We start from the raw sequence: 52,085 nt of genomic DNA on the forward strand, positions 1-52,085 counted from the left end.
AACACTGTTCATATTTCTAACATATGATGAGCGCCATACCTTGCCATTCCTAAACGAGGTCTCTGGCTATCAATAACCAACTAAGCTATTAAATGGAGGTTAGCTAAGTAGCTAGTTAGCCATCAATAAGCTTTCAGTACAACATTACATTTTAGCTACTTGTAACTCGCCATTGAGGTATAATATAGCAACTAGTTAGCTAGCAAGCAATCAAACAAATGTTTTTCAATGCTTTGAACTTACTTATCCAACAAATATAGGCTACAATATGCTGTTGGCTATTACGTTAACATAATACTAGCTAGCTACCTACAACACAAACACGTTTCACATCTACTTTCCTGATTTTCTGTCTTTGGAAATTATTGTACTCACCTACTGTCGGTAGTCGTTTAAGATTAATACTACCACTGAATGCCACTGGGGCATATTTCAACAATGCACAAATACTGCAAGATACTCACACCACCACTTACACACATTTCAACAATGCGGAGTCAGCGAGTCAGCCAGCCCCTGAGTAAAAGACTTCACCTGTTCTCGGCTGGCCCTCAGGGTACGGCAAAAACCTGCAGCCACACCGGTACTTTTTGGATAAGATTGGACACCTCTGCTTTATATGGATGTATTTGTCTTTTTACAGCAGCAATACTCGATCCTGGTCCTGGAGAGCTACAGAGTCTGCTGTTTTTTTCCTTTCTTAAGATCAGCAACTGATTTAGACCTAAGAAACCAGCTGGCCTGATTTAAATGTGTAATCAACCACTTTCACTGATCAATTGCCTGGCTACTTAAGTGTTGTGTAACAACAAAAGCCAGCAGACTCTGCAGCTCTCCAGGACCAGGAGTGAGGACCACTTCTTCAATTACATGTTTTTTTGAAGCATTTAAACTTCCGTCTATGTTGACTTTCCTTCCTGACTCTCCCCATAGTTCATTAGCAAATTGTTTTGTAAACCTCTCAAGTAGAAACACAATTTTATGATTAGTGACATGACTGTGCCTTTGAAGTGCCTAAGGGGACCCTTATAGATTAAACAATGAAATACAAGTTTAAATCCTTGCTGGTCAAATGGTGGAGACAAGCAGGTGGTCCTATTTATAATTTTATAAAATTATTAACAGAAGTCAGCATTGTTTTGCATCTCTGCCAGGTGTTCTTCAAGGCTGGCCTACTGGGTCAGCTGGAGGAGATGAGAGATGAACGTTTATCCAAAATCATCACTGGGATCCAAGCCAGGTCCCGTGGACTTCTCTCAAGGATGGAGTACCAGAAAATGGTTGACCGCAGGTATGAATTCTGATTGCTGCTTGTGAGTTTTATATAACAGAAAAATAAAATGCAAGTGATAAATAACAAGTGATAGATGCCCACTGGTAGAGGCATATTATCAAATAAAATGGCATGCAGCAGTGTATCCTGCTGAATTATTGTACTTGTTCTTGAAAATTTGTGTGACGGGAGAGGGGATGTTAAAAATATTGAGGACCGTTCTGTGCCGTGTTTTGCTACTTTTTGCAACAATGTCAAGGATTCTGGTTCCATACTTCTACAGTGTTTTCCTGATTCTCACCAAATTTGGCATGCAGAATCTACAGCATCTCACTGTGTTAAATTGTGAAGGAAATTGTGATACATGAAAAGATGACCACAGGACTGTAATTTATGCATATGGCCACAAATGCTTCCCTCCAAGACTCCTTAGAAGCATTACCCCCACAGTCCATGATTCTTGAAGATAATTAAATATGAATATGCATAAATTGTGGAAAACATGTCTGACCACACCTCCTTTCAATCTAGCCTTCAAATTTGAGAAAATTACAGTATAAAGAGGGACCTATCTAGGTCATATGTCATCAAATTCTGTGCCGATTTTGTGCCACTACGACTATTTGGTTTAGGTTTGCAGGTCATGACAAAGTACTCCCAAATGATTTATAGCTCTTGGTGCGTGGCCTCTGACATCGCTGCATGCAGCTATATTTAGTGACTGGTATTCCATTGAGGAATAATGTGCCTAACACAAACATCCATGAATAATATTCTGGAAAATGAATAAATGTAATATTAAGTTTTTAGAAAGACTATCACTGGACAAGCACCCTGATTGATGTTTAGACTGCAGGTAAATCATATTCTGTGCTGGTAAAACTGCTCGACACTAAGATTGTTTAACAAATCATTCTACCTGGATTGAAAAATGGTGCATAACAGACTAAGTTATCTTCCACCAGGGATGCCTTGCTTGTTATCCAGTGGAATGTGCGAGCCTTCATGGGTGTGAAGAATTGGCCCTGGATGAAGCTCTACTTTAAGATCAAGCCTCTGCTGAGGTCGGCTGAAGCTGAGAAGGAGATGGCCAACATGAAAGAGGAGTTCCTGAAGCTGAAAGAAGCCTACGCCAAGTCTGAGGCACGAAGAAAGGAGCTTGAAGAGAAGATGGTCTCTCTTCTCCAAGAGAAGAATGACCTGCAGCTTCAAGTCCAGGCTGTGAGTTCATGTTGAACACATGATACAATTATAGAGCCTTGATGGGGATTGTCTGCATTACAAATTTTCAATGCTTACATTGTGTATCAACATACCACACAGGAACAAGATAATCTTTGTGATGCTGAGGAAAGATGTGAAGGATTAATAAAGAACAAAATTCAGCTGGAGGCCAAAGCCAAAGAGCTGACAGAGAGACTGGATGATGAAGAGGAAATGAACTCAGAACTTACTGCCAAGAAGAGGAAGCTGGAAGATGAGTGTTCTGAGCTCAAGAAAGACATTGATGATCTGGAGCTCACTCTGGCTAAAGTGGAGAAGGAGAAGCATGCCACTGAGAACAAGGTCAGTGTTCACCTGCCTTCCAATTTTGTGTTAGGTCTTATAAATTTGACATGGAAGAATGAAGAATGCATACTCTTAAACAACTGAACCCTCCCATGCCCTTGGGTGCAATTACATTTGCACATTTCCCTATGGAACTACTGACCAGAGTTGGCATTGGCACTAGTCTACTGACGCTCTATGTGTGTTCATAGGTGAAGAACATGACTGAAGAAATGGCAGCTCTGGACGAAATAATTGCCAAGCTGACTAAGGAGAAGAAGGCTCTACAGGAGGCTCACCAGCAAACGCTGGATGACCTGCAGAGTGAGGAAGACAAAGTCAACACTTTGACAAAGGCTAAAGCCAAGTTGGAGCAGCAAGTGGATGATGTAAGAACTCTCAAAATAATTTGTATTTCTTACAACATTTCCATAATCATGAAATTAAAGCACAGAAGTAGAGTTCGCAGGAAAATGTCAACACTCAATATGTTTTTAATATTTCAGCTTGAAGGATCTCTGGAACAGGAGAAGAAGATCCGAATGGATCTTGAGAGGGCCAAGAGGAAGTTGGAAGGAGACCTGAAACTCTCTCAGGAAAATGTAATGGACCTAGAGAATGACAAGCAGCAGCTGGAAGAGAGGCTTAAGAAGTAAGATCCCAACCAAAACCAGTTAAGATGTGCTGTACTACCAGTCATAAATAGTTAAACATATAATCTCCTTTCCACAGGAAAGACTTTGAGATAAGCCAGCTGAATAGTAAGATTGAAGATGAACAATCTTTGATGGCACAGCTTCAGAAGAAACTTAAGGAGCTACAGGTACACTTAGCCCCTCAGGAAGTTGTATTGGAAGCTTAACTAATCAAAGTTTATTTTGAGATTGAGCATAGTTTGAGTGTGTTCTTACCACAAAGGCATGGTTTGTTCTTGTACTAGGCTCGAATTGAGGAGCTAGAGGAAGAGCTGGAGGCTGAGAGAGCTGCCCGTGCCAAGGTGGAGAAACAGAGGGCAGACTTGTCCAGAGAGCTGGAGGAGATCAGTGAGAGATTGGAGGAGGCAGGTGGGGCCACCGCTGTCCAGATTGAGATGAACAAGAAGAGGGAGGCTGAGTTCCAAAAATTACGCAGAGACCTTGAGGAGGCCACACTGCAGCATGAGGCCACAGCTGCTACACTGAGGAAGAAGCAAGCTGATAGTGTGGCTGACCTTGGGGAGCAGATCGACAACCTGCAGAGAGTGAAGCAGAAACTGGAGAAGGAGAAGAGTGAGCTCAGACTAGAGCTGGACGATGTGGTCTCCAATATGGAGCAGATCATCAAGACCAAGGTGAATAAATCTTGATGTAAATAAATAGGCAGTAGATATGTCGATGTACTCCATTAGTTATCACAGTGTTAGTTTAACATTTGTCCAGAGCTTTGTCTGAAATATCACTGGACAACAATAATTACTGAAACACAAAGTACCACATAAGTAATAAGGAAGTCACAACCATAGGCAAAATTCTTTACAGAGGTGTTCTGGAATGTGTGTACAAACTAGTTTAAGGTTTAATATTGAGAGTTAAGTTCAATAATGGCACATTAATGGTATTGGAAATGTCTAAATTATTTTTTATTTGAATTTTGAAGACTAACCTGGAGAAGATGAGTAGGACTCTAGAAGATCAAGCCAATGAATACAGGATTAAGTGTGACGAAAACCAACGGGCTATCAATGACTTCACAACACAGAGAGCAAAACTTCAGACAGAAAATGGTATGCACAATTATGAGAATGTAATGTCCAACATAACTCTGTCTGAAATACACCCAACAACAAAAAATCTCTAATTTTTATTAGGGGAGCTGACAAGACAGTTGGAAGAGAAGGAAAGTCTAATTTCACAGCTGACCAGGGGTAAACAGTCATACACTCAACAGATTGAGGATCTTAAAAGACAACTGGATGAGGAGATCAAGGTACTGAAATATCTCTCCTGCTACAGTATTCTTTACAGTTTATGTACACTATAACATTTATTCTGTCTATACGTTATTCCAATGAGATGGGAGAGCTTCTTGCTAACTTAAGGTGCAAATGAAGATGTGAGGATTTTTTGTGATACTCAGGCGAAAAATGCACTAGCCCATGCGGTGCAGTCTGCTCGCCATGACTCTGACCTGCTGAGGGAGCAGTATGAGGAAGAGCAGGAAGCAAAGGGTGAGCTGCAGCGCAGTCTCTCCAAAGCCAACGCTGAGGTGGCTCAGTGGAGAACTAAATATGAGACTGATGCCATCCAGAGGACTGAGGAACTGGAGGAGGCAAAGTAAGGAATTACATACGAAAAATATACACTCTCTTGACCTCGTTATCTGTTCATTGAAAATCTAATATATTGGGAATTGCAACAATTAAATTTAGTTTGTGTCATTCTCACTAAGATGAAATCATGAAGCTACTATAGTGAAAAAATGATACGTCAATCTTGTGTAATGTTGCCATAGCACGCCAACTATATCAACCATGCTGAATTAACCACCTCTTCATTCCAGGAAGAAACTGGCTCAGAGACTGCAGGAAGCAGAAGAGGCTGTGGAAGCTGTAAATGCTAAATGTTCCTCCCTGGAGAAGACCAAACACAGGCTGCAAAATGAGATTGAAGATCTCATGGTGGATGTGGAGAGATCCAATGCAGCTGCTGCTGCTCTGGATAAGAAGCAAAGAAACTTTGACAAGGCAATGAGAAATTCTGAATTTCATTAATTTGTATGTAGCTTTATGAATGACTAGAGGTAAATAACTACTTTTACAATCACATCAGATCCTGGCAGAGTGGAAGCAGAAATATGAGGAGTCTCAGTCTGAGCTGGAAAGTTCCCAGAAGGAGGCCAGATCTCTGAGCACTGAGCTCTTCAAGCTGAAGAACTCCTATGAGGAGTCCTTGGATCATCTGGAAACAATGAAGAGAGAGAACAAGATTCTGCAAGGTTTGATATACTTCTTTAGCTTATGAAAAGATAAATCTCTTTTTTCTCTACAGTTGCATGACATGATGTTCTCTTCTTAGAGGAAATCTCTGACCTCACTGAGCAACTTGGTGAGGGTGGGAAGACTATCCATGAGCTGGAGAAGGTCCGTAAGCAGCTGGAACAGGAGAAGGCAGAGATTCAGTCTGCTTTAGAGGAAGCTGAAGTGAGTATGGACAGCACTGAATTAATTATATACTATTATTCTATGGAGTGGACAACTCTTACAGACAGAAGTGTCAAGGCTGAATGTGCTGTGTGTAGATTGTAATGTAAAGGCAGTTTGAATGATTACACTTATTGATAATTTTGGTTTCCTATAGGCCTCTCTAGAGCATGAAGAAGGCAAGATCCTGAGAGCCCAGCTGGAGTTTAACCAGGTGAAAGCAGATATTGAGCGCAAGCTCACTGAAAAGGATGAAGAGATGGAGCAGGCCAAGAGGAACCAGCAAAGAATGGTGGATACTCTGCAAAGCTCCTTGGAAGCAGAGACCCGCAGTAGAAATGAGGCCCTCAGGCTGAAGAAGAAGATGGAGGGAGATCTCAATGAGATGGAGATCCAACTCAGCCAGGCCAACAGACAGGCCGCTGAGGCTCAGAAGCAGCTCAAAGCCCTCCATGCACACATGAAGGTAAATCAGATCTTTCTGCATTTCAATGCAATTCATTCATTTTCACACAAACAGTAGAAGGAATTGAAACCCACACACTAAAATAATAATATTCTTCCTTCCCATCTCATTTAGGATGCTCAGTTGCAACTGGATGACTACCTCCGTGCCAATGATGATCTGAAAGAAAACATTGCCATTGTGGAGAGACGCAACAATCTCCTGCAGGCAGAGCTGGAGGAGCTGAGGGCCATGCTGGAGCAGACAGAAAGAGGCCGGAAACTGGCTGAACAAGAGCTGCTGGATGTCAGTGAGAGAGTGCAGCTGCTGCACTCACAGGTAAGGTAGCAAAGTACCACCTCTCTTTGGGGTGCTTTCATTAACTGTGAAAGTGTGTTCAGCTCCAGTGTCAGCAACCTCTTTATTGCTATAGAACACCAGCCTGCTCAACCAGAAGAAGAAGCTGGAAGGTGACACAGCCCAGCTTCAGACAGAGGTGGAGGAGGCTGTACAGGAGTGCAGAAATGCAGAAGAAAAAGCAAAGAAGGCCATTACTGATGCTGCCATGATGGCAGAAGAGCTAAAGAAGGAGCAGGACACCAGTGCTCACCTGGAGCGCATGAAGAAGAACATGGAGCAGACTATCAAGGACCTGCAGCACCGTCTGGACGAAGCTGAGCAAATCGCCATGAAAGGTGGCAAGAAGCAAGTGCAGAAACTGGAAGCCAGGGTGAGTGTCTAATGTACCACTCTACTACTATATATGCCATGGTGAGTGTCTAATGTGCCACTATATTAGCCAAGGTCAGTAATTCAGTGCACAATATCTTGTTATTAAAAAGTACCCTATGGTTAAAAATGATGTTACTAAGTAAGTACACAATTCATTCATAATCTCTTCAGGTAAAGGAGCTGGAGAATGAGGTTGAGGCCGAGCAGAAAAAGAGCAGTGATGCTGTGAAGGGCATACGCAAGTATGAGAGACGCATCAAAGAGCTCACCTACCAGGTATCCTACTGGTTTACTGCTGTAAACTTGTTTGATCCAAGGGGACGCAAAAAATTAGATGCTCTTAAATTTGCGATCATCTCACATTCATTTCCAGACTGAAGAGGACCGTAAGAATTTGGCCCGTCTGCAGGATCTGGTGGACAAGCTGCAGTTGAAGGTCAAGTCCTACAAGAGAACTTCAGAGGAGTCTGTGAGTATCAACTTGCGTTCTTAACATGGATGTAGTTCTTTACATGGTAACTGTAGTCTATATTATCAGCTGTAACACAAAGCTGTTTCTTAGCTCAGGCTTTATTGATTTGCTGTGTGTTTGTGTGACACAGGAGGAACAGGCTAACTCTAATCTGACCAAGTTCCGCAAGCTGCAACATGAGCTGGACGAGGCAGAGGAGAGGGCCGACATTGCAGAGTCCCAGGTCAACAAGCTGCGGGCCAAGACCCGTGTTGTGGGCTCAAAGGTCAGCGAGAATGCACTCTGATGCTTTCGGGTGCACACTGACTATATCACTGTTATGGCAGATGTGTAAATGATGATCCCTACCAAGCAGATAAGACAGGAAAACATTAGATGCTCTCAAATGTTTTCCATGTCACAACTGTGGAAGAGTCATTGCTAAGATACATCAACAGCAATATTGCTGGTATTAACTAACTGACACAGTATGTAAATCCTTATTAAACTGTTATTATTTAATATGCTCATTTATACTCATGTAATATACTTAATACCAATTAAGTATGTTATAAGCTAACATTATGTCAATTATTCTTTATTGCAATTTAGTAACCCACATTCAATGAATAGAATAGAACATTCAATATTCAACCATTAAAATAGAATGTAAACAAACCTATCAATCCATTCCCTGAAATAAAGAGTACAAGTCATAAAACCACAAAAACTGCTTAATACTAAAGCATAAAACATGCGATCAACTCTCAGTGGCTTTCTTTTCTCCCTTCTCTCCAACTATCTCTGTCATCACAGAAAGGATTTGATGAAGAGTGAAGCTCTCAGATGGACCTTTATGAAAGCCCCTTGTCTGCTGTGCTGTAGTCTTCCCTCTACTATCACTGTCTTCTTCCTCTAACTGTGTGAAATAAAACCTGTTTCAGCAGTTCACTAAAATTGCCTGTTACCTTGTTTCCATTAGACATGCACAGCTACATGTGAACCTATCCGAACCAAATGAGCCTTGCACAGCTACACGTGAAACTAAACAAACCAGCTTAGCCTTGCACAGCTACACGTGAATCTATACAAACCAGCTTAGCCTTGCACAGCTACACGTGAATCTATACAAACCATCTTAGCCTTGCACAGCTACACGTGAATCTATACAAACCAGCTTAGCCTTGCACAGCTACACGTGAATCTATACAAACCAGATTAGCCTTGCCCAGCTACATGTCAACCTATCCAAACCCGATTAGCTAGGCACAGCTACATGTGAACCTACAGTATTTAAACCAGATTAGCCATGAATAGCTACATGTCAACATATTCAAAACAGATGAGCCATACACAGCTACATATGAACCTATCCAATCCAGATTAGGTAGGCACAACTTCATGTGATCCTATACAAACCAGCCTGGTAATAATCCAAGGATCAGGCCTTTGTTTCTGTTATTTTATTACTGCGGTTTGACAGGCAGGTTAAACTAGTGTGAATAAATGGCAGAATAAGTGGAACATATTTCACTAAGCTTTTCACCTCACTCTTCATTGACCTCTGGTGCTCTCGGAGTATGTGACGAGGTGTAGTGGGGAATTGATATGGATATGACTGGGTTCAGGACGTGACCTGGAGTAGACAGAGAGGGGGCAGGAATTTGAGGGAAGGTGCATGTGACCCAGGGGGTGGGGTTATAAAACAGGGAAGTGCACAGAAGCTAGGACAGGGAATGAAAGGTGCCAAGTCTCAAGGTTACACTCAGCAAATACTAAATCACCAGATACTAAATCACTGTGACACACAATCATTGACACTTGGCAAGGATAAATCCCTTTCTCACTTATACATGGAGAGAATAACTCATAGTCCAGGGCGGTACAGGCAGTGATCAGTGCTTGCTCTAGTGAGCAGTCAAAAATGAAACTAAATAAATGTACTTTTCATAAAACATATTGAACATGGCATACACCATCAAGTATCCTCTGTAAATCATCTATTTTTTTTCTTTTTAATTTTACAACTGTATGCTTTGGAAAAAAAATGGCCACATATTTAACTTAAATAAATAAGTGTAAATGTTTCTACTCAAGCTTTTGCTTGAAAACTACAAGACCACCACTAAGAAAAAGTTAATCATTCTGAGACTGCCCACATGTAGGGTTCCCTTATTTTAAAATTCCTGGTGCACAGTATTTGATGAATCACCAGCCAAATGTTAAAAGTACTTATTAAAATTAAATATAATCCAGTGAAAATTAGTTTTATTTGAAAATTTTCACTGCACCTGTGAAACGTTTCATCCTCCTGTTACAGCCTTTTATTATATATCATCATCCTCTTTTTTGCTTACACCTCTATTATATGAATATAATATGCATTAGAGAAACATAACAGAGAAACAGAATGTTCTTAATAATTTGCTATATAAGTACAAAATGTTGCCTTTTCGGAGGGGTGCAACACACACGTATTAAAAATAAACAAATGAGTAAAATAAAGATACACTCAGATACACTCAAGATAAAAGATGCTCTAGAGGGCAGGATCTCAGCCTGTAGCATTATTACTAAATAGGAAAACTGACCATCAGCTTCAAAACTGTTTTAACCACAACAATAAATGTAGCATCTGAAGCAAGTTTCTCTGGCGAATGCAGGCCAGTTAATTATTTCAATTTGCAAAAGGAGTTCTTCTCTCCAGGGGAAAATGAAAGACAAACAAGTAAGTGGCTGCTCAACTAAATGAAAAATCTACCTTCCAGCTGGTAAACCCATATACATGATGGGATATTGTATGTATTCATGTACTGTATATATATATATATATATATAATTTTTTATCTTTATATTTTTTATCAATTGAAATTAGACAAAATTCCAGTGCTATTGCAATAGGACTTTTGAAGTACAAACATGCTGAGTGAGTCCTTACCTCCCCGTCTCTCCTGCTGCAATGATCTGGAGCTAAGCAGTGTCCCCTAGAGCAGGTCACCTTCAGGCCTCAGGGTGTCTTCCTGCAGTGGCAGAGCCTGTGTGAGCCAGCAGGAGCCACAGAGCGGAGGGGAGAGATGCTGGATACTAATCAGGGACTCAGCGTGTCCTTTAGTCTCAATCTTCACACACCTCACTTACTTCTCACATTACACTTACCCTCAGCCTGGACTCTCCAGAGAAACAGACAGGTGTTCATTACCACAGTAACAAAGGGGGAGATAGAGGCAAATGATGATTTTACTCGACACAATATGAATACTATGACACAAACAGGTGTTAATACCTTAAAAGGAAATGTATGACAAAACTAACAAGAAATGATGGACAAATCATCTCTGTGTACCTTGAAGATAATTTTCGAATATATTTTGTGATGTTAGAAAACATTTGAAAAGAAACTTCAGATAAATAAATACATTTCACAATGAAAATATGCGTATTTGACACTATTTTGGCCAGCTCTTAGCACTTGCCAACGTAGATCTCATCTTCCACAAGGAGGTGGCGCCCTTGTGGCTACCATAGACTTTAGAACAATATTAGAATGTCACACTCAAACAAGAGACACCCTGTTAAAAAAAGACAGAGGTTAGGTTACAGGCTATGACGAACTGGCAGCTGGAAATGGGACGTCACTAAGGAGCTGAGAATGGAATGCCCAAGTGACCTGTCTAATTAAGGAGTTCATAAAGCTGGGAGTGTGTGTGTGTGTGCATGCATGTGCGTGCAGGCGTGTGTGTGTGTACGTAGTGAGGGTAGGGGTGGAGGGGCTATACTTTATGCAATCAAGCGTAAGATTTTTATACAATAGACTTGTACCTTATATTTGATCTACAAAAGGAAATTATTTTGCTCATATATTCCAGGTCTGTTTTACCCCTTTAGACAGTGTGAGGTGTCAGCATTATCTCAACAGGGTCTTTAGCCACCGGGTGGTATTTCTCACTTGTATTCACCACCATGACCCCGGGCCTCATTAGAAAGTGGTGGGAGCCTGTCTAAATGAAAGTCATTCTAGCAATCGTCACGGACGAACAGTTCGTGTCTTATCTGATGACCCTTGCTGCTGTGTCTTTATTTGGTGCTCATTCTCGCTCACTCTTGTCAGGCCCTCCTTGACTGTGACATATGGTGGAATGGTCACTTCACTTCGGGAACATAGGAACATAAGCTACAGATATCGCGTAATTTGTTAAACGTCATTAATCTTACCCTGCCAACCCATTATATCCTGTGAAAGAACTCTGTAAGGACATCCAAAAAGTAAATACTTTCTAGAATATTTTTCAAAATATAACAGAATTTCACAGAACACGGAGTAACACAATGTAATTAAAACCAAGGTTGAGTGATAAAAAACTAAAATTATGGAAGTCTATTGGCTACTTCCTGTATATCTGATGATATTGATGTTTTATATTTTATATCACAAATCTGATAGCCTTTGTGTATGGCACCTTTGTCATTTCATTTCATTTTAGCCCATAACCGTAAAAATATATATCTTTTTTGACCATAACCATTGACCATAAAATAATTACAGCATATGCCTTTTAAAGAACAGTCAAAGCTGACAACCTCAATAAACTGAAAAGGCTCTGCACATTAAACAACACATCATAATGGTCAACAATTGCTTTTTATTGCCTAACATAACTTTATTGCGAAAAAAAATCAGACCCATTTTGGTCCAAATGTCAGAGTGGCACAGTGCTTGGTTGTAAATTGACAGAATGAAGAAGTTAATTTCAGGAAATGCAATTACTGAATTTAAGCTCAACTAATTCATTGTAATGAAGCACAATGGCAGTGACTGGAGTCTGACTCTCGAAGGGCCTCACAAGCTGTTCTTCTCAATCAGTGAGAGGCACTCGGCTGGAATTTCACAGGGTTATCTTTGTCCTCAAGGAAACAATGCCCTGTCATCATGATGGAGCTGAGAGCAAAGATTACTCTGACTGCTAAGTGATAATGGAGAGTGTGCCAGTAGTGACCTTGGCCTTACCTTGGTCCAGTGCTGGAACAGCTGCAGTGCTCCACAGTATGTCACCTGTGACAGACCTCTGACTGTGCCGCCTGCTTAATCCCACTGTCTGTATACACTTTATTTAGACTATTGGGCATCTTTGATGTTTACACCCTGGTGAAGTCGGGGTAAGGATATCAAAATACTACGCATTACAAATAAAGAACTTTAACTCTTTCTGAGCCCCCTGAGAAACAAACCCATGTGCTGTTTTTCAACACTATCAATGATGTTACTGGAACAAATGATTGCGTTCTTTCAGCACTACATCAATGGCCTGTTAAATCAGCCATTTGTTTCCATTATTCTGTTTGGTCTATGACATAAAGTGTTGCTCAGACATAAAGAAAACATTAATTTATGAGTGTAACCTGAGTGTAACTATTTAATACATTTCCTCACTCTTCAGTCTGATTGTAGAAAGAGATATTACATATGAAAGGCCAGAGAACCTGGGAGGTAATGCACAATTGGCTTTAGCACCATCCAGGGATGGAAGGTTTCAGCTGGCTGGATATGTGCAACAGTGACTCTGCCTCACTGTGCAACAGTGGCTCTTCTAGTCAGTCTGGCACCAAAGCTCTGCCTTCCCCAGCTGTGAAAATTGTACTGTCCTAGCAGAAGCAGCTGACTATTGGCATAACCACACAGTTACACAAGCCACTCAGCCACATAAACAAACCAACAGGTTCTCACCCCAACTCGTCAAATACTGCAGCTTGGGCAAGGGTTCTTCGCGTCACTATTCGACGCGTTGGATAGACTTAAGCGTCTTCGGTTGACGAGTTTGGTAGCCCATTAAATTGAATTACCACTTTGGCGGATTTTGACGCTATGGACAGACAGTAGCCTGAACCACAGCGCACATTCAGAGCTCGTATTTGTAGATAATCAATACTATTGTGACCTATTCAAATTCAATTACTTAAAATCCTATACAGCGAAATATACTAGAAATTATGTCATTTTAATACGCTAGGCTACATGGAAAATTATTTTAAAAACATCAACATGAACCTAGGCTACTACATGCTGGGTGACGTAGTTTATTTCAGTAGCCTCGCAGTCAACGGGCTACCGAACTCATCAACCGAAGACGCTTAAGTCTATCCGACGCGTCGAATGGTGACGGGAAGAGTCCTTGCCCAAACGTGTCGAATAGTGATACAAAGAGCCCTTGCCCAAGCTGCAATATTTGACTAGTTGGGGTGAAAATGTGTTGAGCAAACAGCCACATAACCACATAATCATATACCACCACACAACCACATAGCCACACAGCCACATAAACCACATAGCCACACAGCCTCATAAGGGGATATTCTTTTAAGTTTCAGTTGCAATAGTAAAAATAATATGTAATAATTTGCTTTATACAACATTTATTATTAAATACATTTTCTACCAATACAGACAGGTAATTAATTAAAATATTGATTTTTTTTCTTTAGCTTCAGTTCAGAGTGACATTACCATGCTTATGAAGGATGCACCTCTGAAGTTACCACAGCACTAAGTGTGCACAGCAGTACCTAATATGGGCTAGAAAGACCTCACTTGATAAGACTCTGCTCTAAGCTTGTATGCTGTGGTTCCCATGCCCACTCTCATAGGCCCCTCAGACAACTGAAACAAAGCCTGATTCTCCTCCACCTCCCCAACCCCCTCCTGCATCTGCACACCAATTGAACAGACACAATAACATTCCGGGTTCTCGAGATGCCACTTCCAAATTTGGAGAGTGACTTCCTTTAAAAAGAGTGGAGAGAGTTGGACCTGGACAGGCCAATTGCATTATCTGAGGGTAAGCTGCAACAGAAGCCACTTTCCTCCACCTGCACCTCCCACTTCTGTTACTGTGGAACTAATTCTTAGTTAGTAACAGAATAATTATCTGGCAATAGCACAGGTTCTGTAGTAACAGTTACCCTGTCTAAAAGGAGGCAATGCCCATTGGGCTGAAGGTGCATCTGTTTTCCTTTGCTGCCATCTGCTGCAAAGGCAAAGAAGCCTTAACTGCAGACAGTTGTGGGGAATGCTGGTAAAACAGTTTTTTCTCTTTCTTTCTTTTAGTCACTACAAGCCCAACTCACTGCTGATCTTCTGCTCAAGGATTTATTAAGAGGTAAGAGAATTTAATTAGCTAGTTTTCAAATAATAATTCCTTACAAAACACCAGCATCCTATTGAATTTTGTATTGCAGTACTAGAATTGCGGTTGTAGCTTAATCACTCTTTAAGGAGAAGCTGCTCTTAAAACAACAAACAGTCATACATTACAAAAGATTTATCACTTAAAGATGTATTTTTAACACTACAATAAATGGAGCTAAAATACATGAATCAAACATAAACACACAGATAAGTGTGCTCTAAGAAATGAGTGATGACTTCTTGGTTGGTTAGAAAATGGGGGACCAGTCAGAGTTTGGGGCTGCTGCGCCTTTCCTGCGGAAGTCAGAGAGGGAGCGTCTGGAGGCGCAGACTCGCCCCTTCGACATGAAGAAGGAGTGCTTTGTGCCCGACCCCGTGGAGGAGTTTGTTAAGGCCTCCATCGTTAGCCGTGAAGGAGACAAAGTCACTGCTGAAACTGAGAGAGGCAAGGTAAGGGTGGCTGTTTTTGGCTTTGGATTTAACCCTCCTGTTCTGTTCATTTTTTAGGTACAGCAAAAATGTTCCCAGGTCAATCCCCATACAGGGGGGGTTTGCAAATACATGAAATGAACCATTTTCATTTAAAATGTTGATTACACTAATTAAGGCCAGTAGAAGAAGTTTCATACTGAAAAAATAATTTTAAGTATTTTTCCTAGATTTTAAAACTTTAAAAAGGGTCAATTTGACCCGCAACATAACAGAAGGGTTAAAAAAGGACTGGAAAATGTAAAACTTGCACTCAAACTTGAATTCATTACTGTGACAATTTCTTGGGAGACATTACAATAATTTCAGAGTGATGCTGCTCTCAATTCTACTTTTCTTAGACCGTTACTGTAAAGGAGGTGGACGTCCATCCTCAGAACCCGCCCAAGTTTGATAAAATTGAGGACATGGCCATGTTCACCTTCCTGCATGAGCCCGCTGTTCTGTTTAACCTCAAAGAGCGTTATGCAGCCTGGATGATCTATGTGAGTACAGACCTGCCACACTCACATTCATTTACACAGAAGTAGGGAAAGAAAATGACCTGATGACTTGACCTATGCTTCTCTCTTTCAGACCTACTCAGGGCTGTTCTGCGTCACTGTCAACCCCTACAAGTGGCTGCCAGTATACAATCAGGAGGTGGTCATCGCTTACAGAGGAAAGAAGAGGAGTGAAGCTCCTCCTCATATCTTTTCAATTTCTGACAATGCCTATCAGTACATGCTTACAGGTAAGAATTTGGGAAGTAATGGACGTCAGGGCAGAGCTGTATGCCGGTTTTGACAACCTACCCTACTCTGTTGCCATTCAGCATTGGCACATTCACATGATGTTGAAAAACTATCTGATATTGCCTGGAAGTACACTGCGACAATTACCTCTTTTTTTCTTTCAGATAGAGAAAACCAGTCAATTCTCATCACGTAAGTCGACCCATTCTGCTTGGAATTTTCCCTTTAAGTCTGTGTTCTATCCATTTTTGTTCAATGAAGCTTGAAAGAAAATGAGACATCAATGAGAAAATAAGTGCCAATGAATTTACATTAAAAGTTGGTAACTGTTATTTAAAGCAATTTGAGTGGGTGCAACTATATTAAATTTACTTCTGCTCTGTGTGATTTACTGTACATAATGGCAGTAAATACTTTTATGAATCTGGTTAACAGTGCATCGTAGTCTGACATTGGGATTTTTGGTGCTATTCAGTGACAGCTGGTGATTCCTGACAACAAGGAGGAAGAGTTAAAAACATTGAAGGCTGGTTTGGGGATGAGGGCAAATTGATGGTGAACAGCCTTGTGCATGTTGGCATTAGATGAGGCTACTTGGCATTTTGGATGTTCCAGACTGAACTGGAAAGTAGCTGATATGGTCTAACATGCTTGCAGGGTGCTACAGTAAATCTTCCAAAGATTTACAGCTGGCTGAGCAAAGTTACATATGACTGCATATTTACGCTAAAAATAAACTAAAACATTACAGATTATACAGCTAAAATTGCTCTTGCATGTACATAAATTGTTTATTTATTGTGCTGTCTAATCTTGACCTTGTCTGTCAAAGGCATGTCAGTTGATGACATGGCTGTGAAATTTTCATTTTATACGTTATACAGTATGCAGTATTTCAGCAATGCAAATTTTCATTTACATTGCTACCCTGAAAAAAAGGCTCATGCCCAAGTTTACGAGTGGTGTTGAAGGTACTAATAGAATATTTGCACATGATTATATATAATCAATTTCTGCAAATGCATGTCTGACCTGGCCTTTTGAGTTTGCAGCCTGGCTGTTCTATTAGGTCATTTTATCTGAATTATATTCAATCCTTAAAATAATGTCAAGCATCGTGTTTGTGGAAATATTCATAGTCCAGTGGGTTAACACCTTTTAATACTGTCTACATATAATATAACTAATAAAATGAAACCCTTCGTCATGTAAGTAAGTAGAACTCCTGGTGACAATGCTGCACAAACTAATGTGGGCAATAAATTTAGTGCCCCCTACTGGCACTAAATAAGATATAATAAGCTCCAGATAGGGCTATACATATATATGTGTATGTATATTCTGTACAAATATATTTATTTTGTTAATTTTGGTGATCGCTGCGAAATCACCCAAACTGTGGTTGCCACAGGTTCCAGTTTAAAATGCAGTTATACTCTATCACATAACACCACTATCGCAATGAGCCATTCCATTATCCAACTACAGTACACCACCAACACCAACAGTCTTAACAAATGAATTACATAGACTATTAGACTTACAGTGTCATTATACTATTATATGGTCTAATTCACACTGTCTGGAGGAGTGAGACAGTCACAGCATGCCATGTGCTCATAATTTCACATGCTTTTGTCAGTGTCTCTGGTTTCAACTCTTAAATTTGTCAGGGAATTGGACGATAGACATTGCAGATTAAGTAACTTCGCTTCAACACAGATTCTGTACATTCTGATTCATTTTTTCAGGGAGGACATGGTAAATGGTAAATGGACTGCATTTATATAGCGCTTTTATCCAAAGCGCTTTACAATTGATGCCTCTGATTTGCCAGAGCAGTTAGGGGTTAGGTGTCTTGCTCAAGGACACTTCGACACGCCCAGGGCGAGGTTTGAACCGGCAACCCTCCGACTGCCAGACAATCGGTCTTACCTCCTGAGCTATGTCGCCCCCATACATCTTCATCTCTGTCCTTTGATATAATCTTATCTCTCAGAAATATTGCAAATATAAATATTCAAATATAAAACATGTTTTAAATCAGAATGCATGTCCTTGCCTCAATTATACATTAAGTCACAGAACCATAATACCTAATTGTTTTGTGAAGTTTTCTAAACTGCATCATAGTGCATTTGGTCTGAATGCATTTTGTTGCTTTTGAATGATCAGTCTATGCTACTGGTTAGCTGTAAAGCTTGGCAAAGCTTGGCGCTGTTTGTGTAACACTTTATTTAAAAATGCAAACAAATGTAACAGAATCTGTGGTACTTTACTTGTATCTCCAGTGGAGAATCTGGTGCTGGCAAGACCGTGAACACCAAGAGAGTCATCCAGTACTTTGCCAGCATTGCTGCTGGAGGAATAAAGAAAGATTCTGCTTCTGACAAAAAGGTGAGCCTGTGCTGATCTGATTATTAAATACTCAGTAGAAAAGATTGAAAAACTTTCTTAAAGCATTTCAAGAGTTCTGTCTATAGCTCATCCATGTATCTATATTATATACTATAAACACAATTCATTCTCAGGGCACTCTGGAGGATCAAATCATCCAGGCCAACCCAGCTCTGGAAGCCTTTGGTAATGCCAAGACCATCAGAAATGACAACTCTTCAAGATTTGTGAGTGTCCTGCTGCCACAACAGACTAAACTTGAGCAAAATACTAAGCTAGGGACATGGGCGGCAGGGAGGTTAGAGAGTGAAAAATGTAGGGTGGTGCAGACTGAAGATGGAAGCTGACAGGGCTACATATGATAGTGAGAACACTGATACAATTTTAAAGCAATATTTTAGAAAGAGTGGCTTGGGACAGTGGGGAGTTAGGGAACAGGAGAGGTTGTGTAGAAGTAATAGTCTGAAATGTTTTTTTAAATTCTGGAAGTATAAGAAATACATAAAAAATACATTTTCTGGAGCTTGAGGCTGCTATGAATAGTGGGGTCTATGCATTGGTTGGAATTACAGAGACATGGCTTGGGGAAAGGGATGGGGATGCATATGATATAGAGAGGTATAAACCTATTAGGAAGGATAGATCCAGTAAGCCAGGTGGGGTGTAGCTCTCCATGTAAAAGAAAATCTTAATGCGAAGGAAAGGTTCAAAGAGGAGCAACCAAATGGTTCCTGGTATGAAAGATAAAAATTATGAGAAAAGACTTAAGATGCTTAATCTCTTCAAGTTTAGTCAAAGGGGGCTTAGGGGACTTTTAAATGCGTAAAAGGGATTAGCAAAGAGAACTACAAAAGATTCTTCAGGTTCTGTTCTGTTAGTAGAACAAGGGGGCGTAAATGGAAATTGGCAAAAGGTAAACTTTGCACAGATGTTAGGAAGTATGTTTTCACCCAGAGAGTAATCACTGTGTGGAATAGCCTGCCAGGTGATGTAGCAGAGGCAGAAACTCAGGGGGTTTTTGAGACCAGGCTTGATATGGCGCTAGATACTATCTAGCGTACTGAGCGCGCTAGGTACATTTTAGTGGTAGGAAAACGGGGAGCATGTTGGGCTGAATGGCCTGTTCTCGCCATTATGTTATGTTATATTATGTTGTATTGTATTGTATAGTGTTGTTTTGTGTCGTGTTATGTTAACTACCGTAATTGTATGTGAGTCTTTTTTTTATTTTTATTGTTTATCAGGGCAAGTTCATTCGAATCCATTTTGCAGCCAATGGTAAACTAGCGTCTGCTGATATTGAGACATGTAAGTAAATGCGCAAATATATATCCACTTGATCTTTTAAAAAGTCAGTATAAGATTCAAAGACATGCAAAATTTTAATTGTGACCGTTTTGTGCAGACCTTCTGGAGAAGTCTCGTGTGACTTTCCAGCTCAAGGCTGAGAGAGACTATCACATCTTCTACCAGATCTTGTCCCAAAAGAAACCAGAGCTTCTGGGTGAGCACTGATGCTTGCATTGCACTAAATATATACTACAATCGTATTTGCAAGGAAGAAATGAATGTCAACTATATTTACTTTTCATTAGAAATGATGCTCATCACCAGCAACCCCTATGACTACGCCTTCATCTCCCAAGGAGAGACGACCGTAGCTTCCATCGATGATGCTGAAGAGCTTATGGCCACAGACGTGAGTGAATAATCATGGTTAATATCAGATGATAATGATGTAACCCACTGCAACATTTGCCTTTTGTCTCTCGTCTCTCTCCTGTAGGAAGCATTTGATGTGCTGGGCTTCACCCAGGAGGAGAAGAATGGCATTTACAAGCTGACTGGGGCCATCATGCACTACGGCAACATGAAGTTCAAGCAGAAGCAGCGTGAGGAGCAGGCAGAAGCAGACGGCACTGAGGGTGAGTCTCATGGCTGGACCTCCTGATCTATACTGAAAGCACAGCACACAGTTTTACCTAATATGGAATCTGCCTGATGCCCCTCACTGCATAAATGGTCTGAGTCACTCATTGACCGAAATTTTGCTTTACTTGCATAGATGCTGACAAGGTTGCTTATCTGATGGGCCTGAACTCTGCTGATCTCATCAAGGGTCTCTGTCATCCAAGGGTCAAAGTAGGAAACGAGTGGGTCACCAAGGGACAAAATGTCCAGCAAGTGAGATATGAACAGTAGCTACAAACCAGGATGTTACAATAGGATATTCAGACCTATATGTTGAACTTACATATGAAACTTATGTAGAATTTGGTGTATAACAAAACAATAAACCCAATTATGAACAACTACTAAAAAAGTAAAAAAATGACTAACAGATTGCAAAGGCAACAAAACACATAGATTTTTTTGTATTTCTCTGTCGACACAGGTGAACTATGCTATTGGAGCACTATCCAAGTCAGTGTACGAAAAAATGTTCCTCTGGATGGTGGTGAGAATCAACCAATCACTGGACACCAAGCAGCCTCGCCAGTATTTCATAGGTGTCCTGGACATTGCTGGTTTTGAGATCTTTGATGTGAGTTTCTAGGATTTGTTAACAGCTATATTTTCTAATGATATTTTTGTACTAAACCTGAAAAGACGTTCATGTGAAGGTATTAATCCAAAATATATTTCTCTATTGCAGTTCAACACCTTTGAGCAGCTGTGCATCAACTTCACCAATGAAAAACTACAACAGTTTTTCAACCACCACATGTTCGTGCTGGAACAGGAGGAGTACAAGAAGGAGGGAATTGAGTGGGAGTTCATTGACTTTGGGATGGACTTACAGGCTTGCATTGACCTGATTGAAAAGGTGGGAAAAAGTAAAAGTCTTGCAGCTATTTAATTTATTTGGTTTTTATCTGATTCTACAGTATGATTGTGGAATTTGCACAAATATACATTGACGTCCAGTTCATTAACATGCAATTAAGTTAAAAAAAATTCTGTCACAGATACTATGCACTCAGTATGAAAGATACTGTATTATATGTTTATATATAATATATATTGTCTGTTCCCTTAATCATGTCCAAACATGCCTGTTTGTAACCAGTTCAAACCAGGTCTGTAACCTGTGTATTGGGTATAATATGGCTTACATACACTATTCCCTGTAGCCCATGGGCATCATGTCCATCCTTGAAGAGGAGTGCATGTTCCCTAAGGCCAGTGACGCAACCTTCAAAGCCAAGCTCTATGACAACCATCTGGGAAAATCCAACAACTTCCAGAAGCCCAGGATTGTCAAGGGGAAACCAGAGGCTCACTTTTCCCTGGTTCATTATGCTGGTACTGTGGACTACAACATTGGCAACTGGCTGGTCAAGAACAAAGATCCCCTGAATGAGACTGTTGTGGCGCTATTCCAGAAGTCTACTCTCAAGATACTAGGAAACCTATTTGCAAACTATGCTAGTGCTGATTCAGGTAACCAGATATTTACCAGATATTGAGGTATATATCAGGTTGCAAATAAGTTAATGATGGCAATACGTTTTGAATGTGTGTATGAAACCTGTAACAAGTTCATGTGACGTGAACAAATTAGCAGTTATATCATATGTTGAATATATTTTCAGTAACTGCAGCCATTATTTCACCATAGCACAAGATTAAAATGACATAGAAAGACGTGCAAAAGGATACTACATGCTGATTTCCCACAGATATAGTATCAATACTGAACTGATGTTAGCCTACTTAATCAGTATGACTAACATTTTTAAAAATGAATAATTCAGCACCAGAAAAGGGTGGAAAAGGTACAAAGAAGAAGGGCTCCTCCTTCCAAACGGTCTCTGCTCTCCACAGGGTGAGTGTAACTATTTATGATCGAAAATTTTTATTATTCAATATCTAACTCAGTGAACAAATAAAATGCCTCCAACACCAATATTGTTTGATATTTATTTTTCTGTTGTCTTTTTATTGTCTTTTCTATTTTTTACAGGAGAATCTGAATAAGCTGATGACCAATTTGAGATGCACTCACCCTCACTTTGTCCGCTGCATCATCCCGAATGAGACCAAGACTCCTGGGGCCATGGAGAACCCTCTGGTCATGCACCAGCTGCGCTGTAATGGTGTGCTGGAAGGCATCAGGATCTGCAGAAAGGGTTTTCCCAACAGGATCCTGTATGGAGACTTCAAACAGAGGTGTGGAAGCATTATTAGTTCAGTAATTATATGTTCTTTCAAGCCTTTACCTAATACTTACTTACAAGTCAAATTTCATCTAGTAGCTTAAAGATTAATTGTCCTTTACAGATACCGCATTTTAAATCCTGCCGCAATCCCAGAGGGGCAGTTCATAGACAGCAAGAAAGGTGCTGAAAAACTGCTGGGGTCACTGGACATTGACCACAGTCAGTATAGGTTTGGACACACCAAGGTAAGACAACGGTTCTAAACTATTTTGCCCAGAATTTTGTGTACTAAAGTTAAAGGCCAAAATCTAAACAAATATAACCTGGTCGAATCTATGACTGCAATGAGCTGCAAATGCAGTGTCCCTCTTTGACTACCAGCTCAGTGACGGACTGCAGAGGAGGCGCTGTCTGTATGGAGGCACTGTGTGTACAGAGAGGCTGTCTGTATGGAGACATTGTCTGTGTGGTTGTCTGTGCTCTCCTGTATTTATGGAGAACACTATAAGACTGAAACAAGGCTCAACAAGAAAAGAAAAACCTCAGGAATTATATGATAAATACATATATATGCTATGAAAATACCTGAATGTTGGTGTGTTTTGGTACTCTGTCCACATCTCTAAGGTGTTCTTCAAAGCTGGTCTACTGGGTCTGCTGGAGGAAATGAGAGATGAGCGTTTGTCTCTTATTATCACTGGAATCCAGGCCAGGTCCCGTGGTCTTCTTGCAAGAGTTGAGTTCCAGAAGATGGTTGAACAGAGGTCTGCAAATTGTGTCCTATTAAGAACTTAGTGTTAATTTATTTATTTTCATTTATTAAAAAGACTGCCACAATTATGAAATATTCTCTTGACAAGATACTAAAAATATGCAATGTGGAATATTTAACAGATAATTAACTTAAAATGGACTTATTATGACTTATTTTCTGAAGAATCCCATGCTTTGATTCAAAGAGTTCTTCTAAATTGTCTATGATGAATCACAGGGATGCCTTGCTTGTGATCCAATGGAACTTGCGTGCCTTCACGAGTGTGAAGAACTGGCCCTGGATGAAACTCTTCTTTAAGATCAAGCCTCTGCTAAAGAGTGCAGAGGCTGAGAAGGAGATGGCCAACATGAAAGAGGAGTTCCTGAAGCTGAAAGAAGCCTACGCCAAGTCTGAGGCACGAAGAAAGGAGCTTGAAGAGAAGATGGTCTCACTTCTCCAAGAGAAGAATGACCTGCAGCTTCAAGTCCAGGCTGTGAGTTCACATTTAATTGCCTCTTAAATAACCTACTTGCTGTAAAAACAAAAGATATGTTATATGATATAACTTTCAGCGTAATGGTTTTCCAAATATCAATGCAGGAGCAAGACAACCTTTCTGATGCTGAGGAGAGATGTGACCAGCTTATCAAGACCAAGATCCAGATGGAAGCAAAGGCCAAAGAGCTGACAGAGAGACTGGAGGATGAGGAGGAGACAAACTCAGAATTGACTGCTAAGAAGAGGAAGCTGGAAGATGAGTGTTCTGAACTCAAGAAAGACATTGATGATCTGGAGCTCACTCTGGCTAAAGTGGAGAAGGAGAAACATGCCACTGAGAACAAGGTCAGTGTTCACCTGCCTTCCATTTTTTAAACACTGGGTTTGTATGGTAGTTTACTGACTCTCTTTGTGTTTACAGGTGAAAAACCTGACTGAGGAAATGGCGGCTCTGGATGAAATAATTGCCAAGCTGACCAAGGAGAAGAAGGCTCTACAGGAGGCTCACCAGCAAACCCTGGATGACCTGCAGAGTGAGGAAGACAAAGTCAACACTCTGACAAAGGCCAAAGCCAAGTTGGAGCAACAAGTGGATGATGTGAGTAACCAAGATACAATCATATTTCGTGGAAGAGAGACAATGACTTGCCTAAAAAAGAAATCTATGATCTTACTTCCCTAATACGGTTAACAATGTAAACCTACAGTACAACAATACTTGAACAACCATATAGATCAATCCTAACTGTAACACACGTGTAATAACTAACATGCTTAAACATGTCTCAGTTAGGTTCTTGTAAATACTTGCAGAACAAATTTATGATTTATCCAATTTCCAGCTTGAAGGATCTCTGGAACAGGAGAAGAAGATCCGAATGGATCTTGAGAGAGCCAAGAGGAAGCTGGAAGGAGACCTGAAGCTGACTCAGGAGAATGTAATGGACCTGGAGAATGACAAACAGCAGATGGAGGAGAAGCTGAAGAAGTAAACAGACACTGTCCCCTAATTAATACTAAAAATCTCACAAAAAATGAAATGTTAACATGTCTTTCAATCACAGGAAGGATTTTGAGATCAGCCAGCTTAATAGTAAGGTTGAAGATGAACAGACAGTGAGCATACAGCTCCAGAAGAAACTTAAGGAGCTGCAGGTAATTTTGTGACAAAATTAATCATGGTGGTACTCCTATGGAAGCGAGTCATTCTACTTAATGGGAAACCTTTCAATTTCTCACTATGCCAGGCCCGAATTGAAGAGCTGGAGGAAGAGCTGGAGGCTGAGAGAGCTGCCCGTGCCAAGGTGGAGAAACAGAGGGCAGACTTGTCTAGAGAGCTGGAGGAGATCAGTGAGAGACTGGAGGAGGCAGGTGGGGCCACCGCTGTCCAGATTGAGATGAACAAGAAGAGGGAGGCTGAGTTCCAAAAATTGCGCAGAGACCTTGAAGAGGCCACACTGCAGCATGAGGCCACAGCAGCTACACTGAGGAAGAAGCAAGCTGATAGTGTGGCTGACCTTGGGGAGCAGATCGACAACCTGCAGAGAGTGAAGCAGAAGCTGGAGAAGGAGAAGAGTGAGCTCAGACTAGAGCTGGACGATGTGGTCTCCAATATGGAGCACGTCATCAAGACCAAGGTAAAGAACTCTCCAGTCTCTTTTTCTTTGTGATATTTTAGTGATTTATTGTTATACACTATCTTTGATATATGTCAGATGCTATGCAGCTGAGCACACTAAAACATTTCTGGTTCTTCCAAATATACATTTTTACGCAGTGGTTAAGTTCTCTCGATTAATCTAAAAAAATCTTTTCAAGGGAAACTACGAGAAAATGTGCAGGACACTTGAAGATCAGCTGAATGAATACAGAACCAAATATGAGGAAAGCCAGCGCAGCATAAATGATTTCAACATGCACAAAGCGAAGCTACAGACTGAGAATGGTATGTAAATTGTATTACTAGTTGACAAAAGCATTTCAGACAATTCAAATATTCACAATTCCTATTCTATCTACCAAAGGGGAATTTTCCAGACTCCTGGAGGAGAAGGATTCTCTAGTTTCTCAGCTGACCAGAGGCAAGCAGTCCTACACCCAGCTGATTGAGGATCTCAAACGACAACTAGAGGAAGAAGTGAAGGTAATGCTTTGACAGTGTCACTTTGTAATGAATTGAAAGTACCATGGCTGTTTATCCATAATCATTTCTGTCGTGTGCTCCATCACTCTCTCTCAGGCAAAAAATGCACTGGCCCATGCGGTGCAGTCTGCTCGCCATGACTCTGACCTGCTGAGGGAGCAGTATGAGGAAGAGCAGGAAGCAAAGGGTGAGCTGCAGCGCAGTCTCTCCAAAGCCAACGCTGAGGTGGCTCAGTGGAGAACTAAATATGAGACTGATGCCATCCAGAGGACTGAGGAACTGGAGGAGGCAAAGTAAGAAAAACATGATTCTTGTATAATAGAGTATAGTAAATCATTTTGTGTACTGTATTCCGTTTATAGTAAAGTGTAGTATAGGGTACTTGTATTTTAAAACTTTATAATGGACCAGATGGGTATTCCCAACTATGTTAGGGACTACAACTCTTCTAACGGATAAGCTTTTTGTTTGTTTTATGTTTCCACTAAAATGTAAGACGAACAAAAAGTTTGTCTGTTAGCAGACCACGCACCTATTAAAAGGGTGAACTAAAATGTCATTGTGGTATACTGATCTGCCAGTGCACCAATCGCATCAGCCATCCTGAATCCTCTCTGTCTCATTTTCTGTAACTTAATACCAGGAAGAAACTGGCTCAGAGACTGCAGGAAGCAGAAGAGGCTGTGGAAGCTGTAAATGCTAAATGTTCCTCCCTAGAGAAAACCAAACACAGGCTGCAAAATGAGATTGAAGATCTCATGGTGGATGTGGAGAGATCCAATGCAGCAGCTGTAGCTCTGGATAAGAAGCAAAGAAACTTTGACAAGGCAATGAGAAATTCTGAATTTCACTAATATGTATTCAACTTTATGAAGGACTAGAGGTAAATAACTTCACTTTTACAATCACATCAGGTCCTGGCAGAATGGAAGCAGAAATATGAGGAGTCTCAGTGTGAGCTGGAAGGTTCCCAGAAGGAGGCCAGATCTCTGAGCACTGAGCTTTTCAAGCTGAAGAACTCCTACGAGGAGTCTTTGGATCATCTGGAGACTTTGAAACGAGAAAACAAGAATCTACAAGGTTAGAGATCAGGCTGTTATTGCCATCTATTTTTTGCAAAAATATCTGTAATTGTTTTTTTATTTTATTAATGCATTATGTACATTCTAACATCTCAGAGGAAATCTCTGATCTCACGGAGCAACTTGGTGAGGGAGGAAAGTGTGTCCATGAGTTGGAGAAAATAAGAAAACAATTAGAACAAGAGAAAAGTGAGATCCAATCTGCTCTTGAAGAGGCAGAGGTAAGGACCCAGTTTCACCCTTAAATTGGTTTGAAAATGTAGAGCAAGGCTTGTACTGGTAAACCATCACTCAGACACAAAGTATGCTCATGCTAATTATGATAAATTAAACCTGTTGTTTTTTGTCAGGCATCTCTTGAGCATGAAGAAGGCAAGATCCTGAGAGCCCAGCTGGAGTTTAACCAGGTTAAAGCTGATATTGAGCGCAAGCTCACTGAAAAGGATGAAGAGCTGGAGCAGGCTAAGAGGAACCAGCAAAGAGTGGTGGATACTCTGCAAAGCTCCTTGGAAGCAGAGACCCGCAGTAGAAATGAGGCCCTCAGGCTGAAGAAGAAGATGGAGGGAGATCTCAATGAGATGGAGATCCAACTCAGCCAGGCCAACAGGCAGGCCGCTGAGGCTCAGAAGCAGCTCAAAGCCCTCCATGCACACATGAAGGTAAATCAGATCTTTCTGCATTTCAATGCAATTAATTCATTTTTACATGAACTTTAGAAGGAATTAAACCCAAACACTAAAATAATGACATTCTTGGTCATTACCATCTCAATTAGGATGCTCAGCTGCAACTGGATGACTACCTCCGTGCCAATGATGATCTGAAAGAAAACATTGCCATTGTGGAGAGACGCAACAATCTCCTGCAGGCAGAGCTGGAGGAGCTGAGGGCCATGCTGGAGCAGACAGAAAGAGGCCGGAAACTGGCTGAACAAGAGCTGCTGGATGTCAGTGAGAGAGTGCAGCTGCTGCACTCACAGGTAAGGTAGCAAAGTACCACCTCTCTTTGGGGTGCTTTCATTAACTGTGAAAGTGTGTTCAGCTCCAGTATCTGCAACCTCTTTATTGCTATAGAACACCAGCCTGCTCAACCAGAAGAAGAAGCTGGAAGGTGACACAGCCCAGCTTCAGACAGAGGTGGAGGAGGCTATACAGGAGTGCAGAAATGCAGAAGAAAAAGCAAAGAAGGCCATTACTGATGCTGCCATGATGGCAGAAGAGCTAAAGAAGGAGCAGGACACCAGTGCTCACCTGGAGCGCATGAAGAAGAACATGGAGCAGACTATCAAGGACCTGCAGCACCGTCTGGACGAAGCTGAGCAAATCGCCATGAAAGGTGGCAAGAAGCAAGTGCAGAAACTGGAAGCCAGGGTGAGTGTCTAAATGTACCACTATACTATATTAGCCAGGGTGAGTGTCTAATGTACCACCACACTACAGTGTCATGAAAAAGTATTTACGTACGCACTCCCTGATTTCCTCTGTTACTGAATATTTGGAAAAGGGAAACTGAGTACACGCATAACACGTTTTAAAATAATTGTTTCATAGTTCAATTCCAGGGTCAGTTTCTAATGTGCCACTATACCATATAAGACTGGAACGTCTACCACTATACTGCAGTATATAAGCCAGGATGAGTATTTGAGTGCACAATGTCTTATTATTAAATACACACACTGAAACATTTCATGCTTTAAATATGAATCTTGAAAAAATATGAATATGAAAAAGTACACTATGGTTAAAGATGATGTGACCAAGTAAGTACATAATTCAATCATAATCTATTCAGGTAAAGGAGCTGGAGAATGAGGTTGAGGCCGAGCAGAAGAAGGGCAGTGATGCTGTGAAGGGCATACGGAAGTATGAGAGACGCATCAAAGAGCTCACCTACCAGGTATCCTACTGGTTTACTGCTGCAAACGTGCTATTTTTTTTCAATCCAAAGAGACTCACAAAAACAGGACGCTCTTAAACTGGTGATCATCTCACATTCATTTCCAGACTGAAGAGGACCGTAAGAATTTGGCTCGTCTGCAGGATCTGGTGGATAAGCTGCAGTTGAAGGTCAAGTCCTACAAGAGAACTTCAGAGGAGGCTGTGAGTATCAACTTGCGTTCTTAACATGGAGGTCATGTTTTACATGGTAAATGTAGCCTATGTTATCAGCTATTTTCTCAGGTCTGGCTTTAATGATTTGCTGTGTGTTTGTGTGACACAGGAGGAACAGGCCAACTCTAATCTGGCCAAGTTCCGCAAGCTGCAACATGAGCTGGACGAGGCAGAGGAGAGGGCCGACATTGCAGAGTCCCAGGTCAACAAGCTGCGGGCCAAGACCCGTGATGTGGGCTCAAAGGTCAGTGAACTCTGATTTAGGTAGATTTCCTTTGTTTTCCATGTCTCATGCTTTATATAATCCTGTCACATATTGTTAAGCAAATGTATTAAGTAGCTAAATATATATCAGAATGATATGTGCAGCTGATACCTTTCTGCTAAGAAAATATGGCACTAGTGAAATTAGCCTCAATATAATGGCTTTAAACTACAAAACCCCTGTGTAAAAGCCCCATCCAGCTGCTTTATAATTCTATATTTTATATAATTCCTGCGTATCTGCAAAGCAAACATGTCACAGTTATTTGAATGAAAAATGTCTACATATTTTAGATAATTTATTTTGCATTACTTCTCTCTCCCCTCACAGAGATCAGGTTGTTTCATTCACATATATTAATATTCATGAGCTCACTACTTGATTGGCTGAGAGCTCACTTATGCGATTGGCTAAAAGTAGGCAAGCGATGACAGACCAACCCACAGAGACTCTAACAATATAAACATACAACCGCCTTTCTCACTGCATAGATCTATCCAGTCTGTGCTTTGGCAAAGAGTTAGTTATCTGACAAGTTGACAAGTTACAAACATTTCTGAGTTCCAAACCAGGTCCTAGCTGCAAAATCAATATTCTGAAGATTTAAACTGGTCTTTGTCAATCATCAGTAAGTAGCTGATGCTGTTGCTGTTTACAAACGTAAAACCCATAATTCTTTGCTCACACCAATGAAATTAAATATATAACTACCTTTCAAACATTTGGTCCAGGGTATACTGCTAGGTATTTTTCATAATGTATCTGCTTTACTTATAGCCTTAAGCACATCCTAATGATGAGCATGGTTGCAACGTGATCAGTTTAGCAATGACTGTAGGCTTCTACAAATAGCCCAAATGGAAAATGATCAGTTTCGTGAAGTCACACATGTACATGCAGGTATATCAACCCTATTTTAAACATTTCTAAGTGTAAAAAGTGAATACTGAAAAAAATTGACACCATTTTTGTGAATTTATTGGTTTATTCATTAAGTGAACACTTTGATTGAAAAACCATTTGCTTGGGAGTACTTACTGTTAGATTTCTTCCTTTTGCATTCGGTGTGTGATAGCCATGGAAATCAGGAAGGTGAAAGTGATTTTGATTAATTATTGATCTCCTTCGAATATTACTCCTGTGTGGATCTCCTTCAAAGATTATTCCTGTATGATGGAGTAAACCTTTCACAGCAGGTAGCCAATGGTGGTCAATTAAAAATCTCCACTGGACCAATGCAAGATTACACCACACCAGGAAGTGCAGCTTATTACCTGTGTGTCACCAGAATTAAGTATATACAATATAAAGTACTCACACACACTGAACATGTCAGTTTTGCCTTCATTTTATTGTTCGTTTTTTATGTCATTTTTTGCATCACAGAAAGGCCATGATGAAGAGTGAAGCTTTCAGATGAACATGTGTTCTAGTTTCCATCTGGTTTCTCTTACCTCTTCCCAGAAATCCTGTACAATAAAATGAAATTGCAAATAAATTCTTCTGTACTGTTCTTATGTTCTTATTTTAACTGTGTGGTATTTCTGTCTCTCCATAGATATAAGCACCCTTTGGATAGATTCATGTTTGTCATTAATATGCTACCCTTCCACCTCCTGATGCATCATTCACATTTTCTCCTGTTGAGTTTTTCAAATATAAAGTTTTGGTGCCTTGACTGCCACAAATGTTGGCCCCGTTGAGGTCTGTTGTATCAGGATGAGCTGCAGGGGATATCTAGAAAACTTGTTTAATTAAAAATCATTTTATTTTTGAGTGAACTGCCCCCTTAACATGACGTAACTTACCTGTCTGAAATGAATCTAATATAAGTGTTACTGCAGCTCTGTTGATGTACAATAAAACTGAAATGCAGTATAACCCATGATCAAAGGATCATAATCATGCATTTAGCAATCCTGCAGTCTACGACCTTCCAATGGAATTTCCATTACATTTTTTAAACTGAATCTATTAAGAAAAGCATGCCTTTTGCTGAAAGATTTGTGATCCTGAAATGCAGTCACACAGTTGAAGTGCAGTTATTTATATGTAACTACAGCACATCTTAATGGCAGTGTTTTATCCCTTAAAAAACAATTCATTGTCAAATTATTGAAACAATGTTGTATGATACTAAAAGAGATACTAAAAAAACATGCCATGCATATCTTGACAAATTCCTGTGTATTTTGTAACCAGTAAGAAAAATAAAATAGGACATACCTGGATAGCATTTATGCAATGACTGATTAGTACAAACAACAGGCCAGTGTTTAATGAGAGTGTATACTGAGTGAGTCCTTACCTCCCCGTCTCTCCTGCTGCAATGATCTGGAGCTAAGCAGTGTCCCCTAGAGCAGGTCACCTTCAGGCCTCAGGGTGTCTTCCTGCAGTGGCAGAGCCTGTGTGAGCCAGCAGGAGCCACAGAGCGGAGGGGAGAGATGCTGGATACTAATCAGGGACTCAGCGTGTCCTTTAGTCTCAATCTTCACACACCTCACTTACTTCTCACATTACACTCACCCTCAGCCTGGACTCTCCAGAGAAACAGACAGGTGTTCATTGCCACAGGGTAACAAGAACTGGACATAGCCACTAAATAGAGTGCTGGACCCTCCTGTGGAAACAAACAATTGACATTGAGAGACACGTGTTAAGGAGTGGACCACAACCTAACTATGCATAATAGCTGGTTTGTTGGTTAACTACAGTGTTTTTTCTGTATTCTTCCTATATTACACTGATACCTCTTAAGAATATATCAAGCTTGGGAAAGACAACAGACATTGGGCATAAAAAGATAGGTCAATGAGAAGATGAGAAACATATTGTTTCCTTTCAATCAAGCAAGATGAAAAATAAGTCTAATAATAGGCTCCAGCCAGGGAAAGACAGAGATGGATCAGGTTTCAGCATCTGCCAAGTGCAAAGTCAAGTACCCTTGCATTAAGCTGGCAGATTACCCAACAGCAAAGTGTTGAACAGTGGAGGAACCTGGACAGCTGGGAATGGGACTGTTTTAAGTGTCACAGAAAAGCCAAGAAAGGAACGTAGCAGAGCTGTAAATAATTATGGTTCTCTGCTGGTCATTGAAAGGTTCAGTGCACCAACAGATCATTTAAGGCGTCATCAACTACTAACAACTTCACACTACTGGGTTACGATGCTAGAAATCTTTCAGCTTTCTTGACCTCCACTTAAAGCCCTGTCTCCTATATGACTTTTTGCCCTGTGTATTAACATTCCTTAGCAGCTCTCCTTCTCATGTTAAATGCTCATTAACAAAGGCATTATCACAGCTAAATCATTTCACAATTTCTTAGACCTGTGTTGGTCTTAAAGGGACAGTTCACCAAGCTATGTGTCTGTTTACCCAGAGTTATAACTATCCATCCAGACATTTTACTAAGTGTTCTAAATATTCACTGAAGCTCACCCAGATACAATGGACTTCAACGGGGAAGACACTATTTTCATTCGAAAAACTCAATAAAGCTCTTTTCAAATATATAATGACACGGTTACTCACAACCATCCACAGATCTTATTGTCTATGGCTTCATCAAAGACTAATTTCTTCCAAAGTGTACCAACTGTCATACTTACAAAGTATGCCAACTGTCCTCACAAATTCTCAGCCAAAGCACATGCATATTCTGTGGCGCAGTATCAACATTCGGATAATGTTGACACTGAGCTAAGAATACTATCTGATTTGAGAGCACTTCACCTTAGTTTGACTAAGTATTTTAAAACTTTGCCAGCTGGGTCGTGCTAATTGAACATATTTTTCCAATGGTGTCTGAACAGAAACTGTTTCAATGTCAAACATTTATAGGCCCATATTTGCAAAGTTAATAATTCAAAGATCAATTTACCAACCTTGGCTGTTGAACAATATCCCAGACCAGATGTAGTAAAAACATAAAAATTTAGAGTTACAATTTATAGTTACCAGGACACAAAGACAACTGGTGGCTAATCATAAAGTTTACAGACAAATGGACATGTGTTTTATAATTAAAATGGCCAATGAAACTTTGAATACTTCAGCCCATTTCTTTCACAGTCATTATAAGCATTTAAATAATAGTGTCGAATTTTAAAGGTATCTGTCATAATTCTGGTGCACTGTCATACATCAAAAGAGAACACTGAAGCTATCATTAACTGATGGTTGGGACTGAATTGTTTACCTTAATTGGCTATGTAATATAAGTCCTTGATGCTTCAAAAACCTTGCGGTGTGGAAATATACCTCTGACTAAAGTCTTTATGTGCATTCAGACCTTTGCAAGCAGATGACCTGTTGTAGTGATAATATGCTAGTGAAATGACTGGGGTCTAGACCTCACAGAGCCTCACAAGCTGTCCTTCTCAATCAGTGAGAGGCACTCACCAGGAATTTCACAGGGTTATCTTTGACTTCAAGGATAAAGGGAAGGAAACAATGCCGTGTCAACAAGATGGGGCTAAGGGTAGTTTTCACTGGCTGGAGGCATACAGCTGGTGAGACCATTGTTGTCCCTTCATTTAGAGAGAGGGACAGCTTATGTCAACCCTTGCATTTTACTGTCTTTCAGTGAGTTTATATTTCTACTTTTGAACACTTATTTTTCTGATTTCACCACAAACTCTTCTACTTTTAAATGTAAGGCACCGAGCAATATGAAAAACCCACAGACTTTTTATGTGATGTGCATGAAACAAAAAAATGAAACATGATTTCTCTTTTACATTTAAAAAAATTCCCAGAATAACTTATTGACCACTCATACACAAAACCCTATTCTTTTTTCTATTTCCCATATGCACTGGGGAGTATACATTTAATTTTCACACATATATCACACTATGCTACATAAAGGAGAAAGATATACATGCAAGTTCAAATGCAAGAATGTAGTGCTCAAGTGGCCAGAAAAAAAGTGAAATTTTATTGTATGACAATGTATTACACACAGTGTACAGTATATTACTCATTCTGTACATTATATTATGCTTCCTGTATTCAAATACAATTTTGAAGGACAAATGATTATTTTTTAAGTTAGATTGCTTTATCTTTAAAGATTGTTTAAAGATTGCTTTATCTTTAAACATATTCATTTAAAAAAAATCAGTGAAGTTGAATTGGCTGCACTATCAATGTTTATCTACTCTATCAAACAGTTGAAAATAAATTACATTTTTCTCATTACCTTTGAAAATGCTGCATTTCCACAGTCACTGCCTGTCTGAAGTGTCAACTTCTCCATACACCATTCCAAAAAACGTATTCTGGTGTTCTGGCTCTGGTTATTCTTAAATGCTATATTGTACACATTTTGTTCTTTATAAAATAGCAAGTATAAATACAAACTCATTCACACATAATATGTTCCACTTCGAGGGAAGACAAATGTATTGAATGGAAAATCAATTTCTGAGGCAAAGGACAAATACAAGAATAACAACTGCACCAAGACAGAAAACCAGTGTGCATTATTGAAATGACTAGGAAGACAAAGGTGTCCATTTCCTTTGATGGACCATCTGCCATTCCCAAATAAAGACAGTGGCATTTCTGATTCCTGAAATGCCATCTCCACATTGGGGAGAGTTACTGTCTTTATAAACAGATCCAATACAGGCAGTCAGCTTAGTGCACCAAGGTAAGTGTAACGAGGTACAAGTGCCATTATACAGTTTAAGAAGCAAAGAATTATCTGAGGCACAATCTCAGCTGCAGCATTGAGGCTAACATATGGCAACATTAATACAGCTGAAATGATAATACATTTAGGCATTGATTTTTATTCTGCAAAATACATTACAGTTTATGTGGACAGTCTTGTGAACTGACAGTAGGTTTAAAAATAAGATTCATTTTTCATGTCAATGTTTTTGTGTGCTCTTTGTTTTTATAGATTCAAGAAGGTCAAGAGATCAAGCCTGTCCTCTCCACTGGGAAAATCCAAATCTGGTAGGAGTTGAAAATAATAAAACTTACAGTATTACACACAAACATATAACAAGTCTGCTGTAATATCGTAAATATGTGTTCATGAAGGGTAATGTAGATTTAATAATACTATTCCAAATGAAAATTTTCAATACATATGACAATGAAGAATATGATCAATGTCTGTCCAATACTCATTTTATTTTTACTGATGGTTTTTATTTTTATATTTTATTTTAGTTTAGGATCTGATACTGATGCAGCTGTAAACACTATATACACAAATATCATACAATTACATGTCTTTTTACATATTACATGTATGTTAGGCTCTTCTATCATGCTACTTTATTGTTAAAGAAAATGTCAAGTAAAAAATGTGTTACAGCCTGAGAGTTATTGTAATGGTTTCAACATTCTCCAGTTTCACTGCAACAGCAGTGATTTCGGGGCATATTACAAAGTCTTACTGACATAGGATGCTTGGTTATGTATAATACACTGCACAATCATCTCAATACAGATATATGTGTTTGACAGATTGAAAGATGGGTGATGCACAGATGGCGGAGTTTGGGGTTGCTGCCTCGTACCTCCGCAAGTCAGACAAAGAACGTCTGGAGGCGCAGACTCGCATCTTCGACATGAAGAAGGAGTGCTTTGTGCCCGACCCCGTGGAGGAGTTTATCAAGGCTACCATCTCCAGCCGTGACGGAGACAAAGTCACCGCCACTACTTCGGATGGGAAGGTAGGTGGGGCTGGGACATGTGACCACTTAATGTCTTGAGGTTCACAAAGGTTGAGTTACGAATACATGTTAACAATACAGTACCAGTTTGTATGTTGTGTAACTCCATGTCTGAGCATGTCCAGATTTACTTACTGCCTGAAAGCTCTCTGTAGTGACAGAAAATTTTGCCGTTTAGCATAAAATATTGTACAACATTAAACCTTATTTTTTATCTGCTTTGGAAAGCACTTTGTGCTCTATGCTTGAAAGGTGCTATATAAACAAAAAATAGTATTATTATAAAACATGCACGCAAGCCCCAAGTGACAAGGTACCTAGCAGGCATAAACAGTACAACATCCAGTGTTCAACAACTTCAGAAGAGTATATTTCTCTCCGATAGAGTGCACATGATACCTGTTGAACTTGTGAGTTGGATTCTCAGGAAATGTGGATAATGTATAATGTAGATAATTTGTTTCTCAGACCGTAACAGTGAAGGAGGTGGACGTCCATCCTCAGAACCCACCAAAGTTTGATAAAATTGAAGACATGGCCATGTTCACCTTCCTGCATGAGCCCGCTGTTCTGTTTAACCTCAAAGAGCGTTATGCAGCCTGGATGATCTATGTGAGTACAGACCTGCCACACTCCCATTCATTTACACAGAAGTAGGGTAAGAAAATGTCCTGTTGACGTATGCTTCTTTCTTTCAGACCTACTCAGGGCTGTTCTGTGTAACTATCAACCCTTACAAGTGGCTGCCAGTGTATGATCCTAGTGTAGTTGCAGCTTACAGAGGAAAGAAGAGGACAGAAGCTCCTCCTCATATTTTCTCCATCTCTGACAATGCCTATCAGTACATGTTATCAGGTATGGTCTAATCATTTCTCTGTTATGGGTGCAATAGCCTAATTAAAAACCTGTTCCTAATTCTGCAAACAATCTCTTCACAGACAGAGAAAACCAATCCATCCTGATCACGTAAGAATCCTATCATGTTACTTGTTATGGATCTGGGTCGCTTGTCCAGTCTTGTCTGAATGCAGTTCTTTGCTTCTTGAACTAGATATTAGCAAGTTTAAATAGCATGTTAAATGCAAGTACATATTTGTAATTGGGAGTGAGCAGCCTAAGATCCTGGCTGTGACACAATAGCAAGTTCTTGTTTTCAGCTTAAGTGAGTGAGATGATTATGTACTTTATATACATACATATACTATGTATGTGTGTGTGTGTGTGTGTGTGTGTGTGTGTGCGTATGTGCAGAAAGATGCAACCTATTTAAGTCTTGTGGGTATCATTTGTATGTAATCATTAGAGGTGAATCTGGTGCTGGGAAGACTGTGAACACCAAGAGAGTCATCCAGTACTTTGCCAGCATTGCTGCTGGAGGAGGGAAGAAAGATACAACTTCTGAGAAAAAGGTCAGTGTGCCCTGGTACAAAAATTAATTAATAAATAAGTTAGAAAATTAGTATTGAATTTTTAAAATCACATTATGCATGCTATAGTACACAGTAAAATGATCATATTGATATTAATTTCTTGTGTATGTGTAAATAAGAAATTATTTGGAAATTGGATCTTACAAATCTATCATTACAAAGAGCAGCATTATTGGTAACTTGTGGCTAAAATACATTTTCTAGGAAAGCCCATAAACATATGCGTCTGTCAACCAAATATTGTTATCCACATATGTCAACCTACACACCACTCAGTCTGTTAAATCCTATCAGCTGCAGAATGGATGCATATGTGGACAGAAGCATTGTGAACATCAACTCGCAGATTGCACTCCACAGTTTCTATAATTAAAGAAATAACCACAACACTGATTGTAGGTGTACTTACAATTAAAATATTTGTTTATAATAAATGTTTGCACAACTCATTCTCAGGGCACTCTGGAGGATCAAATCATCCAGGCCAACCCAGCTTTGGAAGCCTTTGGTAATGCCAAGACCATCAGAAATGACAACTCCTCAAGATTTGTGAGTCTCTGCTGCCACAACAGACTAAACTTGAGCAAAAAACTACCATAATAAGATGCAACAGCATTGATATATTTTTTAATTGATTATCAGGGCAAGTTCATTCGAATCCACTTCGCGGCCAGTGGGAAATTAGCTTCTGCTGATATTGAGACATGTAAGTAAATGCACAAATATATATTCACTTTATCTTTTAAAAAGTCTGTATAAGATTCTAAAACATGCAAAATTTTAATTGCGACTGTTTTGTGCAGACCTTCTGGAGAAGTCTCGTGTGACTTTCCAGCTCAAGGCTGAGAGAGACTATCACATCTTCTACCAGATCTTGTCCCAAAAGAAACCAGAGCTGCTGGGTGAGCACTGGTGCCTGCATTGCACTAAATATATACTACAATTGTATTTGCAAGGAAGAAATGAATGTCAACTATATTTATTTTTTATTAGAAATGATGCTCATCACCAACAACCCCTATGACTACGCCTTCATCTCCCAAGGAGAGACGACCGTAGCTTCCATTGATGATGCTGAAGAGCTTGTGGCCACAGACGTGAGTGAATAATCATGGTTAATATTAGATGATAATGATGTAACCCACTGCAACAGAGTTGCCTTTTGTCTCTCTCGTCTCTCTCCTGTAGGATGCCTTTGATGTGCTGGGCTTCACCCAGGAGGAGAAGAATGGCATTTACAAGCTGACTGGGGCCATCATGCACTATGGCAACATGAGGTTCAAGCAGAAGCAGCGTGAGGAGCAGGCAGAAGCTGATGGCACTGAGGGTGAGTCTTATGCCTGGCCCTCCTGATCTATACTGAAAGCACAGTATACAATTGGGAAGGCAGGTATGCCATCCACCAAGTTGCGGCTTGGTGGGGCATGCCTCATACCTATACAGCACCTATAGTTTGGTATTTTTCACGGTTTCAAACAGAAATAACCACAATAACCCCAGACCTTCAGCCCTTAGAACATTAACTTCTGTACCTTCTGTCCTCATGTAAACACACAGAATTCAGAAACAACTTCACACATCTTCACAATGATGCCGCAAACTTGGGTTATTTTGCCCCAAACTTTTCCTGCCAATTTCATCATCACAAATGCTCTAGTCCCACAATCTATAATTTTTTTCCTTGGACAATTAGTTAAATCTTCTGTCAATAAGAACATCTGATCAAAGTAGTCTGATCAAAGTAGCCAATTGCAAGATCCTCGGATACACAGGTAAAATGGACAAACAGTTCTTGCCCTGAAGTGGTACTCTTCCTTCTTTCAAATAAAGAGCAAACGATGACATTACAGAATGTCTTTTATTGCAAAAGCAAGCCCCTTTTTTTGAATCCTTTTGGGGGGGAAAAACAGCCACACTTCAGACAGTTTTGCTTTTGGCATTTTGACTGAGTTTAATTGAAGCTAGCTAGGTGCTAATAGTACCTGCTGTCGCTTACTTTCTGGCCAAGTAAAATAATATAATTTATTTCAAAATGTAAAATGATAATATTGGGTAGTATTGCTTAGTAATAGAGCTTGTTTATTTGGGTGAGCTAAGATAGGCAATTTTGTTTGTTGTAACTCAGCCTTTTGGTATCAGAGCTTTTAATGGCAGACCTAGATTTAGCAAGTTTTAAGACTTATAGACAGCACTTTGTAGCCTTGAATAACTTGGCATATTTGTATGTTGGCAACACTTTTGTTGAGATAATATATACAATATGCCTGTATCATTGAATGTAGAAGTGGTCGGACTCACTGTTTTGACAGGAGTTTTCCTTTACTCTCTTAGATGCTGATAAGGTTGCTTATCTAATGGGCCTGAACTCTGCTGACCTCATCAAGGGTCTCTGTCATCCAAGGGTCAAAGTAGGAAACGAGTGGGTAACCAAGGGACAAAATGTCCAGCAGGTGAGACAAGTGGGCAGTAATTTAGATTTGATGGTGTATGTTGTATTTTACTTGTATCCTCACAATTCCACAGAATCCCACAACAGGGCTGACATTTTAAGCCTTATCTTCAGACTTATCTTAAAATGGTATCCATCTTTATTTTCACAGGTATCCTACTCCGTTGGTGCTCTGTCAAAGTCAGTGTATGAGAAAATGTTCCTCTGGATGGTGGTGAGAATCAACCAATCACTGGACACCAAGCAGCCTCGCCAGTATTTCATAGGTGTCCTGGACATTGCTGGTTTTGAGATCTTTGATGTGAGTTTCTAGGATTTGTTAACAGCTATATTTTCTAATGATATTTTTGTACTAAACCTGAAAAGATGTTCATATGAGGGTATTAATCCAAAATATATTTCTCTATTGCAGTTCAACACCTTTGAGCAGATGTGCATCAACTTCACCAATGAGAAGCTGCAACAGTTTTTCAACCACCACATGTTCGTGCTGGAGCAGGAGGAGTACAAGAAGGAGGGAATTGAGTGGGAGTTCATTGACTTTGGGATGGATTTGCAGGCTTGCATTGACCTGATTGAGAAGGTGGGTCAGAGATATTAAACACATTCACACCTAGGGTAGTCAGAGGCATCTCATGAGCAAGTCGTTACATAGATAATGGCTGATTATCTGCCAAATAAATTTTTTGGGGGGGAAATGACACATCCTTAGAAGTAAATTGTAAAGGCAAAATTGCAATAGAAATACCAATAGTCTGCAAACTATAGTGCTTTTATGATAACATAGTTTCCCTCCACATCAGCCTATGGGCATCATGTCCATCCTTGAAGAGGAGTGCATGTTCCCTAAGGCCAGTGACGCAACATTCAAAGCTAAGCTCTATGACAACCATCTGGGAAAATCCAACAACTTCCAGAAGCCCAGGATTGTCAAGGGGAAACCAGAGGCCCATTTTGCCCTGGTTCATTATGCTGGTACTGTGGACTACAACATCTGCAACTGGCTGGTCAAGAACAAAGACCCCCTGAATGAGACCGTTGTGGGGCTATTCCAGAAGTCTACTCTCAAGATACTAGGAAACCTATTTGCAAACTATGCTAGTGCTGATGCAGGTAACAACTTTCCTGCCAGATTAACTGCTTCCTGTTTTAAGTTAGACATACTTTTCAATTATTTACTTAAATTTTCATTTTGATTATTTTAATTAAATGTAACAAGTTAGACATCGCCTGTTTCATACAAGTTTGTTTTGTATTATTTATTTTATATTCACCAGATACCAAAGGCAAGGGAACAAAGAAAAAAGGGTCTTCCTTCCAGACTGTATCTGCTCTCCATAGGGTGGGTATGAAGGGGCTTCCCTACACTTCTATATCTTTTAATGAAAATATGTTATAGCCTAGGGTGTGAGTATTCAGTCCATATGCATGCAAAACATATGGCTGATAATTTTATTTATTTTTCTACAGGAGAATCTGAATAAGCTAATGACCAATTTGAGATCCACTCACCCTCACTTTGTCCGCTGCATCATCCCCAATGAGACCAAGACTCCTGGGGCCATGGAGAACCCTCTGGTCATGCACCAGCTGCGCTGTAATGGTGTGCTGGAAGGCATCAGGATCTGCAGAAAGGGCTTTCCCAACAGGATCCTGTATGCTGACTTCAAACAGAGGTAAATCTTATATTGTATTTATTATATTATATATCTTCTAAACAGATACCCAGCCTGATCATTTAACAATCTGTCCTTATGTAGATACCGTATCCTGAACCCTGCTGCTATTCCAGAGGGACAGTTTATAGACAACAAGAAGGGATCAGAGAAACTGCTGGGATCTTTAGATGTTGATCACCAGCAATATAGATTTGGACACACCAAAGTAAGAATTCATACGTCTCATGATTCTGGTCAGTTTTACATGCAGTTTTTTGAAGGCAAAAACGATGTCATTTTTAAATCTGTATCAGGTGTTCTTCAAAGCTGGTCTACTGGGTCAGCTGGAGGAGATGAGAGATGACCGTTTAGCTCTCATTTTAACTGGGATCCAGGCAAGGTCTCGTGGTATTCTTGCAAGAATTGAGTTCCAGAAGATTGTTGAGCGCAGGTACTGACTCTTATGACTGAACTTGCAGAAAACTTTTATACATCAATGCCACAAATTAACTCTCATTTTGTATTAACAGGGACTCTTTGCTTGTGATCCAATGGAATGTGCGTGCCTTCATGGGTGTGAAAAACTGGCCCTGGATGAAACTCTACTTTAAGATCAAGCCTCTGCTAAAGAGTGCAGAATCTGAGAAGGAGATGGCCAACATGAAAGAGGAGTTCCTGAAGCTGAAAGAAGCCTACGCCAAGTCTGAAGCACGGAGAAAGGAGCTTGAGGAGAAGATGGTCTCTCTTCTCCAAGAGAAGAATGACCTGCAGCTTCAAGTTCAGACTGTGAGTTCACAGTTACATGTCTGTTGACAAAATGTATGTCGTCACAGGGTCAATGATAATTTTTCTTTCATCGCTTTATCTTTGCAAATATACATGACGATGATTTGCAGTGTGCTAGTCATAACATTTTTACTGCAAAATGTGTGCTATAACAGGAGCAGGATAACCTCTCAGATGCTGAGGAGAGATGTGAAGGATTGATAAAGAACAAGATTCAGCAGGAGGCCAAACTCAAAGAGCTGACAGAGAGACTGGATGATGAGGAGGAGATGAACTCAGAACTTACTGCCAAGAAGAGGAAGCTGGAAGATGAGTGTTCTGAACTCAAGAAAGACATTGATGATCTGGAGCTCACTCTGGCTAAAGTGGAGAAGGAGAAGCATGCCACTGAGAACAAGGTCAGGGTTCACCTGACTTCTAGTCTTTAACACTCACAAACACTGACTTTGTATGGTAGTTTACTGACTCTCTTTGTGTTTACAGGTGAAAAACCTGACTGAGGAAATGGCGGCTCTGGATGAAATAATTGCCAAGCTGACCAAGGAGAAGAAGGCTCTACAGGAGGCTCACCAGCAAACCCTGGATGACCTGCAGAGTGAGGAAGACAAAGTCAACACTCTGACAAAGGCCAAAGCCAAGTTGGAGCAACAAGTGGATGATGTAAGTAACAGGGATACAATTATTTCTTAGAAGAAAAGACAATAACTTATGAACAAAGTTCATGTCCTTACTTTTCTAGTACAGTCAACATGTATGGCAGTGAAACCTACAGAATGGAAATACATTTACAATCATTTGGATATATAACTGTAACACAGGTGTGTAAAAACTAAAATGCTGAAACATGTCTCAACACAGTCCTTGTAAATAGTTGCAGAAAAATCTCATGATTTATCCAATTTCCAGCTTGAAGGATCCCTGGAACAGGAGAAGAAGATCCGAATGGATCTTGAGAGAGCCAAGAGGAAGCTGGAAGGAGACCTGAAGCTGACTCAGGAGAATGTAATGGACCTGGAGAATGACAAACAGCAGCTGGAGGAGAAGCTGAAGAAGTAAGACCATTCTTTTTAGAAATAAACCGATTCTTTATTGTCGTACTGATTAATCAAACATACATTCCCTTCCACAGGAAGGACTTTGAAATGAGTCAGCTAACCAGCAAAATTGAAGATGAACAAACAATGGGTGCTCAGCTACAAAAGAAGCTGAAGGAGCTGCAGGTATTAAACCTTCAATAAACTTCACAGTCACAGTTTGAGTAGTTATATGTCTGTATGAGAATTTCCAGACACTGTGCTCCATTTTGTGTGCAGTTAAAAAAGAAAATGATTTTGCATGTGTAGAATTCCTAAAACATACAACTGTTGCCTTGCTAAAAGCTCAAAACTGGAAGTTATGTCACTGATGTAAATCTACTAAATTGTTCAACCTACTACCAGACATGAAATACAATATAAACACACTAATTCTTCCAGTTTGTATTGAGTTTGTAATGATCTATGCTTTATTATGTCTTGCTGCATGTGATTTTAATATGAACGCATTGGTTTGCTCTTTTACTAGGCCCGAATTGAGGAGCTGGAGGAGGAGCTGGAGGCTGAGAGAGCTGCTCGTGCCAAGGTGGAGAAACAGAGGGCAGACTTGTCCAGAGAGCTGGAGGAGATCAGTGAGAGACTGGAGGAGGCAGGTGGGGCCACTGCTGCCCAGATTGAGATGAACAAGAAGAGGGAGGCTGAGTTCCAAAAATTGCGCAGAGACCTTGAAGAGGCCACACTGCAGCATGAGTCCACAGCAGCTACACTGAGGAAGAAGCAAGCTGATAGTGTGGCTGACCTTGGAGAGCAGATCGACAACCTGCAGAGAGTGAAGCAGAAGCTGGAGAAGGAGAAGAGTGAGCTCAGACTAGAGCTGGACGATGTGGTCTCCAATATGGAGCAGATCATTAAGGCAAAGGTAAATGGCAGATAGAATTTTCAGCAAAGAGTGCAAGCAAATGTGTTCTGGGAGACAATATACACACAGCATTGTCCAGATTATATTTTATAGTCATCAATACAACTCACTTTTGTAAATGAAAAAGGTTTTGTAGCCTGACAGTCAAATTTAAATCTGTATTCCAGACTAATTTAGAAAAAATGTGCCGAACTCTGGAGGACCAGATGAATGAATACCGTGCAAAGGCAGAAGAGGGCCAGCGCACGATCAATGACTTCACTATGCAGAGAGCAAAGCTCCAGACTGAAAATGGTACATATGTTCACTTTGAATACATTTCCAGAAAACTTGCATAAATAAACAAGAGGATGATACTGAATTCTCTGTGACATTCTAGGTGAGCTTTCAAGACTCCTGGAGGAGAAGGAGTCTCTAGTTTCTCAGCTGACCAGAAGCAAGCAGTCCTACACCCAACAGATTGAGGACCTCAAACGACAGCTAGAGGAAGAAGTCAAGGTAATGCATTGACAGTGTCACTTTGTAATTAATTGAAAGTACCAAGGCTGTTTATCCATAATCATTTCTGTCGTGTGCTCCATCACTCTCTCTCAGGCAAAAAATGCACTGGCCCATGCGGTGCAGTCTGCTCGCCATGACTCTGACCTGCTGAGGGAGCAGTATGAGGAAGAGCAGGAAGCAAAGGGTGAGCTGCAGCGCAGTCTCTCCAAAGCCAATGCTGAGGTGGCTCAGTGGAGAACTAAATATGAGACTGATGCCATCCAGAGGACTGAAGAACTGGAGGAGGCAAAGTAAGGAATTAGAAAATAAAAATATCACCTTCTTGACCTTGTTATGTTTTCATTTGAAAATATTGTATATTGGAAATTGCAACTATTAAAATGTTCTATAAGCCATTCCTTTGATATAAAGCATAAACCTTTAGTTTGTGTCATTCTCTAAGATGAATCATGAAGCTACTATTGCCAAAAAATTATATGTCAGTCAAGTGTTACCCGTATCACACCAACTATATCAACCATGTTGAATTAACCACCTCTTCATTCCAGGAAGAAACTGGCTCAGAGACTGCAGGAAGCAGAAGAGGCTGTGGAAGCTGTAAATGCTAAGTGTTCCTCCCTAGAGAAGACCAAACACAGGCTGCAAAATGAGATTGAAGATCTCATGGTGGATGTGGAGAGATCCAATGCAGCTGCTGCAGCTCTGGATAAAAAGCAAAGAAACTTTGACAAGGTAATGAGAATGACATTTACTTACAATTATGTCTTTAGATTTCTGAAGAGCTTGAGGTAAATAACTTCACTTTTACAATCAACTCAGGTCCTGGCAGAGTGGAAGCAGAAATATGAGGAGTCACAGAGTGAGTTAGAAAGTTCCCAGAAGGAGGCCAGATCTCTGAGCACTGAGCTCTTCAAGCTGAAGAACTCCTATGAGGAGTCCTTGGATCATCTGGAAACAACAAAGAGAGAGAACAAGAATCTGCAAGGTTAGCCCTCTACTTTTAAGTCACGTAAAGTGAACATCTAAGTCATACATGAATTGGAATTGACTGGTACTGTTGCTAAAAGTCTGAACATCTTATTACCTCAGAGGAAATCTCTGATCTCACTGAGCAACTTGGTGAGGGGGGCAAGAGCATCCATGAGCTGGAGAAGATCCGTAAGCAGCTGGAACAGGAGAAGGCAGAGATTCAGTCTGCTTTAGAGGAAGCTGAAGTGAGTATGGACAGCACTGAATTAATTATATACTATTATTCTATGGAGTGGTCCAGGGTCAAGGCTGAATGTGCTGTGTGTAGATTGTAGTGTAAAGGCAGTTTATTGATAATTTTGGTTTCCTATAGGCCACTCTAGAGCATGAAGAAGGCAAGATCCTGAGAGCCCAGCTGGAGTTTAACCAGGTGAAAGCAGATATTGAGCGCAAGCTCGCTGAAAAGGATGAAGAGATGGAGCAGGCCAAGAGGAACCAGCAAAGAATGGTGGATACTCTGCAAAGCTCCTTGGAAGCAGAGACCCGCAGTAGAAATGAGGCCCTCAGGCTGAAGAAGAAGATGGAGGGAGATCTCAATGAGATGGAGATCCAACTCAGCCAGGCCAACAGACAGGCCGCTGAGGCTCAGAAGCAGCTCAAAGGCCTCCATGCACACATGAAGGTAAATCAGATCTTTCTGCATTTCAATGCAATTAATTCATTTTCACACAAACAGTAGAAGGAATTGAAACCCACACACTAAAATAATAATATTCTTCCTTCCCATCTCATTTAGGATGCTCAGTTGCAGCTGGATGAAGCCCTTCGTGCCAATGATGATCTGAAAGAAAACATTGCCATTGTGGAGAGACGCAACAATCTCCTGCAGGCAGAGCTGGAGGAGCTGAGGGCCATGCTGGAGCAGACAGAAAGAGGCCGGAAACTGGCTGAACAAGAGCTGCTGGATGTCAGTGAGAGAGTGCAGCTGCTGCACTCACAGGTAAGGTAGCAAAGTACCACCTCTCCTTGGGGTGCTTTCATTAACTGTGAAAGTGTGTTCAGCTCCAGTGTCTGCAACCTCTTTATTGCTATAGAACACCAGCCTGCTCAACCAGAAGAAGAAGCTGGAAGGTGACACAGCCCAGCTTCAGACAGAGGTGGAGGAGGCTGTACAGGAGTGCAGAAATGCAGAAGAAAAAGCAAAGAAGGCCATTACTGATGCTGCCATGATGGCAGAAGAGCTCAAGAAGGAGCAGGACACCAGTGCTCACCTGGAGCGCATGAAGAAGAACATGGAGCAGACTATCAAGGACCTGCAGCACCGTCTGGACGAAGCTGAGCAAATCGCCATGAAAGGTGGCAAGAAGCAAGTGCAGAAACTGGAAGCCAGGGTGGGTGTCTAATGTAACACTGTGCCAAAATGTGAATGTGAGATTCCTTAATGTCAGTCATTTTATTTTTTAAATATGTCATGTCAGTTTTTTTAACAAATATATTAATAATAATAACTTTCTCCACAAACAATGCTTTGCAGAAATATTACAGCATTTATAAATAATACAAATATTGATTAAGTGGATTTTAATAGTTTTCTCTTGTTCTCTTTATTGAAATTTGTTTCAATAGGTCAGGGAACTAGAAACTGAGGTGGAATTAGAGCAGAGAAAGAGCAGTGATGCTGTAAAGGGAATTCGTAAATATGAGAGACGCATCAAGGAGCTCACCTACCAGGTGATTTCATTTTCCTTTATGTGGCATTATACGGTTCAATATCTCATACGAGCACACATACATTTACTGTGCGGTCATAAATGTGTGGCTTTGTGTACATACAGACTGAAGAGGACCGTAAGAATTTGGCCCGTCTGCAGGATCTGGTGGATAAGCTGCAGTTGAAGGTCAAGTCCTACAAGAGAACTTCAGAGGAGGCTGTAAGTATCAATCCATATTCTTAACATGGAGGTAACTGTGGCCTATATTACCAGCTATATCACAAAACTTTGTTTCTTATGTCAGGCTTTAATGATTTGCTGTGTGTTTGTGTGACACAGGAGGAACAGGCCAACTCTAATCTGACCAAGTTCCGCAAGCTGCAACATGAGCTGGACGAGGCAGAGGAGAGGGCCGACATTGCAGAGTCCCAGGTCAACAAGCTGCGGGCCAAGACCCGTGATGTGGGCTCAAAGGTCAGTGAAAGTCTTTTGAAGGTCATCAAAATATCTGCAGAATGAGCATCTGTGCATTCAAGTCGAACAGGCACAGGCACAACAAAGGGGAAAACAAAGAAAAACAGAAAAACACTACTGCTTACTGGGAAGAACGGCAAGTTTTTGTGTGCTAAGTGTGCTAAGCTTTCAGCCAGTCAAGTTCAGTCAACTTTAATTTCAGCCTAGATTAATTTACTATCTTACATATGTCACTGATAATTATCCAGTTAAGGAAACAGATAGATTAATGTCCAGATACAATTCAATTCTATGCATATGCATATGCATATGCTGGTAACATGCACTAGTTGTGAAAGCACATACAGTACAGCGTAATGGTGCAATATCAGTGTGTAATATTTTTATATTTATAATGTTAAAGTATTAACCACAAGTCTAGGGTACAGTAAGTGTTTTCCTCTTATAAGGCTTACAGTTTGTCGTAGTATAGTAGGTGTTTAATGCCAAAATAATTACATTTGCGTGCTCTGGCCGCAATAGATTCTTCACCTTGCACTTCTGTCCACTTACTCATTCAGCTCTCGACCAGTCATATGATAGCTAGCTCAACACTTTGCACCCCTTAACTTGTCATCCCCTAATTTCTATTTCTCAAAATTACACACATGTAGGTAATGTTTTTTTTTTTTTTTACATTGGGTAAGAATACAAAAAATTAGGAACCATAAATTTTGGAAGTTTATTTTAGTGCTAGTGTGATAGGAGCAGCTTTGTCAGCTTGACTATTTCTTCACTAATTCAGTTTTCACTGTTGCGCTTCCTTAGCAGTCATTGAAAAGTGTCACATGATGAAGGTGTTCCTCAGTTCAAGTGGAGAGCATACAATCTCACTCAGCAAATATGTACCATTGTTTCCTTTCCCTTTTTTGTCTTTCTCATCACAGAAAGGGCATGATGAAGAGTAAAGCTCTCAGATGGACCTTTCTAAAAAAATCTGCTGTGTGCTGTGCTTTATTTTCCCCCGTTTTACTTCCTGTAATTATGTAGAATAAAATGAATATTCATTTGAATACTTTCCACTCCTGTTTCCTTGGTATGGTGATATATTTTCAATATGATCACAGTTCTACATCAGTTTCCTTGTACTGCCGGCCAACTTGTAATTTATTATTGAATTGTTTTGCCCAAATCCCAAGCAAGCACCTTTATGTGTGCAACACTTTGCTGACTCCCAATAATACATCACACTTGAGTGAACCTATTGTGTTTACCCTATCCAGGAACCAGCTTTATCAGCTGGATGTAAAAAAAAAGTCAGTGTTGAATCTTAAATTTGTAGGTCTGACTTTCTTATCAAATTTCATATCAGTTGCTTAGCTCTAATTTTTTTTAATGCAGCAGCTATATTCTATATTTCTGCTCTTCAATTATCCATTTTCTTCAATCATGTGCCCACTGTAGCCTCTTCTTCCAGTTCTTAGCTGAAAGCAGTGGAATTGGAAATGTCTTCTGCTACCATTGTTGTAAACAGCTGTACACTCAGATTGCTTAGCCTCATCGATGGTGGCAAAGTGGAATCAATGACAATTGATGGAAATTCAGAAAATATATTACTTTTAATGATGTAATTCCATCTTATACAGGGATTTTTGTCTTTTTTTGAAGATTTGACAGACATTTTCAGTGCCTCTGACCTGGAACACTTTCACATTTAACATTTTACTGAACAAGTTAAAAATCTAATTTTATGGGTTAGTGCGCTTGGCTAATGCTAGCTACATCATACTAGCCACATACGGGTCGGTGATCAATAAGAGCAAGTTTTATTTGTTTTTTTGAGAAATGTCAAGCTCACATACACACACTGCTGTCCACATTCTAGAGAGCTCCATTTGCTGTCCTTTATAAATGTGCTTGTAATGCTAGCTTGCTAAGGTTAGGTGTGGATATAGCTAGCTGTACACGAGTGAAATCCTCAATACGGGCTAGCTACAACATATTTAGTTATTTAATATGACGCAGAAACATTAACTTTTACTCAACCATTCATTGCATACATTATTGAAAAACATTTGAGAAATAATTTATTTTGAACTGAAGGCCACAACTCATGGAACATAACCATTTATTATTAAATGTGGATTTTAAGAAAATGTAAAAAAATAAAATAAAATTGCTGTGCTTCGAAAGATTGATTTGAACGGTGGGAAACTGAGGTAGGCCTAGTCTTAGAGTGCCAACTTTTCCGACCTCAAGGTCAGTGAGCTCACATCATCTAATAAACACAACAGCATTCTAGCTCAGATACATGTTTTACCTGAGTAAGGGTATTGGAACTTTTAAAAATGCAGGCTACAGCTAAAACTACTGAAACTATTGCACTGAATACAAACTTCCAATAGCCTACAACTAACATTACCACTAGCAATAATCGAAAAACATTGGGAAAAGCATTACAAAACACAGAACACATAAGCACAAGAATTTTCCATAATATTGGAAAACAATAACAAAACAAATTCTACTAAAAAAATGGGGGATTCTGGGGGAAGGGGATTGAAGTGCTTACTGTCCTCTTGACATTTTAATGCATATAAATCTTACCATTTGCGTACACCCATCCATCTGCTGTCATAAAATACAGATAGATGTCCATGGAAATAGGTCAAGGTCTGCTGTCTGCCTAAAAGTTCTTGCTTCACATTACAACCATTTTGCTCAGGTAAGCAGTGATTTTCATCTGTAGTCCCTGGGCTACATGCTTTGGCTATGGGAGGAAATCCACGTGAACATGGGGAGAACAGGAAAACTCTACACTGAGAGGATCTAGGCTGGCTGGGACTTAAACCCAGAACCTCGTTACTGTGCGGTGACAGTGCTAACCACTGTGCTACCTTGTGCAGATCTCATGTTGCTGTGCAAACTGAACTCCTCCCAGTCACCAGTGAACTACGATGGTGCCAGTCGGAGAGAACAATGACTCATGAACTCACCATGAAGGCGAAGACAGGGACCAAACTGTAAGTTTGAGCACTCTAACAATTGTCCTGCATGACAAGAAAGGAGGGGAACTGAGTTATAGTAAGCCAGTCAGCTACCCTTAAGACACAGCATGAATAATTTGGACAGGTAATTATTCAGGCAATTAATAAGTTTGGACTCCAACTGACAAACAGTTTCAGGGCCATGCTTCCATTGGAGAGATGAAGGCAACTTAAAAATGAAAGCAGCATATAAATAGAAAATGCCCACGCTTTCTCAATTAACCTTTTTTGGTGCAAGATTACAAATACATGATTAGATTGTTCTTAACTGAACATTCTAACATGGATGAAACTGCCACTACTGGTAATTAAATCAATGGAGTTCTAGAACACAGACTTTTGAATTTTAAAAAAGAATTCCACACTCTTCAAAGAGCACAACATTAAGTCAGAGATAAACTCCCATTGTAAACAGGGAACGTATGGTTTTATAATCTATTTCTGCAAAGTGTAGCATACCTTTCCTGGCTGTCACCTGTTGTCACAGATCTTCTAGAAACCCTGTGATGTGGTCTAAAATGGCATGCGGCTCACAATCTGTCCTAAATAATTAGTGATTGACACTTAGCTGGAATTTCACAGGGCTATTTTTGTCCTGAAGGACAAAGAAAACTAAGACCCAATCCATGAGAAGCAGAAGCGGTGAAGACTGCTGCTGTTGGTTATTGAGGGAAGACCTAGCTTTGGTCAACAATAGGTGAGAATGAGATCATATTCTCTTTCCGAGGGTGGCTCAGACATATTTCATATCCATATTTTGTTCCACAGCTGGGACTTCACCTGGTCTTCAACTTGAAGGTTAATCCCTGATTATTAACAGTCTACAATGAAGTTGTTTTGCCATGGCAAACTAACAATTCATGCCCAGGGCAAATGGCAAAAATGAGAACAGATCAAGGAAACAACCATTCTGACAGACTTAACGCATTACAGTGATCTCCACTGAAAGGTTCTGAATATTGATGCACATGGTGGCCAACTGTCT

At 40.2% G+C, this 52,085-nt stretch overlaps 3 protein-coding genes across 4 annotated transcripts in view; all 3 read left to right on the forward strand.

The window, feature by feature from the left end:
- LOC118233064 (myosin-7-like) overlaps nucleotides 1–8,584 on the forward strand; it is a 17,752-nt gene extending 9,168 nt beyond the window's left edge. For both annotated transcript variants that reach the window (XM_035428389.1, XM_035428391.1), the window contains exons 20-39: nucleotides 1,155–1,291; nucleotides 2,239–2,494; nucleotides 2,597–2,839; nucleotides 3,034–3,210; nucleotides 3,328–3,473; nucleotides 3,554–3,644; nucleotides 3,762–4,151; nucleotides 4,457–4,583; nucleotides 4,668–4,786; nucleotides 4,937–5,133; nucleotides 5,360–5,543; nucleotides 5,629–5,794; nucleotides 5,875–5,999; nucleotides 6,157–6,465; nucleotides 6,580–6,783; nucleotides 6,878–7,174; nucleotides 7,348–7,452; nucleotides 7,550–7,645; nucleotides 7,779–7,913; nucleotides 8,444–8,584. In XM_035428389.1, the coding sequence (XP_035284280.1) occupies nucleotides 1,155–1,291; nucleotides 2,239–2,494; nucleotides 2,597–2,839; nucleotides 3,034–3,210; nucleotides 3,328–3,473; nucleotides 3,554–3,644; nucleotides 3,762–4,151; nucleotides 4,457–4,583; nucleotides 4,668–4,786; nucleotides 4,937–5,133; nucleotides 5,360–5,543; nucleotides 5,629–5,794; nucleotides 5,875–5,999; nucleotides 6,157–6,465; nucleotides 6,580–6,783; nucleotides 6,878–7,174; nucleotides 7,348–7,452; nucleotides 7,550–7,645; nucleotides 7,779–7,913; nucleotides 8,444–8,464 (3,525 nt within the window). In that variant the 3' untranslated portion in view covers nucleotides 8,465–8,584. The remainder of the gene's footprint in view (nucleotides 1–1,154; nucleotides 1,292–2,238; nucleotides 2,495–2,596; nucleotides 2,840–3,033; nucleotides 3,211–3,327; nucleotides 3,474–3,553; nucleotides 3,645–3,761; nucleotides 4,152–4,456; nucleotides 4,584–4,667; nucleotides 4,787–4,936; nucleotides 5,134–5,359; nucleotides 5,544–5,628; nucleotides 5,795–5,874; nucleotides 6,000–6,156; nucleotides 6,466–6,579; nucleotides 6,784–6,877; nucleotides 7,175–7,347; nucleotides 7,453–7,549; nucleotides 7,646–7,778; nucleotides 7,914–8,443) is intronic.
- Nucleotides 8,585–14,417: 5,833 nt separating this feature from the next.
- On the forward strand, nucleotides 14,418–30,959 carry LOC118233065 (myosin-7-like). The gene is made up of 39 exons (XM_035428392.1): nucleotides 14,418–14,457; nucleotides 14,727–14,778; nucleotides 15,060–15,257; nucleotides 15,638–15,781; nucleotides 15,873–16,029; nucleotides 16,195–16,222; nucleotides 18,322–18,427; nucleotides 18,562–18,654; nucleotides 19,672–19,735; nucleotides 19,833–19,931; nucleotides 20,023–20,126; nucleotides 20,214–20,352; nucleotides 20,493–20,611; nucleotides 20,823–20,972; nucleotides 21,084–21,254; nucleotides 21,562–21,871; nucleotides 22,186–22,256; nucleotides 22,395–22,600; nucleotides 22,712–22,835; nucleotides 23,218–23,354; nucleotides 23,582–23,837; nucleotides 23,945–24,187; nucleotides 24,264–24,440; nucleotides 24,685–24,830; nucleotides 24,907–24,997; nucleotides 25,090–25,479; nucleotides 25,661–25,787; nucleotides 25,867–25,985; nucleotides 26,082–26,278; nucleotides 26,629–26,812; nucleotides 26,900–27,065; nucleotides 27,164–27,288; nucleotides 27,418–27,726; nucleotides 27,843–28,046; nucleotides 28,141–28,437; nucleotides 28,862–28,966; nucleotides 29,074–29,169; nucleotides 29,291–29,425; nucleotides 30,833–30,959. The coding sequence occupies exons 3-39, from the start codon at nucleotides 15,063–15,065 to the stop codon at nucleotides 30,851–30,853; spliced, it is 5,805 nt and encodes a 1,934-aa protein (XP_035284283.1). The 5' UTR covers nucleotides 14,418–14,457; nucleotides 14,727–14,778; nucleotides 15,060–15,062; the 3' UTR covers nucleotides 30,854–30,959.
- A 4,399-nt stretch (nucleotides 30,960–35,358) lies between these two features.
- LOC118233066 (myosin-7-like) lies at nucleotides 35,359–49,133 on the forward strand. Its single transcript, XM_035428393.1, has 38 exons — nucleotides 35,359–35,414; nucleotides 35,934–36,142; nucleotides 36,611–36,754; nucleotides 36,841–36,997; nucleotides 37,081–37,108; nucleotides 37,446–37,551; nucleotides 38,029–38,121; nucleotides 38,215–38,278; nucleotides 38,376–38,474; nucleotides 38,566–38,669; nucleotides 38,761–38,899; nucleotides 39,904–40,022; nucleotides 40,173–40,322; nucleotides 40,434–40,604; nucleotides 40,825–41,134; nucleotides 41,299–41,363; nucleotides 41,492–41,697; nucleotides 41,782–41,905; nucleotides 41,994–42,130; nucleotides 42,210–42,465; nucleotides 42,621–42,863; nucleotides 42,949–43,125; nucleotides 43,372–43,517; nucleotides 43,595–43,685; nucleotides 44,029–44,418; nucleotides 44,586–44,712; nucleotides 44,798–44,916; nucleotides 45,013–45,209; nucleotides 45,468–45,651; nucleotides 45,739–45,904; nucleotides 46,009–46,133; nucleotides 46,262–46,570; nucleotides 46,685–46,888; nucleotides 46,983–47,279; nucleotides 47,515–47,619; nucleotides 47,724–47,819; nucleotides 47,940–48,074; nucleotides 49,001–49,133. The coding sequence occupies exons 2-38, from the start codon at nucleotides 35,942–35,944 to the stop codon at nucleotides 49,019–49,021; spliced, it is 5,805 nt and encodes a 1,934-aa protein (XP_035284284.1). The 5' UTR covers nucleotides 35,359–35,414; nucleotides 35,934–35,941; the 3' UTR covers nucleotides 49,022–49,133.
- The last annotated feature ends 2,952 nt before the right edge of the window (nucleotides 49,134–52,085 follow it).

This window comes from Anguilla anguilla, chromosome 8, assembly GCF_013347855.1.
Source record: "Anguilla anguilla isolate fAngAng1 chromosome 8, fAngAng1.pri, whole genome shotgun sequence".
Classification (NCBI taxonomy): domain Eukaryota; kingdom Metazoa; phylum Chordata; class Actinopteri; order Anguilliformes; family Anguillidae; genus Anguilla; species Anguilla anguilla.

Bases quoted from the DNA above. Each gene is read 5' to 3' on its own strand.
- LOC118233066 (XM_035428393.1), top strand. From the start codon at position 35,942: ATGGGTGATGCACAGATGGCGGAGTTTGGGGTTGCTGCCTCGTACCTC. The intron at 46,134-46,261 runs GTGAGTATGGAC...GGTTTCCTATAG, and splicing joins CTGCTTTAGAGGAAGCTGAA to GCCACTCTAGAGCATGAAGA. The intron at 47,820-47,939 runs GTAAGTATCAAT...TGTGTGACACAG, and splicing joins AGAGAACTTCAGAGGAGGCT to GAGGAACAGGCCAACTCTAA.
- LOC118233065 (XM_035428392.1), top strand. From the start codon at position 15,063: ATGGGGGACCAGTCAGAGTTTGGGGCTGCTGCGCCTTTCCTGCGGAAG. The intron at 27,727-27,842 runs GTAAATCAGATC...CATCTCAATTAG, and splicing joins CCCTCCATGCACACATGAAG to GATGCTCAGCTGCAACTGGA. The intron at 29,426-30,832 runs GTCAGTGAACTC...TTTGCATCACAG, and splicing joins CCCGTGATGTGGGCTCAAAG to AAAGGCCATGATGAAGAGTG.